The 72,089-nt window shown below is 39.7% G+C and overlaps 1 protein-coding gene across 1 annotated transcript; it reads right to left on the reverse strand.

Moving 5' to 3' along the window:
* Window positions 1–256: 256 nt before the first annotated feature.
* grin3a (glutamate receptor, ionotropic, N-methyl-D-aspartate 3A) lies at window positions 257–50,322 on the reverse strand. The gene is made up of 10 exons (XM_038734691.1): window positions 49,260–50,322; window positions 39,700–40,418; window positions 24,305–24,974; window positions 23,183–23,566; window positions 22,250–22,395; window positions 18,418–18,533; window positions 17,525–17,676; window positions 12,935–13,096; window positions 12,542–12,612; window positions 257–2,243 (listed from the first exon to the last, which is right to left on the reverse strand). Exons 1-10 carry the CDS (start codon window positions 50,016–50,018, stop codon window positions 1,667–1,669), a joined length of 3,756 nt encoding a protein of 1,251 aa, XP_038590619.1. The 5' UTR covers window positions 50,019–50,322; the 3' UTR covers window positions 257–1,666.
* Window positions 50,323–72,089: the final 21,767 nt, after the last annotated feature.

The following is a 72,089-nucleotide window of genomic DNA, read 5'->3' on the forward strand; positions in this document are numbered from 1 at the left end:
CTTAAAAAAAGGGTGTGATAATCATCAAGGTCTTGATATGAGTCATTTGTAAGTAAATATGTTGCTTCATACCTAACATTTTCAAGGTTATGAAGGTGTTGTAATTAAAAACTGAACTAAGGTGCAACTATGCACAAGAGTAAAAGACTCAGTATCCTACATGGTGCTTTCTATATTGTGTATCGATGTGTAAGGTAGTTAAAACATTTGATGGATATCAAGAAAAATGTTTTTTAATTAAATTAAGTGCAAAGAAGAGAGGTAACATTTTAATAACAGAACACATCCAAACGCAAACAGAAACAATGCAAGAAAACAGGTCTCATCACAGAGGGACTGTTTCAGTGTGTTCAGTTGTGAATGATCATCATAGTCAAATAAGATGTCAAAGTTTGACTTGTGGTCTATGTTCATGCTTATATTTTTAATTTAACAATGGGCTTGTAGCAAAAACTGAATTAGTCCTGTATTTGTTTTGTTAAGAGATTAGAAGAGCACCGGTATGATCTCAAGAGGCTGGGTAAAAAGGTTCTGGTTTGAGTCCCTGACTGAAAAACCTGAAAACTCTTGGATTTATTTCCACTTTAGATCCTGTGTTGTTTATAATCCCGAAGCTATTATGAAAAAGATAAACATCTAGACCACAAGTCAGACTCTGGCATGTTAAATTGTGACTTGTACATTAGGTGCCGCTTTCTACAGAAGTGCATCAGTGAAGTGCAGGACAACATCATACAGAGATCCCTAAAAAATATTTTGTATTGTCCTATAATCCACCACAAGATGCCAAGCAGATGAATGATGGCATCTTATGATGAATACAGAGGTGTCTTGCTGATGCTTTATCTTTTTTTGTTTTTTGCTCATAACATTTGACCCCACCAACCCTCAGAAATAAATGACCTAAGCCAAATTGAATGTATTTGAAATTGTCAAAGGCCAAAAACATTAGGTTATCAATGGTAACCAACCAATCACCAGCAGTTGTAGTTCTTTTCCTTCCCCCTCAAAGATGCAAGGATTCAGCAAGACTTGAGGACACAAAGACTTGAGTGGCTAGGTTCAACTTCAGGTCATTCACACTCTCAATAAGTCTCAACATAGGACTCAGGTGAATTAGCCCATTAAGCTTAAATACCAAAGACTTGTCATATCTATGATCAAGATTATCATCATGGCAAGCAAATCTGTACCCTTGAAGAGACACAGCTTAGATGGAAAGGATGAGAGGGACACGAGCAAGGAGTAGAGATAAGTAGGAATGGAAGTGAAAGGAAACAATGAAGGGACCAGAAGGAGGTGAAAATGAGGTAAAGAAAATGGGGGAAGGGAAGTCAAGAAGAGGACAGTTTGCACAGCTCTTCAGTAACAGCAATAAGCTAGTGAGAACAGATTTGATTCAGGATGCCTGGTTCACCTTTGTCCATGTTCTTGTCATGTTCCAGAAGTCAGAAAATGTTCTGCTGGAGTTACAGAGCATGATCTGATCCCTGGTGAACATTTCAGTCCATTGTTTGAGGGAACTGAAGATTCAGCTTCCAGAAATCTGAAAAGGTTCCATCTTTAAAACGCAGACATGGATCCTTTTCCAGAACCTAGAGGAGGTTTCGGGAATCTAGTCCCATGTCTAACCAGGTTTCTCTGGGCAGAACGAAGGAAAAAAGCTTCAGAACTCTGGGAGCGTGTTTGTGTGTTGGTTAGTCTGCTGGTGGGACTGGGTATAGTGAGCAAACTGGTTAGACTGGTGCGTAGTGGGCTGACTGGGTGCAGTCTGGTTTGCTTGCTGGTTTTCTGATTGGTACTGTTCTAACTCTCTCTTCCGCCTCATGGCTGACTGCAGCTGCTGCTTGATTACGAGGATTTGACCCTCCAGTTCTGACAGCTCCTGAACCAGCGGGTTCCGGCCCATACCCAGGCCGGGGCCGCTGTCACCCACACCCAAACCCCGGCACTGTCCTGATGTTATGCCCTGCCCAGAGCCCCCCAGCCCTGGCCCTAGTCCTTGGCTCAACCCCCGCCCTAACAGGTCAGAGCGACCGTTAGAGTTGGTCACTATGGGCAGGTGTTTCTCCAGTAGGGGAAGAGAATGGGGATGGGGCAAGGGAGATGGGGGAGGTGGAGGAGGAAGATCCTGGGAGGATGTGTGTTCCAGGTCATTCTGCATTTCTTGTGGAAGTACCCTACGCCTGTTGCAGTGGGAGGATGAATTCCAAGATGCTGACTGGTTGTTTCCCTCATTGCACCTGGAGATAAGACAGACACATAGAAAAATGTAAGGTGGCAATTCTGTTTTCTTCCTAAGAATGACACTGTGGGAGAATGTGTATCATCTGCTTTCTCCCTGACTATTGTACAGACACGGATTATATCAATTCTGTGCTTACACTATGAATTGTTGTTGCTCATACAGTATAATTCTATGCATGTTGTATGACAAACTGCAACTTATGGAGAACCAGAATAGAACAAGACTGTAAAGTGAAGACCAATTTCCCTAAACTGCTGTATGGGAGTGTTCCAGACATTATTATTAAGAAGCTCACGTCGAAATTCTTGGAGGACTACAACAACCAGTATGAATGCTTGCCAAGAAGTAGTACAAGTGCTCTACCTGAATGTCTCAATAAATGAAAAATGCCCTTTTCATGTGTGTCCCTGAGTGTATTGTTCTTCGTTTTATCACGTAATATATTTTATTTTTATTTTGTAGGTACATTAGCGGCTTGGCTTTAGGCATGGCAATGTCGATGTGTCCGTCGGTCAGTCCAACACTTTGGTCCAGACCATAGACTGTACATAAGAAATGGACGTAGTCATCGTGACGTCACCCGTTGGTTTGTGGACTGCCATTTTGAAGCCTCGAGTTTGGCCGATAGGGCGCCGCCATGTCAAGTTTTTGCAACCAGGAAGTGCCCGGAAGTGAAGATAAGGCGGAGCTAACGGCCGTGTGCGGAGCTAGCTAGCTTGCTTAGCTAGGTGCAACTGTAACTCATGTTAACTGTCAACTGTCTAGTGAACAACAGTCTTAAAACTAAATGTACTCACCAGAGAAAGTGAACAGCCAACTCCTAATAAGCTTTTTCAATGGCGCTGGTTAAATTTATACAGTGCCGTGGGTACGAGTCGGTTCTAGCCTGATTGACAGGTCGCTATGGTAACGACTTGTCAATCATAGATAATCCCGCCCTGAAACATACTCTGCTTTTTGGTCTATTTTAAAATAAATGGGACCATAATTTACTAAATGAACATCATTTTGTATTGAAGAAGACTTGAAACTAGCGACTGAGACCATAAACACATCAGGAAAGTGTTTACTGGGGTAATAAATCAGCTGAGAAGCTGCTGGATTTTCAATAGAATGCAGGTTTCAGGGACTTCCGCATTCGCTTCATATTGTAGACTGGAAGCTTCCCGCTTGGTCCAGACTGAAATATCTCATCACAACTATTGGAAGGATTGCAATTAAATTTTAAACAGACATTCATGTTTTCCCCAGGATGAATTGTAATAACTTTGGTGACCTTTTCCTGTAGCACCATCATTAGATAAGATTTGTATTTGTCCATTACTTTAGTTAATGACCTGCAAAACAGATCACATTCGTCAGCCATCAAACAAATTAGCTGGTAATTGAATAAGTCATTGCTGACATGCAAATACTATGCTCATAATTACACGCAAAACCCAACGTTAGCGTTTGCCACTAGCATGGCTGTAGACTCTGAGCCTTGTTTTACTTCCCAGTCAAAATCGTCTGAAGGTCTGTAGGTTTGATCATTAATACTGGACTTGATTGAAGATACGTGAAGATGTTTTGCCTCTGATCCAAGAAGCTTCTTCAATTCTGACTGGCAGGTAATCCCAGCTTTTTAACCTCTGTGTTGTCATTATCAAGGTGATGGATACTGCTCAGTTGTTATGGTCATTGGAGTATCAGCTAAGTCTGAACAATTGTCGTTGGCATGGTCACATGAGGCACATCTCCTCGGAAGGGATGAAAGTACAGCATAGTAATTGGGGGATAAGTGGTGTCACTGTGGTGCCATATCAAGATCAAGCTGTGATTGGATTGTGACAGGACAGGATTGGTTGACATATGAGTGTGCTCTAGCTGCTTGGTGGTTTGGGATGGATTTCTGTGCGTGTTAATCATGTCACTTTTACTGGATACCTTTATTTACACTTTTTTAAAATCCAGTATGCTAAGTCTGACGAGCTAGCCTAATGGCCACATTATGGTTTAGCAAGAAAAGTACATTGTAAATATTGTGCAGCTGTTGTTGAGGATTGTGATGCTGCAGGTAGTATTTTCATGTAATTTGTTAATGAATTATCACCCACAACCTGCAGGTATTTAAGACAAAAAAGAAGACAATGACTTTCAAGGCTCACTAGTAGAAATCAAATTCATGCCCAATTAATTTCCTCCGGCAGCAGCACTGATCCACCAACTTCTCCCATCCGACCTGATCGTCTACTTTTGTCTTTCAGCTAATGAGCACTAGCAGCATTAACGTGGGTTGGAGGTGTGACATGTCAGTTCGACACAATATCACTGATTTCATGTTCTGTCCAGGCTTAAACATACATCCCCTGACAAATCCTTTCCCTTTGTGCTGCTCCAGGTAGTGATGGAGGAGCAGAGTGATTCTCAGTAAGTGTCCATTTTACAGCATTTGTCCTGCCTTCTTTTCAACTCATTAATCCTGCATAATCATGTTTCATGTACTGCGGAAGCACCACAAACCACAGAAGGAAAATGTATTCTCAATGTTATTTCATTGAAGCTTTAAAGTCACAAAAAAAAGCCAGCCATGGTTTCCTTGGTGACATATCAATTTCTATGATGGCATTGACCATGAAAGGCTCCTGCAACAACTTGGACCTTTGCCCATAGCTTCTTCCTTTTTTTTATTTTTTACACAGCATCAGCATATGATAGGAAGACTAGCGGAAAGAAAGTGGCATCTGCAACACATGATTGGATATTACACAACGCTGGTGTCATCCTGGGTTTGTAGAAGGTACCACTGAGTGTCCTTGTCCTTGCTTTTATGTTTCACCAAACCATGGAACTGTTTTGCTGGAGGCAGACCTAGCCCCTGTCCAGATAACTGATTCAGAATATGTAGTTATTATTGAAATGTTAATCTCTTGGCCATTATTTGGTTATAATCAACTTTATAATATTGAAGTTGGTGCAGTCTACTGCTTTATTAGAATAACATTATGTAGTGTTTTGGTGAACCACTGGATTAAATACCACGCAAGGGCAACATCCTGAGGTCTTATTCAGACAAACAAAACAAGAGAAGCTGCATTTTAAGATACATTTATATTCATAAGAATGGTAGGGTAGTAAACAGATTAGTATTGGGTTTTAATGGTTGAGTTATGGTGCAATATTAAAAAAATCCACTTTAAAAAACTTTTTTAACATAAACTTTAAGCATTATATAAAGCTCCTGAGATCACTCTGTGCTCCCTGTGACTGAAAATGAGAATACAACCCAGTATATAAAGCACCACTCCAATATACTGTACTGTCACTGTCAACTCTAAAGTTTCCTGCAGTCATTTATAGGATACATCAGAATTGCCAGAGACCTAGAAAATAACAAATTTTGGTTTCCTATCTCAAACAGAATCTTTTCACATTTATTTTACCAGATCTGCAGGCTGAAAAATAACCATGATTTCATTAAAGGAGTATGGAGAAGAGATCCCCATCATATAAATTGAAGCCTAACTGAAGAACTCTCTGATTCAATGGTATTTTTGCCGGGTGATAAAAAAGTGACAAGAAGAATCTAATGAGATACTTCTGACATCAAAAGAGACCTTAAGCTGAATGATGATGCGACATCAGAATATAAGAACATGAAAAGGATTTCATCTTAAAATGATGTGTGCACTTTTTGACAAGAAGGCGCCTGTGCTTGCGTGGCTACAGTGAAGGAGGGAATCTTTTGCAAACATGTTTAACATGATCAGATCTCTTAAGCTTTGAGTCTTAAGATAAACACCCCAATATTAGCATAAGCATTACGTATTGGTGTTAGTGTGCTGGACTTTACAGCACATGATGCTATACGACAGCAGCCAGATGATCTCAGACAGGTCCCTGGTAGATGTTATTGAAAAGATGTTATTGAATTGCTGGCTGAGCTTTGGTGCTACATTAATAGTCAAATAATGTGGAAAAGTCTGGCTTTTAAATTACTGCCTGAAACATACCTTTACAGCCTCCACATTTATTTTTGCATTTTGTAATCTTTTGTTTATTTATTTTTCATTTTGAAAATCCTTTCTCTTAAAAGTATGATGCAAATCAAAATGATTCTTATTATTAATAGACCCTCTATTAGTCTTTCGACATAATTAAAAGAGCCCCATAGATCTGTTGTTTTTCCATCCATGTGAAGCCCATATGAATGAGGAGCTCTTTCAACTTTCGTCACATGAACGGGCATGGTGATTGAGACGGAGCTCACATAATTTCAGTGGAAAATATACAAACACTAAACTTTTTCTTTTGCCTGGTGGAGACTCCCACAAGAAATAATGATATCAAGGTCAGAAAGGGAACTATGCAGTGCTGTGTTTAGCAGATGAAAAGTATGCTGAAAGACAAATCATTATTTTTTCCTGCAATGTTAGGATGTCCTTCACGTCATCATTATTTTCCACGATGGTGAAGGAACTCCAAATATTAGGTTTTAAACACAGGAGCAGTAAAGCTCATTATTGTGTTACTCTCAGTGATCTCAGAGGGCGTCTCCATTTATAACTACAAAACAAATAGAGATCTTTGTTTTACATGCTGTATATGAAGAGGCCAGGAGCCTATATACACAACTGCAAGCCAGGCTGATTTTACCCTCATCATTTATGGAGAGATAATTTATTTTTCACCACTGCTGAGTGTGAGGTACCCCAGCTCCCTTACTTCCAGATTCCTTCTCCCCACATCATTTACAGTTCTCAGAGCAGGGTCACCAGTTTCCTCTTATTAAGATATGTCCTATCCTTCATTAACATATTAATACATTTTGATTTTCTCCATATGCAGTGGTTTTACAAATGTTCTTACAACCTACTGCAGAGCCAGAGTTGTTAGACACACGTACCAAATACAGGACCCAAGGCCATTAGAACTCACAACTCCCTATAATTGCAGATAGTTTTCTATCTAAGGTCAACCTGTGCAGCTTTTGAAGAGAGGACAGCTCATATTTACGTGCAGCAGATCTCCACGCTGCACCCTTAGAATGGAATTAGATTGGAATATGTCACCACTGACTAGTATTTCCCAACCCATCTGTCAGTACAGATGTTGCTAGCAGTCACAACAAGCACAGCTTGTAGCATAGTGAATAGGGAGGCTGTCCTTCAACAAGCAGGACACAGGTGCAGCAGAAAGACATGCACCCTGCTGAAGTATCCTTGAGCAAGATATTGGATCCCTACCAGCTCCGGGGTGCAGCTCTGTACAGCTTTTAACGACCTCTTGGCCACCCTGTGGAGGGTGAAAACGTTAATGTCAAATTTGGTTATTAGTTATTAAGTAGCTCTTATCTGTTGTGATTACACTTCTGTCAAATTGTGGTGATGGTGAGCTATACAAGAATTACACAGCAGGACTGAAACTGAGAGGTTTCCCTGCCCAATTATTTCGATACTGCAGAGTTGTTCTAGTTACTCAGAATTGAGGAATCAAAAGTACAAACATCACAGACATTACATGATTTACTATATATGTTATCCCACATGAATAACATACAGGTGGAATGGCGTCCAAACCAGAGACCAAAATTAAAAAGCATTTGAAAATGTCAAAAATTTTAAATACACACAGAACGGAAAGGCAATCATGAAAACTAACAAAAACAAACAAACTGAAACAGTAAAACACCAAAACTGCTTTTAAAATTGAAGGAAAATAATGTAAAGAAATGCTAACTTAAATAGGATGTGTGACTGATTTTTAGTAATATTAAGTACAAGTAAGTATAAATAATCGGAGCAATGCTCCTATCCCATATAATATCTCCATCAAAAGGAGTAAAGCAGCTGAATTGTAACTGGTATAATTGATCTACTTTTGCAAAAAAAAAAAAAAAACCTCTCACACACTGACTGAAGTGTGTCTGACTGAAAAAAATTGGTAACACTTTCTATGAAGGTCATCGCTATAATGACTTATGCATATATTTATAACACGATATAATGCATCCATAAGACATTATAACAGTTGTTATAATCACTTACAAACATGCATTAGGCGCTATAGCAAAGTTCATAATGTAGTATGACCTTCTGATTTAATGTTTTAGAACTAATAGTAATACCAGTTTATATCAATGTGCGGCAAGAATCTCCGAGCATGTTCCATAACACATTATAACCACCAACTCTGCCTCGATATGAATACACTTTAGTCACCATTTGCAATTAGTGATATAAAATGGAATAATAGCTTATAGTAATGTTTAAAGTTATATAGCATGTCTTTGTTTGCTTTAAGTAAAGTGTTAAAATATCTATCCCTGTATAATATATTACAGGTGGACATAATACCATATGAACTAATTATAAGACCTTATAACACGTCATTGTTTGCTTTAAGTTAGTGTTTCTCAGCGGGGGCGGTACCCCCAGGGCTGGCAAACTTTTGGTCCTATAAAATACTATAAATGTTCAGTTTTCAAGATTTTCAAGATTTTTCCTGAAGAAGGTTTAGTACCAAAATGTTGCCGTCTTATATGTCTATGAAGATTCTCAGTCATCCAGGTCATAGTTATCCAACGAAGGTTAAAATCAAGGGCAACTGGACTTGGTTGAAGATACTGGAAGACGTTTCGTCCCTCATCCAAAGGACTTCTTCAGTTCTGACTGACTGGCAGGGAAACTCAGCTATTTAACCTCAGTGGGGTCGTTGGCCCGGGTCATCGATACCGCTGGTTCGTTAGTGTTCCTTGTTGCTGTGACAACAGTCGTTACAGTCGTTAAGACTACCTGTGGCCAAGACTGAACGACCATCGTTGGTATCTTCACCTGAGGCCAATAGGTTACGTTTGTTGAGTTTCCTGGGAAGTGATGAAAGGACAGTATTGTAAGTGGGGGATAAGTGGTGGCGTACACCCCCTCCCCTGTTCAATGACGGCTTCTCAACCCTGGTGTAGATGGCTTCCTTGACACCTCTTTCAAACCATCCATCTTCTCTGTCTAAAATGTGCACCTGGTGGTCCTCAAACGAGTGTCCTCTGTCCTTCAGATGTAAGTAGACTGCAGAGTCTTGACCTGAGGAGTTGGCCCTTCTGTGTTGAGCCATGCGTTTGTGTAGTGGTTGTTTAGTCTCCCCAATATACAGGTCTGTGCATTCCTCACTGCATTGGACCGCATACACTAGATTGCTTTTCTTGTGTTTGGGTGTGCGGTCTTTGGGGTGTACCAGCATCTGTCTTAGTGTGTTCTTGGGTTTAAAAAACACAGGGATGTTATGTTTGTTGAAAATCCTCCTGAGTTTCTCTGATACTCCAGACACGTATGGAATCACAATGTTGTTGCGTTTGACCTTCTTTTCCTCGTCCCCTGTAGTTTTGTTCTTCTTGGATCTTGTGGCTGTTTTCACAAAGGTCCATTTAGGGTATCCACAGGCTGTAAGTGCCCCCTTCAGGTGGTTCTGTTCCTTCTCTCTGGCTTCGGCGCTTGTTGGTATGTTTTCCAGTATCTTCAACCAAGTCCAGTTGCCCTTGATTTTAACCTTCGTTTGTTGCCATCTTATACATTTATTTCTGCAAGTCAGGCAGTGTGTGGGAGTTTCATAGCAACTTTTTGACCTAGTCATCCCCCTCTGACGCACCTGTCTCACGTTACAGATGTGCAATGTAATTTTCTGTCCTGATTATTGATCTACTCAAAGTAATAGAAGAAATAATCAGGCATTTTCTCAAGGTACATGACATTAACACTGTGTTTTAGATTAAATCCCAAGATCTAAATTGGATATTGGAGAGTGTTTCAGGGTATCGTAAGTCTTTCAGACAGACTTTAGACACTTCTCTGATGCCTTTGGGCTGTTCTACAACCTTGTTAGCACAGTTAGGAAATGAAATATTTTGCGGTTCTATCCTAAGTAGTAGTTTTAAATAAAATGTTTACCCAAATGCTCTATTTGGTTACACAACTCTTTTTTTTTTAAATCATGCTGATGAAACACAGGCGTATATACAGCACTTTTCTGTAATATGTACAATGGTGGCAGCATTGATCCCTGAAAAGGTTTTAGTGTAACCCTTCACAGTGTGAACCCTTCACAGCTCAAAACCTCATACACATAAATGGTGAAAATCATCCTGATATAGTCATGTGCATCACCTATTTCAGTGGAGTGCTTGCAAAGTAGACATTTATGACACACAAGGCTTCTGCAGGACACTGACAATAAGTATCCATTTCTGATTTAGACAGTGTGCAGGCACGATGCAGAAGAGCTTGACTGAATGAGCGTAATTATGCAGGAGTAGGTAATCTATCCTCATTACCACAGGCATCCCTCACATGGCCTTGGCTCCATAATTATTACATGTATTTAATCCCCACTTTGAATGCTCCACCTGTGTGTGCTGCTGAGTAGGGATAGGTGTGAAATAGAGTACGGCAGAATCTTTCAGAGCAAGACAAAATGGAACTGATTTGCTGTACAAAAGCTTGAGAGTTGAGCCCTTAGAAACCTAAAATAAGTAATACATTTCCCAATCTGCTCTACATCAGATGTGCTTATCTAAAAGCAAAGATAACGCTCCAGAGTGACATTAAACATGGCAATGTGAGAGGTGACCAAATGTGAATAAAAGTAGTTAAACTGACATACACTATAGTGGTGTCAAAATTTCGTTTTGTGTAACTAATCTGGACCATGGAACACTTTAAAAAAGAAGCTGAAACTGACCAAAAAGAAGCTTTCATGATTTACTAAATCTCCCTCTCTCACCCACTGAGCCAAACAATACTCTGTGACGTCAGCGTGAGATTATTTCCTCAATTTTCCTTACTGATAATTAGCTTCCAACAGACTGACCATGCTATTTAGTTTATGATTAAAAGTGAGTCCCTTAACTGCCACTTGGATGTTAATTGATGTCACTTATGTGCAGACTGATCATTTGGCCAATGGGCCGTTTAAGAAAATTGGCTTCCTGCTAGAAACACTTCTGAGGTTTCTTTGGTGCAAACATACAGACTCATATGTGATATGGTCTGGTGATACACCAGAATTCAGCGTGGCATCTTCCTTAAATCTAAGCAATTTTCATTGTTTGTGTGCTGCTTGTAATGTAGTTATGTTATGATATTTTGAGATTTGAAGTGATGGAAAAATAAAATTGCATGTGGTAAAGGGTGCAGTGGTTTGACACCACTTGGTTGAGGAGTGACAATACACAATAAAAATTGCTCTTTTAATTACATCATCTCATTGCACCCTTTTCTTCTGCAATTGACCCTTCGCTAAGTCTGCCCCCCTTAGTTACTGTTGCTAAGTCCGACAAACTGGCGGCGCTGCCACTGTCTATTACTGCACTCCCCGGAGGAATATTGTTCGATCTCAGAAAGAACACTTTTGCAGTTGCATTATACATGCAAACTGACTCAATTTGACTCCAACGGATGTAAAAAAAAAAAGAAAGATAGAAGCTAAAGCCTACCAATCACACAGTAAGTGAACAATGGTATCCCCCGACGATTGAGACAAAAGACAACAATATTAAGGATCAACACGGTTCCTGTAAAGCTGGGTAGGCCCCTATTCATCATTACAGTCGTTAAAAAGCAGAACAGTAGGGCTTTATTACGTTCCCTTCAGTAGGAATTTAGCTAGCATTAGCTATAACTAACATTACATTAGGAACAATTCACAGCCGACATTTTTCTGGATTTATTTTAGGTTTTGGAAAGAGAATAAGTTGTACTTCTCCTTTCAACCTCTCTGGGTAGCGACTGTAATTGTTACAAGTGGCCCAGGAACAGTGTTTGACCATATCTTGGAAAAATACAGCCAAAAAAAGATAGAAAACGACTCCTTTTGCATTGGAGTCAATGGAGCGCAGCCATGAAAGTGTCGGACCTCAGTTAGAGCGAGTCCTATACTGCGCTGTGATTGGCCAGCTGTGTATTCGCGGCGTGGCTTAGCGAAGGGTCAATTAGCGCCACCAACTGTTTCTCATTTCTCAGCATTACTTAAGGTTTGGAGCTGGCAAGCCTGTTTCTGATAGGCTCCACTCTTGCCATGCAAGGTCACAAGTCCCAAGTCAAAACAAAATGTACTAAATAGGTCATAAATAATTACAACGCAACTGGGCTCAGTTCATATTCAGTTCAATCAGTTATGATTGAACAGATGGGCTTTTCTTAAATCAAATTAATAAAAGCACATTACATTAAGCATGAATATATTACAGTGATGTACTTGTCTCATGAATTTATTCAATTGAACTGAAACTGCATTGAGCCTAGCCTTCAAGGACGGGGACAGTACCTCTTCTCAGGCTTGGTAACAGTCGGTAGTTTGTCATCAGTGAAGACTGAGTTGAGGGCTCGGTGTAATCTCTGAAAAACAAGCAACACATTAGCGGTCACGTGCTTACTGTAAATAATTGTGTCAGTTTCTCTTATTATTATTCTGTTGATAACTGGGAACTTAATAGACTGGGTATGTCCTGCATGTGTGTTAGTAAGAAGTTTGTCTAAATAGATACACACACTAATACTTTTGTACATTAATTTTGGTAAAATTTGGAATTTTGAAATTTACATTTTGTTAGAACTATTTTCAATTGATAACTTATAATAAATAATCAGAATACCTCTTCTGGCGAATGTGCTGCTCAACTCACAGAAAGGGTTTTTTATTTGTGTGTGAGTTCAGTACCTGGCTAGTGTGCAGCCAGTATTTGAAGCGTGGCTCCTTGACCCTTGGGATCACCAGCTTGTACACGACATGTTCCGCTATTGTGGTCAGTAGAGATAAGGCCACGCCCACACAGAGCATCACAAACAGACCGGAGAAATGCTTGATACCCATCTGCAGTGTCTGCAGAGTTAGGGAGTGAGAGAGTGAAGGCGGAGAAAGAAAGAAAGTGGTTAGATGAAAAGAAGAAACAAGCAGATGCAGAGAATGACAGATCAGAGATGCATATTGTACTGCATGGTGGTAAACATGTCACATAACAAGACAAAACACACCTTACAACTTAAACATTCATGTTTAATTATTGATTAAACCCTTTATCTTGATTCCTATGGTCTGTGTATATTATGCAAGCCAGATCATACAATATGTACAGAAGGCATAATTTTACACAAAGTTTAAGCTCATTGGATTTACTATAGTAATGACACTGACATGTAACGGTCATTAAGATAACATATTTTATTCTTTTTTTAACGTGTGTTCCCTGTTTTACATTTGTGTTGTAACAAATTCATTGACAACAATAGTAAAACTGCATGTGTTTGGGCATCCTTATCTTATTCAAACAGATGTTGTTTTCAGTTGTAGGTGTGGCAGCAGCTTTTGGTTGGCGTATGCAAAATTGTTTCTCCAGCTAACACTTTAATGATAAAAACAAATGTTGTTGCCATTATTACGCATGGAATGTGTGAGCCCATTGATGTATTCACCATTCGTCAGAAGTTCCTACTGTCTCTATGAAAAGCAAGTTTGGATGACCTCCCAGGAGTCATCGGCGCCCATTGTTTTAAATATTCCATTAAAAACAGCTCGCATAGACAAAACGCTGCATTGACATTTTCCCCCACATAACTTGACTTTATAACACCACAATAACTGCAGCTGCAGAGGTAAACACTTTCTACAAAAAAATTAGTGAAAGGAGGATATTGCTCAGGTTTGCTTTCAACTCTGTTTTCCATCCTATCAGAAGTAAACAACACTATGAAGATTTTTATGAAGTGATAAACTGAATATTTGACAGCATCACAAATTTATTAAAGTAAAAACTGAAGTGCTTGGATTTTAACATTTAATTCAGCATTGTCTTTTAAAGAGAAATGGACTTTTCCAAATAACTGGACATCAGATCAGGTATGCAGTTTCTAATATGAATAAGTGCTATTTTGTGTTATTTAAAAAAAATCAGAAACAGAATGGGACTGAAGTCATTCTTCCAGTATTGGGATGGAACAGGAATTAATTTTTTTATTCTGTCATGGGATTGGGAAGGGGAATGAGAATTTGTATAGGAGTGGGATGGGACAGGAGTGGAAATCCACTCCCGTGTCACCCTCTACTCCTCACGTCTTAATTTACTCTCATTCTATTCTGCATGTGTCACTCCAGAGAAACCTCTCAAATGTCTCACGAGTCTGCAAGTGTAAAATTACACTGTGTGATATCACACTTTTCTTAATTGAGCACCTGTTGCAGTTATTGCAGGTGTACAATCTCAAATGAATACTGCTGAGTAAACAACAGCGTGTTATATGGCAGTAGCTGCAATGATTGCATTATAAAGTCATGTTGGAAAAAAAGACATGATGGATTACATTTGTCATTGCAGTATTGTGACTTGGCGAGCTGGCTGTAATGAAATTTTGGAGAGTGGGAGCTGATGATTCCTGGGGAGTCAGGCAATACAGACAAATCTGACTGCTGTGGAAGACATTTTAAACTTTGTGGGAATTCATTCAGAAAAAAAAACAAGATTGCAGTGGAATTATCCTTTAACTTTAAGACAAGCTTTCTGAGAATACATGACATTAATCTAATCTAATACTTAGCTCCAGTGCATAAAAAGCAGCGTAAGTTATTGTGTATCAGCTCAACATTCCTAACAGCTGTGGGTGTTTCTTGGACCAGCAAAGTTAAGGACATGCTCTAGCAAGATTTGGCAATACACACACTTCCTGTCTATTTTCCTTTTATGCAATGATATAGAACAATCATTTCTCACAGTGATCTTATAATTCACAACTCCACTTACATGTGTTTTACCTTCTTTAGTTCACTACACTCATTGATGAATTGCACAGATTTGCTGCAAAAATCTATGAATTACTTAACAATAAAGCACATAACTCTCCTCATCCCTTTAATCACAATTTATCTCTTGTGTTAAAAGTTTGGCCTTTTTAGGGTTTGGTAATTGAATAATATTTCAGTTATTGGTAATGATTTTATTACTTCAATTGGGATCAATGTCTTTGGGTTGACGGGGGTGACGAATGCCAGAGAGTTTGGCTGCTTCACTGAAACCAATCCATCAGATTTTTCATCTTTTTGGAATCCCGGGCTTGCTGTGCTGGTGGTGTAGCAGTCAGTCATTTGAATAAAAGATTGCTAAAAAAAATGCTGAGTAGGACTAAACTGGGCCAGCCTAGTCAGTAATTCACATTGCTAATATCACATGACTTTCCCGCTGATGTTGTCCAGTGTTTATTTTGACAGCACATAGTAACTGTGCCAAACCATTCTACTTAGGTTGGATTTTCTGGGTGCAGATGAAACTGTACAATGTGAGCAATGAGAAGTTTAAACATCAGTTTTGGTTGATTGAATTTGACAAATGGAAGTGTGCACATGATCATCATGCTGTGATTATTGCATGGCACCTGACTGATATAGTCATGTGCAAAACTAAATGCCACACAGATGAAGCAAAAATTTGGTCAAGCAGCTTTCTCTGCCGTCACTGTAGGCATGATACTGCAAAATGAAATGTGCCTGGAGCAATTTAAATGTCTGCAACTATAGATAGCATCGGTAACACGTCTAGCTGTTTCGCAGTGGAAAATGGTTCACTTCAACGACACTGAATCTGTTGCACTGCAATCTACTTCTTCTGCTACTCATACCAGACTCAGAAGATGGTAATTTACATTTTATTTATTTGGTATTCAGGTAATGTTGTCATTCAAAGGCACACACCATGAGTGCTCCTTAATTACACATCATAACGAGCAACCAGCAAGGATTATGTGACTTTGAAAACAGAAATGTCAGGGAGTAGATGAATAGAAAGATAAAGAATAGAAAAGGTACAAATACAGCAAGAAGATGGGGCAGAGGAGGGACGTGAATTCCTTTTTGAAGCAATGAGTTTTTAAGACATGTTTCATAATAGGGAGTGTGCATTCCGCAATGAGCTAGGAGCCACTTTTGGGGATTCCAGATCACAAAGTCACAGCTGCGTGGAGAGACAGCCAGGCTGGTAAGAGAGCTAAGTGCTTGGTAATAGCAGAACAGAATGGATCACGGGGTCTGGGCTGTTTAGGACCGAAGTCATGGAGACACAGCTTGGAGGGAACAGCCAGAAAAATGGTGAGACATGGAGCAGAGCCCTTGGTAAGGACACTTTTGATGGCCAGTTAATGGAAAGACAAAGCCCTTCCACCCGACTGTGGAGTGACAGCTTTTATAAAATTAAGGTATTTTCAATTATAAATTCTAAATAAAACAGATACAGACAAAAAGTCCCTTTTTCTATTGAGTACTACTTGTTACATTTGACCACTTTCATAGTTGCATGATAATTATCTCTATATAATGTCCACAATTCAGCTGTACTTGAAGCTGCATTTAATTATAATTTTCTCTTAGGGGTATTGGAACAAACACAACAGCAATGTGTTATCTCCTTATAAAGTTGTTATGACTAACGTGTTAGCAAGCAGTTGCCTATTTACACATCCAGCGAAGGCTGAGCAACTTCTGGATACTTCTGGATAATTTATCACCGTTTATGAACCACACAAAGAATATTTTATCGTTTTTAAATAGCTGGCTACTTGAAACCACGACGTGTATGTAGTTGTCTGCAGCACGGCATGCACGCAAAACTCACCCAAGACTGGAATGACAGGCGAGATGGGGAGAGAGAGAGAGAGAGAGAGAGAGAGAGAGAGAGAGAGAGAGAGAGAGAGAGAGAGCGAGAGAGAGAGAGAGAGAGAAAAGGGTCTTCAAAAAGCCTTAGTTTAACTGGAAATTAACAGTATAAGTTGAATGAATAGAGACTGCAGCTCTTTCCTTAGTCGGGGACAGCCCTAATGTCCAGTAGTCACTCTGACTTTGGTCTCCACTAACTCTTAGAGGAAATATCTGTCTTTTAGCGGCTAAATGCTCCACAATGTTCACCTGGTCCCTCACTCTTTCTGTCTGCTGTATTTATCACTTAAAAGAAGAGGATGATGGGAGAAGTAAGATGAAACCAAACAGCAAGGTTGTGACCTGGAAAACATAAACAGTGAGTTGGAAGATGCTAAAACTCCCCACAGTGGTGTGGGGATGAAATATTGATTAGTGCATCTTACACTGGGTTTTTTGTCTTTGATATGCTTGATATGTTTGGCAGGCAGGAACTAAAATCCTGTGATACCAACTGACACACCCCTTTATATTTGAACCATACCCATGGGTGATCAAAACATCTGTTCAAATGTCTCCATCATACAAAACAATTCATTGGCTGCTGCTGTATGTAACAGGTGGTTCTGTTCTTACCTCAGTCACAGCAAAGCTGCGCTTCCCGCAGGGTACAACCTTGTACCATTTGTCATGCAGCATGTCCATGAAGCCATCTGACTTGTACTGACTAACAAGCTCTGAGATATTGGAGGTGAGTGGAGAGTTCTGAGGGAGGCCAATCCCATAGCCTGCCAGTGGAAATACACAGTGCAGACTCATTATTCCTCTGTCACAAATAGCAAAAAAGAAGGAAGTCTTTTGCCAGTGCATATCAGAAGACACCATTGTAACTCTAGAACAAAGCAGGTACTTAACACTGTGAGTAATTCTGAATTTCTTAGCATACCAGAAAAGAGTGACAAATTCAGACATAGCCAATTACAGAAGTACCTTGCCTTAGTAGGAAGTGCACAGATTGATTTGTATTATATCCTGGAGGCTTACGGGCGCATTAAGTAATTAACAACAACTCTGGAATCTGGGACTATGGTGGCCTGTAATGGAAGCAACCACCATGGGAACATTTTCACAGTGGGAGGAAGAAGCTTGCTAAATGGACCAGAGATTAATAATAGACGGTAGAGAATCTAAGCTGTTGAAAGCCAGAAGATTAACTGCTGTGTAAATGTTGAGTGATTGATATTGTTCAATTCAGGGCTGTCCTAAAAATGCTCATGGTCAGTTGGTCTGCAGTCATGCAGAAAGACCTCTTAAAATCTAGTGATGATTAAAAACAAAAAACATATTTGTGAATACTGTGGCAGAAATCAGACTATGATTTTCCAGACTCATGACAAATTGAATCTAAAATGTTCTGAATCAACAAATCCACTAACATGGAAAAGCGTGCATTTACAGTATAAATGTAGTAACATTTTATGTCCTAAATAAGAAATTAGTTTGTCCTATAATAATCATCCACGTGTTACCTTCTATAGCAAAGGGTTTTCCGACTGTTAGTGTTTTACAGTCTGCATCTATGGAGACCTCATAGTCCAGCAGAGCTTTGTCCATGATGAAAGCATCGAGCTTCTGAGGGTCAGCCCTGTAAACACACAGAAATATACAAGAAGGTTCTTGACTGAGATGGAGAGAGCTCCGCTATATACACACTGTATAATATCTACTATTATTAACTATTCCGAATTCATCTGGCATTTTGTACTAATTCAACATTTCACTTTACACATATTTTGCAAGCACTCCTTAAAGATGTAATATTATGCTCATTTTCAGGTTCATAATTTTATTTACAGGATAACAGGATTACAGGAATAAGTTTACATGGTTTCATTTTTTTTTAAACAACATATTTTTGTCATACTGCACATTGCTAAAAGCACCTCTTTTCATTCTGTATGTTGTACACTGGATTTTAGCTACAGAGGGAAGCATCTCACCTCTCTTAGATATTTGTTGGGCGCTGCACTGTACCTAGATAAGGACTACTAGCCAATCAGAAGCAGAGTAGGGTGGGTCCTGACATGCAAGGTAGTGTAATCCAAAACAAAGCCATTTCAGCCAGTAACTGTGGCTACAGTTCAGCCGTATATGATCCCGAAACACAGGCAGAACAACCTGAACCAGCTTCGTAACCTAGACTACAGCAAGACATTTCAGAGTGGTAAATTGTTAATTTGTCACAAATTTATCTTTCACAGTAACATTTAACTGTGCACTGGTATCTGATGTTCTGTAGGGAGGGTGCGGGTGAGGGGAGGCAGGGGGGCGGATGTCTTGACTCTGTGTGTGCTACAGCTCCACCAATTTCTCCACCAGTGTTTTTGAGGGCGTGCCACACTAGCCTCTAGGTGAGCACTATGATGCGTGTTACATAGTGACGCAGATAAGTTATGGAAGTAAAGGCTGGACTACAATTGAGCTGTTTTCAGGCAGTACAGGAACAGTCTTTTCTGTCACAGATGCTAACTCCCTTTGGGGTGGACCTTTTTACTTTGCAAACCTATTACATGCACAAAAAAGAAATGTAATGCAATAAAGGAAAGAGGAAAAGCCAAAAAGCATAATATGACTTATTTAAACGAACAAATAATCAGTACAGAATGAAGTCAATCATTGCACCACAAAACATGGTCACAATTAAATTTATGACATTTCAAACATTGCATGTGATGTTCAGACAATCAGGGTGAATTGTGCCTTTAAGTTTAATGAGAATATGATTAGTGGCATGTGAACTGGTTTTGATGGATTGGGATTAATCCATAGTCACTCAAGTCAAAAGTCAAATTCATCATTGTGACAAATATAACCATAGAACATCTTCTGGGAATGAACCCCAGAAACACACATTTCAAAGCAACCCTCTGAATTTAACATGAAATATTAACATTTTACACCCCCCAAGACATAAACTTAAATTAACCTGATTTTGTCATCTCACTCCAGGTCTGCTACTCTGAGTCTTATTTTCTCTGTTTCAGTCTTCATGTCACACCTCTGTCCTTACAGAGTGAGTTTATAATATAATGAAAAATTTTTCTCAGCCTGTTTTGGTAGATCTTGCATGTGAACTGGGTAAGGTGAAGTTCAATGGACAGAAACACGAGTGGGAGTTTGTATGGTTTGTGTTTAAGCATAAAAATAAACAAGGTCCAACAAACGAAAAAGCAAACACATATTAGACAGACCAGATGGCAGTGCCACAATAACTGAAAAAGGGATGCAATTGATTCAACAAACTTTTCTCAACCGTTTGCCTTGGCTGAACCTCATATTTCTTAGGCTGGTCTTTAGGGTGGTTTTCCAATACTTTTACTGGCCATTTGCCAGTAAAATTACTGCTTTTCTACCAGTTTCTGCCAATTTCCTTGCATTCCTCATTCCAAGTCTGCAATACAGAGGTGAGATATTAAGTCACAACACAACACTCTCAGTGAGGCTTTTGCCTATCAACTCAAAATGTCTTTACTGACAGCCCAAACCTACTGGGACACAAATTCTACAAAGCCCCTTTCAAGATATTCTCTGTATTTTTTGCTTGTTATCAAGGACAGTGTTTGAAATCCTCCACTTCTACGCACAAGCTGGCTGTTTATTATTACAGGTTGATTTAGGTTGCCGCATTTGTCCTTGGTCTTTCCACTGCAGTAGGCTATTGATGTTATGCTTTTAATGGACAGACCACTACCGTGATATCAACCAGTTACCTAAACAATATGATTAAAACATGATGCCTGCTATTCTGCATCATCTTCGTGCAGTAGTGCTTGTAAAAATAGCTGAATCATGCATTTGCATCCCGATGGCATGAATGGAAAATGCCACTAGTGACAGGACACATTTCTGTGTGTGTGGCTTTATATAATTAAAGATGATGTGAGACGCAGAAGTTCCATTAATGTTGAATCACCGTGGTTGATCAGGGAAAAGTCTTCACATCATGTAGTAAGACCTCTCAACACCCAGGTTAAAAATCCTCTGGAATATATTGTTATTTTTCAGGTGTGAGCTTTGAAACCCATTCACAGATAAGAGCTGAATCTAAAAAAGCAACATTTCCAATATCTCTGCTATTTTAATAAGCAAGCTAATATAGACAGTTGTCTGGTGGCTGATAATGCTCCAGTCAGTGCCCTTTCTCAAAATGCTCTAATTATATATCAGACAGGCTACAGTTAGGTGTTGTTGCTCGTTACGATTGCTTTGGTGAGACGTGTTCATTAAGCTGAAACACAATGGTAAAACACAGCATTGGTAAAAACCATACTGTAATGGGTGTATAGTGTGCAGGGATGAGAACCGAGACAACTTCAAAGAGACTTTCAAATTTCATTTCCTAAAGCAGTGGTGTTATAGCAATCAAGGTGAAATTTCTTTTTTTTTGTATGTATCGTAATATCGTAATAAAAAAATACTTGCTCATGATCCAAAGTAAAATCCAAAATCCCAGTTTGAAATGACATATTAATAATAAAATCGTCTAATAAATCTCTTAAAAACTAAAATCACCAGAACAGTGTGACAGGCTTTGTTTTCTTCCCTATTTATAAAGGTGACCACGGAAATCCCAAAATCCAGTTTTGTTTGGACCAATTCGTGAAAGTTGAGTTTAATCTACCTCATCTACACCTGTCAATGCTGTGTACAGCAGATGCATTATACTGTAATGTCAGTGTCCACTACTATACTATACAATACTATATGATTATGTAACTGATAACTGATGCCTGGTCCCTTGGGGAGTGAACCCTGACTACAGAGTGAAGTTACATTGCGGCATACTTGTATGCTGTCTTGTTCACCAGTTGTAATTTTCTGAAGATGACATTTTCCCTTGAACCCTCTAATCAGCATTTTACAAGCTCAGTAAAAAAATCTTGCTTTATCCATTGAAATTGTGTCCTACTCAGCCTAGGCCTGCATTCCAGCTGCCTTTTCTCACTATATTCTGTTTTGCTCCATGGGGATGCCGGTTGAATGTTGAAGCAGCTTAGGATGACAGCAATGGCAGGGTAAGGGGGAGGGTGGGATCTGTATGCAAACAGCAAGGCTTGTGGTGGGGAATGACAGCAATGCTTTTTTTCTCCCTTCAAATGTAGACTTTCTCTTTTTCAAAAATGATACAGTTTCTTTTTTCCATTGATTTTCTGGGAACGATGACACCAAGAGAAAAGTGGTTGGATAGTTACTTTATATTAGAGGACAGATGTGACGACTACCATGAAACGTTCATGCCTTGTGTAGCTGAATGTCTATACGTGTGTCTAAGTGATGTATGTGAACTATACATCATCTTACTTTAGATTATGGATGCCATCTGGTGTTGCCGGGACATTGTATCTTCTCATGTACTCGTGCATCTCAGGAAAACTCTTCTTGAGGTAGTCCTCTGCGCTGCTTTCTCTCACTGTGGCAAATCGGAATCCCTGAGAGGGATGGTGCAGCTGCAGGAAAGAGGAAATCAACACAGATATTACACCTGGCCTTTAAAATATTGATAATATTGATATTGTTCCTTTTAACCTGTTGTTTTGCTTTTCTTCAGTGGGCAGGTTTTTATTCTCGGGTGCATGGGGATTCGTTTTTCTTTTTTTTCTGCTCTTTTCTGGAAACAACTCTCAGCATCCCTGTACTGTTGTGATTCTGAGAGTTGGTGAGTTGACAAAAAGCATTAATTACCTTACTCCAATTGCCATTATAAAGGTGGTTTAATTAAAGAATATATTTGCTGACTTAAAGTTTAAAAGACTGTACTCTTTACAAGAATACCTAACTTTCCAGTCAACAGTTTTAAGTGTACTGTATATCTGGGACATTTTAAAGAGAAATTCCACAATGTCCTATTAGTCATCATGAACTCAAGAGAAACTAAACAACCATGTTTGCAGAAATTCATGAACAAATTTTAACAAATTAAACCTAGTCAATTTCAAAATCACACTTTTAAATGAAAAATGTTTGTGGTAAAGCAAACCTGAGAACCAAATTAATTTTAATTTAACTGATAAATTCATGAAAAATATGAAAAGAATGGCGTAGAGAAGAAGAGAAATACAGAATTTTTGAATGTGAAATAACTGTTCTAAGTTTGGTAGAAAACAATGTATTAATGTTGGATCTCATTACTCATGTGAAGAAGCTAACTGAGTTAAGTTTTCAGGACCTTTGAACTTCAATTTCAGAGACTGCAGTTATTTGCAGACTCACACATTCGGACTTCGGTATATGTACCTTTGGGTCATGTATCCCTGACAGTTGTTCATAGGTCTTCTCCCCAACCATGACAGCAGCTAGATTAGCGGTGTAGGTGGACAGACAGAACAGACAGAAGATGGCCCAGAGGTTCATCAGCAGGCGGCCTGTCCAGCACTTTGGCGGTTTGATGGCCACCGTCCTCCCAAACAGAATGGCGTAGCATACGTTGAGAGCTGAGGAAAAGGAGAACACCCGGTCGCGGTTGCGTCCACGCGGAGTCATACCAAAGGGGCTGTGCCACTCGTACAGGGTGAGAAAGACCGCTGTGACGTGTAGGGAGACGAAGATGCCGAGCCACATGGACCAATGGAGAGGCCACATGAAGGCACCGATGGGTGCAGCTGTGTCGCGAGTTCGAACCTGGGCATGGGGTACACAGGATTGTTATAATTGATATTATAAAGGTAAGAAATTTGTGTCATTTTCAGATATTATTGTTTTTCAGAGATTAGTCATGATGGGATGTGAAGGAGGCTAGATGGAGGGAAGTTTCAATCCCTCCATGACTCTTTACTACATATAAATACTAAAATGAAGGGAAGCTACAAATCAACTAGCCTTGTAGTAATCTGACAAAAATGTTTGATAAACCAATAGTGTACTGTTATCAAATGCAAATCTACTGATAATGCAGTATGTGACATTGTTGTTTGGAAAAGAGATAAAAATCCATAGGTAATAGAAGACAGCCACTGTTATCAAAGCAGAACATCTCCCTCTGTTGTGGCATGTTAAGAAAGAGAGGAGGGAGTGATTACCACCGTCACTCTGCCTGTCAGCCAGTGAGACTGGGTAAAGTAATTGTAGTAATAGGGTCACCCCACAAAGCTGTACACTCACCAGTCTAGTCCCGTATGGGGAATTGCATTAGAATCCAATAAGGAAGGGCTTGTAGTAATAAAACTCTGCCATATTGGTACTGACCACCAGCATATCAAACGGAGAGAGTTGAGGTGAGGTCAATGACAGAGAGCTGAGAAGGATGGTCCAAAGAGTAACAGAAGTGAGATATATAACAAGTGGAAAGAAATTAGGGGGAAAAAAATGAGGGAAAAAAGAAGTGACGAGTGAGAAAGCAAGAGACAGAGGGGTACTGACCAGAATTCCCAGGCTGGTGGAGAAGAAGGGCGAAGTGAAGTCAATCACTTGGCTTCTAGCTGAATTAATGCTAAAAGAAGTCACTGCCAGGTGGGCAGCGCCACTGAGCAGATCACCCACCAATCCTGTCCAGCGACCATTCTTGAACCCCCCGTACTTCCCATCACCTACAATGTAGAGGTCGAAAGTGAAGCCCATGTCCTCTGCAAGCTTCTCTAGCAGGTCAATGCAGTAACCATAACAACACTTCTTGTGTTCTGTGGGAAAAGATATGTTGTGTCCTGCTAGGTTATGGAAAAGTCGTTCCAAAACTGAAGATTCATTGGTGAGCGGGTCGAGGCACAACTGGCCGGCGGGACACAACCCATCCCCATCCACCTCACGGGTAAATACAAAGGGATGCTCTACCAGTGTCACCACTCGCATGTGCAGCCGTGTGGATCGGCGCCAGTCGCCTCCGCCCCCAGAACCATGATGGCTTGGCCAGGCCCCCTGGTCCATCAGAACTTTCTCTCTACGCCAGCGGCCCAGGCGGGTCCAAGTTGGCTGGCCTAGAGGGTCCAACTGGAGGGACCAGATGTAGTGATGGGCCTCTGAGATGACATTCTGGCTGTTAATGTCTCTGGATATAAAACCGCTCTGGCCCTCAAATGATGTGTTGGATAGGAATCTGAGGGGAATGAGGGGAAAGAGAAGAAAGAAATGACAGGGGGAAGGGGGGACACAGGAGGAGAGGGGTGGAAGGTGGATGAGAGGGAAAGAGGATAGCAGAAGAGTTAAAGGAGTAAAGATCATTTTTAGCCTTTCCATAATTTAATTTGAGCTATGGATACACACTGTATATCTTGGATGTTTCATGCCTTGCAGGTGTGTCCCTGGGAATAACTGAAAGAAAATAAGGGCAATAGTTTAACAGATCCTAGAGTATCTCGGAAAACAAATATACAAAAAAACAAAATCTTTGGAAAAAAGTTCGAGGTCAAAAATTGGGGTCAAGATTTTGGCGTTAAATATATATCTGACGTCCTAATTGTAATATATATACATATATTACAATTAGCACGTCAGACATGTCACAATCCAGTCTGGAGGGTGACAAATTGGATTCAGCCAGACTGGGTTTTTCAGTCCCATGGACAGGGCACAGTAAAATCTGTTTATCTTCACAATAATATCTGTTGCCCACTAGTGGCCAAATGTATAGAGATTATGATTAGTAGACAATCATTTGTTTCATCCTACCTGCAAAATATACGTGGTGTTAGGTCGACTGACAAAGAGACTGAAAATTCACTATTTTATGTTCACATGGTCTTTGCTCTTCCAATTGGATTTTTTTATTTTCTCAAAAAGTATAAAATACATCAAAAGCTGAACTAAATGTTTAAATTTTTAATTAAACGTGGTGTGGTATGTGGTTACCACAGTAGATTCAAGTTTGAAATGATTGAAGTGGGTTTGAGCATTCTTTCAACCCTTTGCAACAATTCTCTACGGAAAGAAAATGCAATTTTTGACACCAATGTCAAAAAATAATTACCAAATAACCTTCCACCATTTTGGTGTTTGCTGGTGGTAAATGTTCAGTAGTTGAGATGATTTGTGTGACAATAGCAAACACTACGACAAAGGTGGTTTATATTAGTATGAATGGCACTTGAGCTGTCAACACCATCAAAACAGGCAACAAACAGAGGTCTTCCGCCTCTAGGACTTATCTATGTTGACTTAAATTGAACAGGACAGTTCCTGTTTGATCTTTGCAACATCTTTCAGTTCCATTCAGTTCCATGGTAATCTGCTAATGAGGATTGTGCAATATGCCCCAAAACCCCTGAACAAGCAAGTAAATGGACATATTGAATAAAGCTACAGTAGAGCAGTAAAGCTACAGAAGTTCAAAGATTGTCGTTTGGGTAAAAAAAAAAAAAAAGACTTGGCTAAAATTAGGGAACAATTGTGGTCATGGTTAAAAGAAGAATTACTTGGTTAAAGTTACTGAAAGATTGTGGTCAGGACTTAAATAAAAAAACAGCAAACATCTGTTGGAAGGAAACAAAAAAGAAATACCAGTCTCCCTTGTCAAAGCCAAATGCTTTGTTGACTTATCGATCTACCCCAGTCTGCTTCCTGAGCGGTTTTGCTGCGCTGCCACAACATCATACTACACTACTTCTTCTTTTTTTTTACACTTAGAAATAGGTCATTGTAGGCTTTTAATAAAATCGCCAATTCTGCAGTTTTTCTGGTGACAACAATCTCATCAAAAAGGAACAGTGATCAGAAGTTACCAACAGGGATACAATGGCTAAATTCACAGTATGGTGGACAAAAACCTGTAACCCAATAGGATTAGGTTAAAAGCTGCATGGGCTGAGGCACTGCAGCTCACTCGGATGATACTCTGATGCGTGTGTGTCCCAGTGAGTTCCTTCTGCTGAAGACTTGAATAAAATTCACAGAAAGACAAGTGTTTGCCTGAGCTGTTTATTTGAACACCCTCATTCCCACCACAGACCCTCCTACATTACTTAAGTCAAGTTAAAGTTTCTTTTTTGAATACGATTTTACATTATTTTGTCTTGTATCAATGTATACAGCATTTCTTCTTTATGAATGTCTCTCAAAAAAAGACACACAAAGTGAGGGTTCATGGAACATAATTCAAATCATACAACCAAGTTAACTGCAACATGCACAGCTGCTGAAGAAGATTTTCTGCTGGCTTGCTTTTGTGTTCATTTACCAACAAGCAAATCACCCTTTCCAGACACTTAAGAGTTTCTGTGCCTAGGATTTACAGGCTTAAATGTATGATTATATTTTAGCCTTGGCTAGTTTATAAAGCAAAATCCCAATTTAATGGTGTAACACTAGCACCGGAGAGGCGTATTATCTTGGTGGCCTCAGTGGCTGTCTAGAGTATGTGTGTGTGAGACAGGATAAGACAGACCACGGTCCAGTGATCACGCCATCTCCCTCACTGAGCCATGCTACTGGCTGTCTGAGAGTGTCAGATACCAGAGCAGACGCTCACACACACAGAAAAACACACACACTTTTGTGTTGTTTGGCTGTAAAAAAAAGAATGCAGGCAACCATTCTGGGCATGTACTATATACACACACATCGTTCATATGCCTTGAGGAGGTAATGATTTAAATGATGTGACCTTTTCTCAAATGGCTCTTTCGTGTCACCTTGCTCACTGGAAAACTCCCCTTTTCAACCACCATGTCTACATTCCTACATCTTTAACTGGTGTTGAGTCAACCTGACAGCTCAACTAGTCTGTCTGAAGGTCAGTGTCCTCACCGTAGCTTGTAGATGTTAAACTACCTGGGGAGTGTGTCTGTTTCCTCGTTGTACACAGTATGCTCTTGCACACTCCTGACAGTGCAGAACGGTTTTGCGTGTTAAAAATGAATGTCACAATCTAGTAAAAGGTCACATGTTCTAATAGTTAATATTTTGTGTTTAGTCATGACATCGATAACATTTTGTGTGTGTTTCATTGCTGGAATCTGAAGTTACAGACAGTTTCAAACTAATACTAGCGGGGTGTCAGTAGAGTGGAGTTGCACTGTTTAACAGGAGTTGAGTTTTTCAGGATTTTGCCTGCAGCAGAAAGTTCCCTCTTAGAAAGTCAGATACGCTCTTTTTCTCTCAAAGGTCGCTCCAGCATTGCTCTAACCCACTAGTATAACAAACATGACATGCTACAGCAAACATGGATAATAATGTCCAAGTTAAAAAGACAAGGGCTGCGAGTGTACATGTGGATTTTCTTATGTAACTCTTTGTATGGACCGTTTTCTCTCATTTTCTCTCATGCATGATCAAGAAGCAGGCAATGTAAATGCTCTGTATTTGTATAGCGCCTTTCTAGTCTTTTCGACCACTCAAAGTGCTTTTACACTACATCGCATTCACCATTCACACACATTCATTCGCTGAGCCTAAGTGCTCAAACAGAAACTAACATTCACACACATTCACACACTGGTGGAACAGCCGCCAGAGGCAATTCAGGGTTCAGTATCTTGCCCAAGGACACTTCGACATGCAGCCTGGAGGAGCCTGGGATTGAACCACCGACGTTCTGATTAACAGGGGAAACCCGCTCTACCTCCGCCCTCAGGAAGGAAGCAGTAAATAGAGGGGGGAAAAAACAGAGAAGAGAGACTAAACTGACTGGAGCAGAAATTGTGGCCATACCACTAACACAATCAGAACTCCAGGATATTTATTAGAACCGGGCTTCCTGATTGACACCACTCAGTAATGGGTTATTGAATTCCTCTAATCAGACCAGTTTGCAGTGGTCGAAACTGGCACACCCACATGGCAGCTATGCCTGTGATGACTTGTGATGATGTTTATGAACTCAGGTATGGTTTAGGAATCCTTCACAGTCTGGAGGAAGCAGCAGTGGCAATAGGGATGTAATTTCCTGTTCTGTATTTATTAATTTCCAAAGGTGGAATGTTGCTCTAGAACACTGGCACAAGGAAGTACTTTTTTGAGGTACCTGAATTTTACTTGAGTGTTAACATTTTATACTTTTGAATTCTACTTCCCAACAAGTCAGAGAGAAATAGTATACTTTTTTATCCACTACATTATATTGACAGTTATAGTTACAAATTATATTACAAATTAAGATATAACGTCTAAGACATCACAGCTTATTGCTTTAAAAACGATGTATTGTAATTAGGCAAGTTAGTAAAATCACTTACAAGGCCCAATTTTCCACATTGAGCTTTTTTATACTTTAAGTACATTTCGCAAATTTTGTTTTAATTAGTTTTTTATTTAGTTTTTTTGAAAGGGACAGTGCATATTAATGAACATATTAGTTTTCCAGCAATATGCCAGAATCAGCTCGAAAGGCTATTTTCCACCTGTAGTCCCCGGCAGGTCTTCACTAGGTACAAAGTAACGCAATTAAACATTAAATTAGATATATAATACAACACAATTTAAAAGACACCACAATTTTCAGCATCATAATATAAAAGACAACACAGTTTTGTGTGAAAAATGCTTTCGCACTTGTACTTAAGGAACATTTTTAATAAAAGGACTTTGTGGTAGTGCTCCTTTTACTTAGGCAAAGGGTGAGAATATTTCCTCCACCACTGAATGCTTGACCGTGGGTTACGTAAGTGTTTTTCAAAGAAAATAATGTGCCTGCTCTTCTGACCATTCACACAATAACAGTCTAGGTGTGTATTGCATAATGAAATCAAAACATTAGCTTGAGCTCAAAGTCATGGTACAATTTTTATAGTTTTAATGTGTGAAAAAGCCCTGTCATCATTAAACACCATCAAAATCATTTTATAGTAGTACAGCTCTTGTTGTCTGTGCAGACTTACAATCTTCAAGTTTATTTATTTTAATCTCTAAATTTAATGTTTGATACTGAGAGACCATTAAAAAAACATTTAACCCAGCTAGGCTATTTTTTGAGTTGTTCACATAAAGTGTAACTTTTACAAAAGTTTGCTTTGACTTTCTTTGAATGAAAAATCAAACATTGTTTTGGAGAGGGTTGAATGACCAGTAAGATGATGATTAGTGCAAGGACAGATTCCTGTTGGATACATCCGGTCTTTTCAGGATCGCTGACTGGCAAACAAGAAATTGACTGGCTTCAGAATCTCCTACACTTTGAAATAAATACTGTGGTTTAAGTTTTTATACAATGCGAAATTAATTAATTTCCACACCATGAAATGGAAAAATGATGGCATTTGAAGCAGAGGAGCCAGAGTGACGTCTGGCTGAATCACATCTATTACACAGCAACAATGTCTTGTCCTCCACGTGTTATTTCCTTATGAATCACCTACAAAAGAGGATAATGTCGGATATAACAAAAAAGTTGCGCTCATGTTCACATCACTGGCCATACTAGAAAGGGGAGTGAGCAAAAAGCGAGGTGAAGGAAAAGTGATGGGAATGACCTTACATTTTATCTTATATTGCAAAATATTAACCACCAACATTATACAAGTTTCAGTTTGTTTCAAAACACATTGTTCTTAAAACCAAAATATACAAAAAGCATAAGCATATGCTGCTGCCTTTTTAGCAGCATAAAAGAGTCTGCCAAGAGCATCCCGCCTTGTTAAACCAATCCCTCCCTGAAGCAAACATAAAGTGTTTTACTTACATTGGTTGAGGGAATGCAACCCTCAAAGGGGGCATTTTTTATATAGCATTTTCTATCTTTATGGCTCAGCTTGCTGACACACATCAGGGTACTATACTTGGCTTTGGTGGGCATGTATCACTTTAAAATGATTTTTATCAAGAAGAGTGGAAAAATGAATAAGAAGCTGATAAAATGTGTCCTGGCTATATCTTATCTGTTATTACAGGACTTTTGCCCCCTGCAGTTTATCTGTATCTACATCTCCAGTGGTTATTTACCGTATTTCCGTGAAAATGTCTTTCTCTCCTTATTTTCTGCTCAGTCTTTCCTCTTTATTTCTGCACCCTGCCCTTCTACTTTGTTATCACATCTTTTGCCACCTACACAGTAACTCTCCTCCCTCAGCTTCTCAGTCTGTTTGGCAAACCTTATCAGTCCCTCTCTTTGGCATATACACACTTAAAATACAGAAATAGCCTGCACTATGTTGGTCTTTACCCTTGTATTAGAAGAAGCATAATTATACCATACACAAATCCCACATAGGTGCAGGTCTAACGCCTGCATTGTGACCCCAAACCACAAAATGATTGATGGATGTTTCGATTTCAGTTCAACCGTCCAAAATATATTCCCCCTTTGATGTTGTTTACACTTTACATTATCTAGGATGATATTTGGAATTTCTTTGGAGTGGATTCACATATGTTACAACTTTGTTTTTGAAGATACTAACTTGTAGAAATGTTTAGTATGAGCAGTGTATACACTGAGATTAATGAATCCAATTAATCACTATGAAACAAAGGCAGAATAGCAATTTACTGCTTGCTAAATCCCTCCCCTGAAAAGAGATTTTCCCATCATAATTTACCAACCATAACTAGGCATACCAGGCCTGTCAAGCTTTGGATAGGCCTACATCTTGATGCAGTGTGCTTGGGGCTGTAGTAAGAGGAATACAAAATTTGCATTGTGGTTTCTAATTTTTGCCCTCTCCAAAACCAAAAATACTAGAGCAAAAGAGTGAGGAATGGATTAAACAGTGTGTTTATCTGGTCTAATGAAAGCTACAAATGTTAGCATGTCCAGCAAACTAGCTTGCTGCCTACAGTACGCTAACCTAATGACTTCTAAGGCACTCATACTACATTATTTACAGGTTTATTCAAGACTAGCACATTCACTAGTATTTCTACACTTTGTTGGAGCTAGTCCTGGATGCCACTGTCAGAGGGTAGGCTAACAGCGGCTCGGAGACAAGGTTGACAGGAAATATTCTCTGCACATAGTAATTCCTGTAATGTGTCATGTGTCATTGCTGAGCTGTACAATGTACACTCCACTGTCCCTTTTGAGCTATTTTATGAACATAATACAGTGAAAGGCATTGAAAGAATTTCCCCATAGGACTAAATGAATGAATGACAAGAAAGCACATCTCTTAAAAGTGCCCAGAAAATGGAACACGGTGATAAGTACAAAAAAAGAACATCTGGGGTGTGACCATCAGGATGAAGAGTTCATCCATGGTACAGCCTGATCCTTCGTGGCTCAAAGCCTGAGAAAGCAGATGGAGAGAGATATGGAAATGGAAGTAATAACAAAGATAAGCTAGCCAAGCAGAATAGAAAAATGTAACTGATTAACCCTATTTGAAATAAAGAAAAATTTATCTGATTCCTCACAATGGGATACTAATCTTTCTACATTAGTATTATCAGACATACCATATATTATTTATGTCAGTATATTTAGAATATAAATTTTCTAAACATGCAGAAGAAAATTTATCTGGGGACATTTTAAATTGGCAAGATTCCTGAAGAACCATTTTCAATTGGGAATTGGAAGAATCCAACTTCCATATACTGGCCACTTTACACACCGGCCAAACAATACACCACAACTAGCTGCCCCTTCCATGAAGCAACTTCACTTCAGAGTTCTGTGCCTACTTGCGTATACATACATTATGTTTGTCATTACCACACATTCCAATTATTAAAAATTCACAATTTCTTCACATAAAAAGTTAAATGTATTTAGAATTATCTTAAATGTTATTTTGAAAAGTTAAAACAGGTGAGTTCAACTTATTCATATACATGCAGTTTAGCAGGGGACATTTTTGTCATTCACAGTATATACGTGAAAAAAATACCACCAAACACCAGTGCTAGTACAAGTTGGATAAATACAGGCAATATGTTACTACAATATGTTAATTAGGGGGATGGTATCCTTTTCTTTGTGACTAAGTTTGGTGCGTTTTTTTAATTTTTAAGAACAACATGGCCTGCTGCATCTTGACTAATGAGGATCAAACATTTATTTAACCTCAAATCATTTCGTGAAGCAGCCCCCTCAACCACTACATATTCACCATCCCTGTGGAAGTCCCTTATCTGGCACCTGTTCTCTAGTTTTATCACATAGCCTGGAGCAAAACATCTGGGTAAATATCTGGCCAAATGTTACCATCTTCATGCTTTATATCTACAACCTGTCACATTTGTGCAGTTGTAATGTGGATTCCGTTGTACAAATTAGTTATAATCTTGGTTGCTTTTTAATGCCATGTATCTTTAATTGTTCAAATACTTTTCTTATTTTTAATCAATCTGCATTTTATCTTGTGCATTTAAGAATTTACATTGTTAATGTGTTTGATTGCCATTCAAATAGGGTAAAACTAAACAGTATCAGGCAACTATTAACTGTTGTCTGGATTTTTCTATCCTGCTAACAACAACTGACTTCTAGCTTGCTTGGTCACAGTGAAACTTGTTTAGCATTTAGCCAGTGTTTTCTACAGTGCCTGACCTGCCACAGTCCTCTATGACACTAGAGTTGTCTGATGAGAAACATCTCTATATGTCTATTTCCCTTGTGACTGGTTGATTGCTTAGCCAGCGAACCTGCTGCCACCTAAGTCCATAATAATCACGCAATAGATTCCCGGGGGGGGTTCAATGTCCAGCTTGAGAACCGCTACAGCCTCTCTGTTGCTCATCTGTCACATGCTTTCTGGTTTCAACACTATTGTGATGACAATAGTTTCCTTCCAGGTCAGCTCAACCACCAAGCACCTGATACCAAAGCTCTACACAAAACTAAAGGCAGTCCCCTCACTGCAATAGAAATGTCTAAAATGACAGCAGGTTTAATACTAAAAAAGCCCCTGAATTTGTAGGGTGTAAGACAAGGTTTCCCAAGTGGGAGTTGGGATCCACCCACAGGTTCACCAAGAGAAATCTTAGGGTTCACAAGATGATTAACTAGGTAAGGAAAAAAAGTAGATCATTTTATCTTCATCATCATTTTGAGAAGTGGAATTTGCTCTTTGGCATGGTGGTCAAACCTGACATGTGCAACCTGACATATGTGAGGGATCACATCAAGGATGAGACAAACTACAGGTATTAGGTGAAAGAACTGGTCACATGGTGCAGCAACAACAATCTCTTTTTAAATGCAAGGAAAACAAAAGAGCCTGTCATTGACTTCAGGAGAACACATACCCAACACATCAGTGGTTCTAATGGGGAGAGGGTGAGCAGTGTCAAATTTGTGGGTGCGCACATTTCAGAGGACCTCTCCTGGTCAATGAACAGTGGCAAAGAAAGCCCAAACGTGTCTCTACCTCCTCCACGAACTGAAGCAAGCAAGTGCCCCTGTACCAGTCATGGCCTCCTTTTATCGAGACTCCATCAAAAGTATCCTGACAAACTGCATCACTGTGTGGTTTGGAAGCTGCACTGCAGTAAAACAGAATACCCTGCAGCTCAAAGTGAACACAGCAGGAAGGATCATTGGTGCCTCTTTTTTATCCCTCCATGTCACCCACCTAGCCTGCAAAGCAGTCAGCATTGTGGGAGACCACATGCACCCCTCACACAGCCTCTTGGAGAAGGTACCAGAGCCTCCGTGCCCACTCCACCAGACTGAGTAACAGTTCCATCAATCAGGCAGATGCTAAAACACTTTCCCCTCCCTCCGCCTTCTCCCATCTCCCCAAAAACCGAACTGTAAAGCCCCCACCCACCCATATCCAGCACCAGCCACCTTGCTAAAAAGGACTGCAAAAGCTTAAAATAATAAAAGATGCTGCTATACAACTTTGCACTGTGGATACTTTATGGACGGATTTTGCACAATACTTGCTCAATGGCTTGGTGGATAAAATCTTTATTTTATACAATTTTTTCACTGATTGTAAATATTTTGTTGAACTGTAGTAAATTATTAGTTTGTTACTGTTTTACTTTTAAATAATTGTTTTTGTTACTTGTTTTTTGTCTTGCATTCACCTTGGGTTATGAGAGAACCGTAATTTAATCCTCTTTGTGCCTTGTACATGGTAGAATTGACAATAAAGTCGACTTTTAAAAGCCTTTTGGATAAAGGTTAATTAAAGGGTGGATATATAAATTGTCATCATCACTATTTGAGAACCATTCATTCGTGTGACAGTATGTCATTATCTCAGCTTAATCTTGGTGAGACTGTGTTAACAAGAGCTCCAAAAGGGGATTTCCGATTCTGTAAATACAACAGGCATGACAATTGAAGTTACATAAATTCATTGATGATTTTCTCATTTCTGTGGCTCACTTGTTTCATACTGTGCTGCCATGGCAATTTGCTTGTAACAAGTGGAGCTTACAGTAAGTCACTCCAGTCGTGCACATACCAAGTGACAAAGACTCCACAGAACAACAGTAGCACACTCTTGCTGCCACTTTTTTTTTTAGCTGCTTTGTATGGACATTTAAACATTTTCTATTTGTCAGCTCCTCCTTTCAACACTTCTTTCTTTTTTCACAGAACAATTGCCCAATGTTTGACTACCAACTTGTTGTAATATCAAGTCCTCCTCATGTGACTTGTGTTTACTTTTATTCGTATTACAGTAAGAAAAAATGGGACAAATGCACTGTTGTGCATGTGATGTGTTTATACCTTTATTTAACCAAAGGTTCTTCTTACACAACCCCCTTTTTGATTATTCTATTATCTGGTATGTCAATACCCCTTCCCCTAAACAATTGAAACGGGTGAACTAACATCACTAATATATGTATAACAAAACTTTTGTTTTAAGCTTGAATATTGTGTAAAATTAAAACAGCATGGTATTTAGGTACGATTTATAACCTCTCTAAAATCAAATCTGTTATTTTTCAATTTTCATGCCCAGATCCCCAGGTGAACTGAGACTTAATAAAAACAGCATTATTAAAGAATAATACCAAGTGTCTAAACACTTCTCTCGGGTATTTTTGTACACAGCCCTAAAGCAAAATAAGTCAAAATTGCTTTACAAATATATACAGTCTGACATTCAGCAACTTTCATGTGCAAATATCAGCTTCTTCCTCTGCAGAACTTGAGGACAGCTGACTCAACCTCTCGCCCCACCTGCCACTTGTTCATATATCTTACTCTCCCTCGGGAAGTCTACAACTCTTGAGCCCTTGAGCCATTGTGTGCAATATTATGACTAAATGAAATGTTTAGCACTTTGCCTATACTGCTTGTTGAAAAATGGCATGTGCTTAGTGGAAAACAAGGCATAGAGCAATGTAGAAAAACCCGTAGCTACAATGGTGATGCAGAAGGCAGGAGGAGATGCAAAGTCATTGGTCACCAGCACATGAAGAAATATCTTCAAGATGTGTGTAAGCTAGTGAGGCAACAAAATTACTGGTTAGTGTCTTGGTGAACACTCCTTGCACTCACTCTGTGACATAGGTGAAAAAAAAGATAAAGGTGTCCCAGTTTATCTGACTGCTAAACTACCTTGCCTCTACAATGAGATTATATGATTTCAAATTGAAAAGGAATAGGAAATGAATACAATTGTCAGACTGCACACACTAATGTATTTCATACTATGTGGAACTAAAGTTAATGGTAATAGATGACAATCATGACCCTGATTTAGTTTATCACCAATCTTTATAACCTAAAGAGACATATAGAAATTGGAAAAATAACAATAACTCCAAGTAGCACGAATGCAATGGGGCAGTCCAATCAGTCCCATAACTTTACAAAAACTGAATCATAAAAAAAGGAATAACATTTCTGGGAGGAAACAGCCTTTCTTAATGTTTGCAGAATACACACAAACATACATCCTTTCATTTTCTCCAGCATCCACAGCTGGCTATAGTGTATCATATATTGTTATCTACTACCTGCATATTTCCCTGAGCCAGGTATATGGCTGACTTTTCCAAATCCCAGGTATGTGTAACAGCTTGGATTAGACCCAGTTTCCAAGATAGGAAACTAAACCTCTTCGGCTAAATCCCCTGCCTTCACGGGGTCAACAGCAGTACTCTGATAAACCTGGTAAAAGGTCTTATGACACGTGTTCTTTGTTCTGCGATATGTAAAACACTGGGATTCTAATCCACGCTTTATACGAAGATTAAAATGAACCAAAGAAATGTAAACACAATCACAAATCTCCTCCAGCCCCTTCAAACTCATATTGCTCAAATAATTATCTTACTGGGATGGATCATTCTGCTGGTTCAGGTGTTTTGAGGAGAATCTCAGTAGGAAAGGTCAAGCTTATTGTAATGCAGTGGTGTGTGTGATCACACACTCTTCAATGCTTATATCCCAGCAATAAAGTAGAGTGGCCCAGCAGCAGATTACAGCGCTGGTGCTAAATGCAATTCATCACACATTATCATTTTACCACACTGCTGCAGTTTCTGAGTGTATATAGTGTGCGTTCAAATAAGCTGCGTGCTTGTTCATGCATGCGCCTATGCAGATGTACGAATGTGTGTTTCTGTTGTGAATTCCAGACTGACATTGCAGCTGGACTGAGACCCAACATCTGCATGATGTGAGGCGAGTACATTCTCCCACAACAAAAGGATAATAGAGGAGACTAAATAGAAACAGGAAGCAGAATGGTATACGTAAACAGCACAGTGCAGAGAGAGGATGTGTGGGGGTGGGAAGTACAATGAGGACTGTTGGGTGGAGATGAGGTTCCATTCCCAACTTATTTCAGTGAGTTATGGTTTAATACTGTTATTATAGTTTAATACTGACCACAATGCAAAACAAATATTTAGCCTTAAAATGACTAGACTGGTGTGTTGGTACATTTTATCTACACATTTTTACTGACTAATTCACACTATACAGTTTTAGATGTATATTTCATATTATTTATTTTAAAGTCATCATATTATGCTCTATCTTCTATCTGATCTTTGTTTGGAGTTGAGCTTGCGCAGTACACAGTAATTAAGGACTACTAGCCAATCAGAAGCAGAGTAGGGCGGGTCCTGGTAACCTACAGCTTCAGTTCAGCTGTTGTTCCCAAACCAGCTTCTCAACCTAGACTAAAGCAAGAGTTTTGGAGTGGTAAGGTATTCATTTGTAACAAATAGACTTTTCATACATAACATTTTAACTGTAATATCACATTAACTACTTTATGTCCATTGACTGCCTAATGTTTGGTAGGGAGGGGGGGTGAGGGAAGGCACTGGAGGACGTGTTTTCACTGTGGGGCTGATTTACTAAAGGTTTGCGTTTTTGAGTAAAAACGTGCAAACTTGATATCACCAGCAAATTAGCACATAAGCTGATCTACTAAAGGTGTGCACGCAGAGTGACGTCTTTCAAAAGCGCAAGATAGCACCTGTTGTTCATTTAGTACTTTTGCCTTAATGAATATGCAATTTGGGGCGTAACATGCAAATACATTTATTTACTACAGGCAATGCGATCTACCAAGCCTAAAAGCAATTTCATGCCAGTACAACAGCCTCTGTATTTAATACGTTTGAAAGGAAGAAGCAAACTGCCAAGTGTTGCGCAGAGATGGCTTCTGTTATTGTTGCCAGAAGGAGACACAGCCATAATGAAAGGAAACGTAGAGAAATGAACAATATTAGATAATATTATTCTATATCTAATATATAGAAATACAATTATTTTATTTTATTTATTCGATGAACTATATGAATAGAATTTTTTTGTATTTTCCTTTAGCTTTGGCAATACTGTTGTATTAACATTCATGCCAATAAAGAAAATATCATTTAGACCTGATTTCTTTTCACCGTGAGATGGAAGAGTTTGTTGGAGATCCCCCAGCTGCAGTAGTGCACGGATCACGCGCAAAATTTATCCAGCCAGAGGGAACCATTACCAACAGTTCACAGCGCGCCAGTCGTAATATAACGACACAACCCACTGTAGGTATCGGAGAGAGAGTGTACGGTGCGGACGATCGGTGACTGTTCCCTCTGGCTGGATGAAGCACGATCTACTGGCATTTCCTAGCGTCTGGGTCATTCCAGCACTGTAGCTGTTTCTGTTGGGGTTTCCAAAAGCAGTTTTTCCAGGTGTGCTGTCCCAAGTACTTAGTGCAATCTCAGGCAGGTACATACAATTTCCACATACTCGGGACACACTGAACGAAACAAACCAAGGTTTTTACGCTGTGGCTGCTTTCCCTCCCGACTATCCATGGCAAAAAACATAAAAACGCGCAAAACCCTCATTTAAATACTCCCACCTCCATTGTGTTTGCTCCTGTTGTCATCAACGCAATAATTCTTAGTAAATCCCCCATAACAGGTACAAAAATTGCCACACTAGCCACTAGACGAGCATTATGATGCATGTTACAAAGTGAGCAGTGTTTTCTGTGGGAGATGGGAACTGCCTTTGGTGTGGACTTTTGGCTTTTTCTCTTTGCAAACCTCTTACATGCACAAAAAAGATATTTAACACAATAAAGGAAAGGGAATAAGCCAAAATGTATCACATGGCCTCTTTAAAGCCCCTTTATTTAAAAGTTTTATATTAACAATGGATCACATGTATATTGTATGTGAAAATGGTTGCTCTTAGTGACAAATGCCCAGAGAATAATCACAGATTCCCTCTCGCAGTTCCCCTCTGGTTTATAGCTTCTTTCAGCTCATAGTTTTCCAGATCACAACTTTAGATAAAAAAATACTAAATTATGTAAAAAAAGTTTTGACGCTTGCTTGGGGCGGTTTCCGACATTGTATTTTTGTAGTAATTTGGCTGAACCATGCAAAACCACTTTTCCAATATTGTTTATGTTGCCTAATTTGCAGTTTAAGGTGTTTTTTTCTCAACAGACATGCATAAACAGTCTGTGGTCATTGCATTTAATTGTATGTGTGGTGTAAGTATCCGAATGAATCCCTACCTTGCCAAGTAGTCCCCTGAGCTGCCATTGCTCTGTTGTACATCCATACAGTTAGTAGTCCCAGGTATGAGTGCCAAGGCAGGATTCTGTTGGGCTGCATAGCTCACTGCCCGCGCGACCAGCTCCACTGAGTCGTGGACGTAGTGATCCAGAGAAGGGGACCCCATGACCCCGTGTGCTAGTAGCCCCAGGGGCAACCCTTCTGTTCTCAGCTCTGCCACATTCTGGCTGTCCCCCAAAACCCAATGAAACTCTGGGAGCGTCATCCGGGTGGCCAGCGTCCACAGGCGGCGCACCTCGCGGATCTCGCACCCAAATGTCACCACTCCTGTTGTGGATGAAGGTTCTCTTAGGGCCTCCAGCTGCCGCATGAGAGCTTGCTGGTCTGATTTAGCCGAGGAAGTTGATGAAGAAGCAGAGGATGAGGCAGCGGGGGAGAAATAAGGTAAAGACGACAATGATGACGAAGCCTCCGCTCCTGAGTATGATAATGGAGATGAAGATTGTGGCATGGTTGAGGCGGTAGTTGTCAGATTGACAAGAGTGCCAAGGTGAAAGCGGGTGTTGTTCTTGATGAGGACGAGGAAGTTGCTAATGTCCCATTCCTGACAGAGCAGAACGCTTATGTCCCACCAGCCATTCATCATCAGCAGGGAATAGAGGAGACGGGATGCTGGGGCCTCCACGGTCTGCATCGCCATTTGGAAATGGAGAGGGTTCTGTGAGGAGATTGCAAAACGGAGAATGGGTGTAATGGGAGATGAATGGGCAAGCGGGTGTGAAAGGTTTACATAGAAGAAAGAGAATAAGGATGGAAGGGTAAAAGTGGAAGACAGAGAAACAGAGTAAGTGAGGCGATTTGGGGTAGAGGAGGTAAAAGTTGCATTTACAGAGAAAAAGGGGAATGAGCGTGCAAGGTGTGGAAGATTTAAGGGATTGAAATGGATGGAAGAGATATGAGGAAAGAGCATAGGGAATGGGATTAGAGATGGCCAAGAAATTAGGGACAGTTAAGCAAATAAAAAGGAAGAAAAAGAGGGAATGGAAATGTAAGGGTGATGGGAGCGATAAACAAGTAGTGATGGAGAAGGCAGAGGGTCAGTTGGATTTCACAGAGGACGGAGAGATAGTTGAAAAACATAAGAGGATGGTGTTTAAAAATGAGATGGAGAAAAGATGAAAGGCAAAATGAGCACAATGGAAGGATGGTGGAGGAGGAGGTGAGGTGCAACATAAAGGAAGAGGGGAGAAGGTTAGAGAGCGATAAGAATGGGAAGATGGGGCACCGGGAAGGAGAAACAGATGTAGTAGAGCGGAGAATTGAAGAGAAAGAAAGACAGAAAGGTTATAAATCCAACAGCAGAATTACTTTCAATCTTAGAATTCAATTTGTTCCTCGAGAACAAACACAGTCTGCTGGATATAATGGATTTCAGCCTCCACTTACCTGCTCCCATGAATACCATTATTCACATCATAAGAAATACACTACATCTATTTTTATTTGTACTCTATTTGTATTTTAAGCAATGCTTAAGACCCAAAGAAACTCAACTGGGCCCCATTTCAAAGCAGCCCTTGACATACTGTACTGGCACTTCTGCGTAATTGAATTCACACCTCTGATTTGCGATTCATAAATTCATCAGTTGATTGAAGGACTGGACAGATCAATGTGTAGAGCATGGCAGTGGTGTGTGTTTTCCACTTGGACCAAGAATGGTAAAAGAGTGTGATATCACAGTATTGTAAGGTGCTGTGATGGAAATCCTCCACCAAATGGATAAATGCTCAGGAAAGACACTAAAAACAGAATTATCCTTCAAACCCTCTGCTATTTCTCTGCTCAACTCTGCAAAGAATGGATAACATCTGCACGTAAGGAACACTTGAACTTTTATTTTTGACATGTTTTTTTTATGTTTTTACATACCCATATGTCTTACCCTGTATTTCTTATTGTCGTTGTCAAATTTTAATATTACTGCGGCAAAACAAATTGCCCCTTGGGATAAAGTTCTTGAATTGAATTAAAATGAGAACCTTGATCATTTTGCTGTGTTTGGAAATATCCAAAATGCATTTCTGTAGTAGCTTCACCAAATATATTGAGGTAGCACTTTACATTACAGCTCAGTAATAACATGGTAACAGTGGGGTTAAGTTATAATGAAGAGGCAATAATTAAATAATGCTATGTAATTACCAAAGTAACAAGCAGGTAATAGCTTTGTATTAACAATGGCTATATTTGTGTAATGCATGTATGTGTATGTGTGCCTGTATATCTCATTCACCTACGAGATGTAAAATAATATTTTTTCCTCCATCCTTTGCACTTGTCTCAATCTGTCTGTATTGTTTTTGAGTGTGTTTATATATGTGTTCCCTATACTGTAGCCTGTGTTTGATTTTATTATTGTATTATTGTATAAATAAGCACATCGTGAGCAATGTACTATCCAGAGCCAACTTCCTCGTATGTGTACACGTACCTGGCAATAAAGCTGATTCTGATATTACACTCAAATGTGTGTAACAGGGTCCAAAACCAAAGGGTAATAATGTGGAAACACATTTAAAGATAGCAAGGAGGCAAAACTATTCAGTAGTATTACAGTAATATTTGATAACAACATGGTAACCTTTTAACAATAAAATGGTTTTACCATTGCAATATTTGGATCACAAAATGGTAATATGGTGATATCAATGGGGTAAAAACCTGATAAGAGATAATATGGGTTGATATCAAAACTGGTAATTACCATATTATAATGCCAAATCTCATCCTCCCTCATGTTTCAAACATTCCCATTTGTTTCAATGTAATACTGTACAAATCATGTTTCTTGCTGTGACTTGTTACCTGAAGACACTTGTGGTAATTTCCATGCAATAATGCATTGATGTTATCAGAATATCAACCCTGCAGACAGGTAATAAGCAAACACTGACATTGATAATGTGTTTTACAACTCAAGTATCACAAGGAAATTATGTATCTTCACACTATAATTCATATTTTTCTCGACCATGGATGAAAAGACAATGTGTTACGTTAAAGTGTGCACATAGGGACAAAGAGAATTATTACCCAACTTTCAGCTCATTGTTTTGGTTTTCACAAGACTTTACTGTTTCAGGCCAAGCTCACTGCTCTCACCAGCATTGTCTCCATTCATTTTCACACCAAACTCAAATCAACTAAAACAGCTTTCTGAAAGGCTGGACACAAGTCTAAAAAAACTATTATATGCAATAGAATATGGTTGACAGTAAAGTAAAATACAGATGATTTCAGGAAAACCCCCTGAATCTGTCCACTGACTCCCTCAGGGCCATTATGATCGAGCCAGTGCAAACCTACTGTACTCTACACATAACGGTGCATTGCACCTACAAGATTATATTAAGCCAGTAGATCAGTGATACATTTACATACATACATGGATACATTTCAGAGTTGACACAGTCATCCCTGTAATAGTGTAGTTAAAATTAAATAGGCCAGATCAGGCTGCATGAACTGCCAGATCTGCTTCAGTATACTTTGGCACACTGCACCCAGCAACATACCAGCCACCCAGGCAATCAATTAGCCATGCAAATGCTTACATGCACTCACATACACACACTTAAAAGGCCCTCAGCAACTCTGTTTAATTGACTTTACAACTTTTACACAAGCTTTGCACTAAAAGTCCATTAGATTAATCTAGTGGTTAATTTCATTTATCCCATTAATCACTCTACCCAATAGGCACGCAAATAAGACAATCCTTATTCATCTGCCTATTGCATATACATGAATGGATTATTCCTGCAATGAAAGCGCCAACAAAAGCAATACTACATTTTATACTTCAGATTTAGAAGTCCTACGTCAGGGAAAGAGATGGTAATGCAGTTCACAGGGGCATCAGACTCTTACCTCCTCTCATCCCGCAGGAGGATTGAAGGATTTATTCTCAGCAGCAGCACTTCTGCCCTGTGATCACCATAAACCTGTAACCCCTCTTTTTGTTCCTCATGTAAATAAACAGGAAGATTTTTGCCAAGAAGTGTGGATGCCTGCTCTCTTAAATATAGAGGTCTGCTGCTTTCAATGCAATGGGAAATCCCAGCTCTGTTGTCGCTGCACTCTCTTTAATCATCACTTGTCTCTTCAAAAATCTTTTTCTGTGATTTCCACAGACAAAATGTGTTTGCTGTGGGTTGTTTTTGTGCAAAGAAACTTGCAAACCTTGCTGTATGAGAACTGCAGGGACTGGCAGAATCATGAGCCAGTGTACACATCAAATAAAGCAGTAATGACTTAGTTATTGATCTTTTCTTTAATAGATGATTCATTGTGGGGAAAGTGTGAACAGTTAAAAAAAAATATATTTTTTACAAGATTACAGAAGCGTTCTTTTGTAAGCACATAGAACACTGACCTGTCCTTGCAATAATTTACAGAGAACCATTGATTTTGCTAAAAAACTCCAACATCTTGTCCTCATATGCGTTTTACTATGCTTAGCTCTATGAAGATCCAAAGTTCTTAGCCTTTTATCCCACTAGTGTCCTTATGCCACTGCCAGTGTTATTTATGAAGGGACAATGAGAAACTCCACTAACTCCCATAGACAGCAAAGCCATAACATTCATCTGTTATCCCTGCATAGATACTGAGGACATAATTATGATCTCTCACTTTTCAAAATCCTATTGTCCCCCTCACTTTTCTTGTTCCAGGTTGATTAACCTGCTAAAATCTTTCTTAGTTTTGTTTTTTGAATAACCAGCTGCCAAAATTCACATTCAACAATGGAAGAGTGATACAAATGTTGATATGTGCATCTCAGTTGCCTTCAATTACTGCTATACCCAGTGCAATAAGCTTAACAAGCAGCGGCAGGTGCAGCAGTGATTGGCCTTATTTACCCTTGGTCTCGCATCTCAGGCTACAAACAGCCTGCTCTACCTTGTCGGTGGAGGTTGATGGCACCAAATGGAGCTTGAAGAGCATAACTGCAGGTACATTTAATATTTTCCTTTAAAGACACTTACAAAATGAATCAAAGATAAGGCAGTAAAGCGCTGTACTAAAGATGTAAATACAAGATTACCTACCATCTCTATCAAAGGAATTAAACACGATTTTAAGTAGGGTACATAGGATTACGTAACATTATGCCATTGTGTACAGGTATACCCAATGAACTGGCGTATACCACATGACTCCTTAGCATTGCACCATCCACACATTCCACACAATAGTTCTGAACACATGGCCTTCGACATAACGGGAATATCTGCAACACATTTGAAGGAAAAGAGCATATAATTGGATTGAATAACAACAGATATTTGCATCAGTGCTTCAAGCAGTCAGTGAAGATGCTGTATCTTTATTTTCCACAGGCTATAGTGTTGTGGGCCAGCATGCAATAGATTTCCACTTTAAAACTAAGTGCTCCTATCAGGTCTTTCCCAGGGAGTTCCCTTTCCCCAGGAGTTTCTCAGTCCCTGGCCTTTATATGCTCAATTCTCAACTCTGAACTTCAAAAGCCCCTTGCCACTTACTCTCAACCTACCTAGTCCCTTTGCTCTGAGGTTACTTTATCCTTTGGTTCATAAGCTTCATATTGTGATGATGCAGCCATGATTTCGACACTTACATAACAAACTGTGGGAAGATTACATTATCAGAGGTCACTTGCTGATTCATTATAATTTTTAACACCGAACTTCTTGTTCAACCCTTATCAGAAACTTTAACAGGAGAAAATAAGGCAACGGTCAAAAGAAGGTCACCAAATAAATACTAATGAGATCCTCTCAAGATATTCAAAAAGTTTTCATTTTGAAAACTCTGTTTCAGAGTAATTGCTGTCAGCCTTCAGTTGGGATTTGCTAGCACAACTCAATTGAGTCAGAGGGGAGTTAAGCCATTTCTCTCAAAGTCACACACTAGCACTGCACAATCTGTTTGTATGGCTGTCTCTTTCCTAGTCAATTTTTCTGCCTGTTCATCCCTCCATCTAACCATCTAACCACCCATTCAGCCGTGCCTAAATAAATAAATCTTTGTTGGTTGGTTGTTCTGCATTACCTACACCTGTTATTTCACTTTTAAGAACCAGTTTGAACTTTAAACACCTGCTGACTCCTTACAGCAAAATGCCTCCTTGTGCACAGAGCAGCAAATTAGATATTACCCACACACACACACACACACACACACACACACACACACACACACACACACACACAGAGCTCAGTAGGTGGCAAGTGTCCCAGAGCCCTTCAGTCTAACTAATGGTTCAGGGGTGGTGTGTGTGTGTGTGTGTGTGTGTGTGTGTGTGTGTGTGTGTGTGTGTGTGTTTGCTGAAAAAAAACAATGATACTCTTTGCCCCTCCTAGTACAGTTGTGTGTGGAAAGTCAAAAGCACACATTCTAACTGCTATCAGTGCTCATTAATATGCAGGAACTGCCCTGTTAGTGCCACCTAATTAAAGAGGTTTCCAGTGTATAGTTACACTAAATCATTTTGTGTATAATGTCTGTGTGGGTGTGTCTACTTGTACTTGTCAGAGAGATTTGTACCTGTACAAAAATGAATACACACACACACACACACACAAATTCTCAAAGCAGGTGTGTTTTCCAGAGAATGGTTATTGATGAACATTTAGAGTGTTTTTAACAAATTCTCTCTCTCTCTCTCTCTCATTCCAGCTACAAACTCTACTGATAATCTTCAATTGGAGTATTTGGCACAAGAGCAGCTTTTCAGTTTATGAAACTGACTAACTGACAGTTTCAGTCTCCTTCCAACTATCAAGGTTGATTTTCATCCAACATAAAGGCACACTAACCTATACCAAATAGTTGTTATTGCCTAACCTTAACCATAAATCCACAAAGGGGACATATCAGTAAATGTTATATCATTTGGAAGACACTGACAACTACCTATTGTTTTTATTTAGGTGTTGTATATGCGGGTCTTGTTGCATACAAATACCTCATATCTCCAAAGTTCCAGCTTGTGTACCTACCCAAACCATTTTAAAGACTAAAGCTAAATATTGAAGATTGTCACTTCAGTTTAACTTGATGTTTTGGGGAGATGAGAGGTTTTTACTAACAGTTGGCTAAGCAACAGAGAGGAAAGCGGCATGTTGAGTCATGGAATGTCACATTTGTCAAAAACTGGTGCTTACTTTCAAAGAATGATTGACAGTTCTTACTTAAAACAAAATATTGTATAAAGACATTGGCATTGATTTAAAGAGTACAGTACAATTAAATATTATAATGATGCTTTCATGCTAAGAGGGTATATAGTGTTGTGAAAAGAACTGCACATACTGTACTCTATCCACTGCTATAGTGAAGTAATTTAGGGAACAGGTGGGGAAGAATAATTTTGACAAAAGCGGTGAAATGCATTTGAAATGTTCTGTATGATTGACTCCCTGCGCGTTACTCAGTGTGCATTCACCTCTGGAATAGGCCAAATGCCAAATGTGTTATCCATCTTGCTCCTGCTTATGGAGCTGCTCTTTATAAATGTTTTTTTCCCCCTGTATATACATAATAGTAGGCTGTATTCTAGTCCGAGGTTTGACTAGCCTATATATTATTAATGCTGCTCACAGCAAGCATGTGCCAGTTGAATTGGCCTGATTCACACCTAAACATGAAATATAATCATCATATATGTGTTTGAAAATTATTAGTGGATGAATTGAGGAAGGGCAGTTTATCATGTCATGTGTTGCAGAGATGGAGACTCGAGTTTGAGACTCGAGTTTGAGACTCGGATTCGAGTCCGACTTATGTCGCACATACAATGACTTGACTCGGACTCGAGGTGCGGGACTTATGAACAATGATTATTTTTCGGAAACGTCTGATGTGCTGGCTGCTATTCCCCTCCCCCCAATTACCTATAACCTGCCTACATAACACGTAGTATCAGCTGCGTGCAGCCACATGTGAGAGAGGACAACAAACATCGGCAGCTGCTGTGTCATTCATAATAAACTTTGACTTTAAAACTTCATACAACAAAGACCCAAACAAAGAAGCGCTGAACGCAAAATAGGTTAGTAACCCGAGGTTAGTAAATATGCTTAACTCAGCTTTGGCCGTCGTTAACTCCACCTGTCCCTCGTTATGAAAAGATGAGTGAGCGTTTGTTTACTTGCCAAACTTGTAGTGGTCAATTAAAGTAATTATTTATGTCCCGCTGTTTGCCATCCCCTTAATTATTAAAGTTGGCTGCAAACAGGTTACAGGTTTATTGTTGATCATGCAACATTACAGTTTTATTTAGTTATAACGTTACACTGGTTTGAGAGTCTGGGGTTGTGTTGACTTACAGTAGTTTATAAGATGTCATTAGCTGTGGACACATTAGGCTACTTGGTTGTCGTCTGTAAGTGAAAAACAGGTTACAGGTTTATTGTTGATTATGTAACGTTACAGTTTTATTTAGTTAACGTTGCACTGGGTTTGAGAGCGGCAGTGTTGCCTTACAGTAGCTAATAAGCTGTCATTTGCATTGCGCATTACATGGTTGTGCTCTGTAAGTGAAAAACATGCAGTTACAGAATTCCTTATAGCTATGTAGTTTTATAAGCACCCTGGATTAAACTCAGCAGGTGATACAGCAGTCATTATAACCACTAGTGACTTGAGACTTGAGACTCCACACTGTGTGTGTCAATATGTTTTGTCAAATTAAAGTATAGTACCAGGTTGCAATTCTAATGAAGTTCATTTACTATTTACTGTTGTGCTGTCACTGTATGTGCTCACCATGGAGTGCTGAAAACCAAGAAAGCATTTGTTTATGCAAATATGCCTCATGGCACTCGCTGCTGGGTGCACATAACCATCAATCACATTTTTACTTGTAACCTTGTCTATAAAAGAACAGCTAGAGAACGCACTCTCCTCCTTTTCTGCCAAGAGACACCCTGTGCATGGTGTAGATTTCAGCACCATGGACAGGGCCTGTGGGTGCTCCAGCCATGCTCCTTCCTTTTGTCTCAATTTGAAGCAACTAGAGCTTTTCGCCGACGTCCCAATTTGATGCGTTATGTGAACTTCAGCTTGTGTCACAAATTGTGTCGCCACTTTAGCTGAATTTGGGTCATTTAACCGAGACTGGTGAAATCGATACTGAACACGAAAAGAAAAGAAAATGTTCTGTCCTTCGTCGGAAAGAATGGCTAAAATACTGTGGAGGAGGAGAGGAAACAACAACAGAAGGAAGAGTCTCCCACCCCAGCCTCTGTCACTGGGCCACTGATGGCATTTGGTGAATTAGGCCTTATAAATCCAAATTAACTCATTTTACTCAGGTCTTAAAACGGAGATAAATGTATTTTGGTGTAAATTCAACGGCTCTGTGTTTGCTGGGCTTATTTTACAGAAAGATAAACACGTATTTCTTTTGACAAGCGAACATTATCTGTTAAACCTGTAGTTGTATGGCGATGTCTACAGTTTGGAGCTGTTCTGATGTAACTTAGGAATAACTTCGTGTTTTCTTTACCTCGCTGTGGCGCGTAAACTCCCCTTGCACAACGCTGACTACTGGCACATGAAGCGCAAGGGAGACGAACTCCAACTTGATGAACTCGTCTCGGTTCCGTGGAAAGGCGATCATGGCGGAAACCCCCTGCACGACCACGGTGTGACACACGCTCTCTACGAAGGACAGTGGGTCTTCGTTCTCGGGGCTGCCCACAGAGGAGGAGGAGAATGCGGGCAGCTCGCCGAGTCCGGACCCAACGGCCATGACAACCTCCAGGGATAAATTGTATGGCAGCAATCCGGCCCGGTTGAGAGCCTCGACCGCGAGCAGGACCGAGTCTCGGGGTTCAAACAGGCGGTTCTCCTTCAAGGGGTTCTCCTCTCGCTGCCGTGCATGGCTCTTACTCCTGCTAGCTCCCCGCTGGCTATTAACGGCACCTCTGTTCCTGAGGCTTCCATATCCAGGCGCACTGGCACTTGTTTTAACTTGCTTTTCCAACTCAATCCGCTCTCCGCTCCCTATCAAACCTCGATCGGTGTCCCAGTCTTCAGAGCCGCTGCCGGAGGCGGCGGAGAGCAAGCGAGGCTGGACTTGCAGAGCCCCTATCCGAACCGTGTGGCCGATACGTTTCAGCACCTGGCACGGCTGTGGGTGAGAGTGAGCGCAAGGCGGGAGAAAGACAAGAGCGCACAATAGTAAACATAATGGTAGTGAGACCCCGGTGCTTGCTCGAGATGCCGGGCCATTCATCATCATCATCACCACAGTCTTCATCATCCGCGCTCCACAGCTGCACCGGATGCCCGGTCCAACCACAGAACGCCCGAACACCGGGGCCGCCCCGTTGGTCCCCCTCCTGGCCCCCTGCGTGTGTCCCTGGCGCGCCGCTCAGACCAGCTGCAGCACCCGCTCCAGCTCCGGCTCCAGCTCGCGACAAAGTTGTGCGTTTCTCCACGGACACAGACAACAGGCTGCTGAGGCGCGAGAATAGGCACGAGCCGCGCACAAGCAAAAAATGATCCCCAAAAGTGCTGTTTTTCATCTCAAAAGATTTTCATCATTCAAGCCATTTGATCACTAAACAGGTCGTTGAATCAAACGGTAAAATTTCCGCAGATTCCAGGGTAAAAAAAAAAGCAAGCAGAGTGTGTAGGCAAGCCCAGAGGAGGAAATGTCGAATAAAAGGTTAATGCGCATCAAACACATTCCAAAACAGTGAAATCCACCACTGGAAACATCTGATGGTTTGATGGCAACGAAAGAAAATTATCCCATTATCATCCAGAGCGCAGGAGCCAAGACAACATTACTTTGTCTCGGTACTCGAGATGAATAAAGTAACACGTTTTCCCCTCTTGTTAAACACCCGAATAAAAGCTTTCCAGAGCGCGAGCGCGCGCACAGCTTGGCTCGAACCTCTGTACCGATACTTGTTCCGACGAGACCTTCTGCACGAGAGTGCAGTCTTCTGCGCACCTTCCAATGAGATTTAACCCTGTCCTCACTTTACCCCCACCCCATCCCTTTTAACAGTGTCAGGGGGACAGGATATGAATGGATAAGTGTATAACGCAAATAAACAAAGACACAACCAAGTAAATAAACACACAAGTAAAGATATGAACAACCAAATTGAAGTAATGCAATATATAAATATAATAGAAAAAAGAACAAAGGCAAATGAAAAATCATACTGAAATCAATTCCCACTGCTCAGATTGGGTTGAGGAACCTGGATGCAGATTTGATGCATCTGATCGACTGATTTTAACTGGAGTTTCAGAACACCATATTGCATTCATCTATACAGCTGCTGATTTAGATGTATGGTCATTCATTAACCTATAGTCCTGGCTGCATAAAAGCGCAAAGTTTTCCTAATTACATCTGGAAGCCTGACAGTGTACTGCAATCAAATACTGAACACTGGCCTAACAAACCACTGAAGAGATAAACTAACACTTCTGTTACAGTTTACTTCTGTTACAAGCTCAGTGATGTGTAACGTTTAAAATACGGTTGTATCAAGAATGTTGTGCTGGTGTTCATGTGTCCAGTTCCTGTATAGTCCCCAGGTGTTCAAAGTAATATATTTACCTTTACTGAAAGTAATGTGATGTCTGCAACTCTAACAGCTCCAGTGAGGTCAATCTCACATGTTAATCTGAGTTTTGTCTTGATTTTGTTACAAATATATACAAAATATAAAGAATATAAAGAATATATAATATAAAATGTCAAACCTGCAAATGTATGCATTTGAAAAGCATGAAAAACATCTGTTATGCAAAAAAACTTGCATTGTGCAACACATTGATTAGATAGATTTGTGAGATTTAATTGTAGATCTAGCCTGCATTTGCCTACGTTTGTGTGTGTGTGTGTGTGTGTGGTGTGTGGGGGGGGGGGTGCTCAGCCAGTTAAACAAAACCAGATGGCCACCTACTCCTACAGTAATAAGAGTGTTATATTTAATCATATTTAAGGACACCTGATTAGACCATTAACAGCTGCTGAAAGAGTTTAATTGATGGTAACCCACAGGACAGAGGTCACCATTGACCCAATCAGCAGCCTCAGTTTAAATAGCGACCTAGATTAATGATTGGTTAATTGTCTGATCTAGATTAATGATTGGCTAATTGTCTGTCTTGAAATGAGTGCCACGCCTACCAGGATATTGGAAGATCAATGACCCTGATCGATCTGATACTGCATGACCTCAAAAGTGGTTTTGACAAGAGAGGAGAAAGCGGAGGAGAAGGAGGAGGAGGTGGCGATCAGAGGGGACTGGGGGAGAAGGAGGAGAGAGAAGCAGAGGTGATAGAGTGAAGAGGAACATAGGAGCAAAAGATGGAAATGGGGGGGTGGGTATGTGTGTGTGTGGGGGGGGGGGGTGAAGAAGGAGCAAATGTGGACGTGAAGGGGAGAAGAGTGGAGAAGTCACTGCTGTACGGACAGGAGAAGAGGAGAGAGGAGAACAGGTACATAAGACAGAAAATGCAGAATGAGAGGTGATACAAAATGCTGCTTCCTCTGCAGCCAAAAATCAATAGATGAAGCAAAACAGAGGGAGGAAAGAAAAAGAGAAAATTGCATTGAGCGAAAGATTCAAGGTGAGATTTAAGAGTGAATCTTAGAAAGAGCCATCATAGTTGTTGTTGCACCAAAAAAAAGCAATTCTGCTTTTTTTTTTGCCATTACATTTTGCACGGTGTGGAGGAACGGGATATCAGGCAGCCATGTGCTGCATAAGGCTTTCAAAAGCCGTCAGAGTCAGAGTGTTAATTCTAATTCCAGCTCTTGATAAAAAGACAGTTTAATCACAGAAATGTTGAAGATTACCTCTGCCAATGGAATTGAGCTCAGTGGAAGTTCACATTTTAAAATGTATTTTTACCATCATATTCTAGCTGTTTCCCCATGGGCCGCTCATAGGAAATTCTTACTTTTTAGGGACTGTATGAAACTGTAGTGTGGTAAGAAGGAGACTATTAATATTGGGGTTTTTTTGATGAAGGGATGGGTAGCCTGAATTTCTTTTGTCATCTGTACATAACAGTTCTCTCTCTGTCTACTAGTACGAAGTAGTATGTAGTTATTAGAGACTGAACATTATCTCTGGCAAAGAACGCCAGGCCTGCATCTTCACTATGTGACATTCTTGCAGTTTAGAACATTATTAATATGATCAGTTTTGCTCAAACATAATCTTCAGTCAGTTCAGTCCCCTAGTAAAAATAAATTCTATTTTCTCATCATGGCAGAACATTGGTAAGTAAAACTTCATGAAACACTGAAAACGTATGTCTAACTTATATGTGTTAAATGTTTTTCCAGCAATGCCCTTGTCTTTCTTACATTTTTGTTTTCCTTCGTTGCTGCCGTTTGTCTCTTCGTACACTATCAATTACTTTAAATTTACTTAACTTGATCTAACTTCCTGTTTTCCTGTCAGCCAGCCAGCTGTCGTCCCACTTGCAGGCTCATCTGATTTCACATGCATGTCCACCTGCCTAGCTGAAACACCTATAAGTCTTGCCCTCTCTTTTGTCCCTGTCTGAATATCTGTCTGACCCCTTGTCTGGTTGCATATTCATCCATGTCCCTGTGTGTCTGCTTTGGTTATCGGATTTGCTGACCATTTCCTTCACCTGTCTGCTTTCCTGCCCATCCGTCTGTCTTCTTCCTCTGTCAGCTTAATTGCGTAACTGTGTGCTTGTGTGTCGCTCAGCCGCCCTCCCTGCCTGCTTGTCTCTCAGTTGGCCTGCTTGCTGTACAGTGAGGTTGCAGACTTCTCTGACCCTTATACTTGCCAGCCAAATTCCTCCATGGTTCAATTCCCCCTGCAGCAGCAGGGCTTATGATCAGATGAAACCTGAAGGTACAAAAACAAAAACATCAAAGTTGGAGCACCTATTAGACACACACCGGATCACATGGGTCTACATGCACCAACACGCTGCGATCACAGACACAAAGCCTTCCATCCTTACAGGCAAAATAAAATTAATAAAAAAAAATATATATATAAATAAAAGAAGATATAATTTTTTTTTATTTATTTATACATTTTAAGATTTTAAAAATGTACATGTTTCAAACATGAATTATATCTTTACCAGATTGTCTTTTTATAATTCTTCAGAAAGCTGTATGATAACTACAATATGCCCTTGTAATCTGACTGACACCTAATTATTTGTTTTACTCAGGTTTGCGTGGAAGCCCCAAATACAGTCGATCCAGCATGAGCAAATGCCTGATTTTAGTTATTTAACCCCAGTATCAGTCTGCTGTCACAGCTTCAAATGGTTTTAAGGTGACTTTTCGCTTTATTTTCTTAAGAAATATCACTGTTGTTCAGAATTCGAGTACAAGTATCTTGTTACAAAGATCTTGTATTACATCATACTCACAAACATACACTTTCTTCTTTGCTGTTTTCTACTCTTATGAGTTATTTAGTCAAGTGCAGGAAAACAAGGACAAATGTTGTTCATGGGAAAAATCCAGAATTAGACATACAATGCAAAGTGATGAGGTGTATTCAGTTGAAACTAGATGTATGTATTGTATGGAGTGATTAAGTATATTCAGTAGAATCAGTTTTGTGTAGTGTACACAAATAATCAATTTCAACATTTGGATTTTTACCCTTTCCTTCACAACCACGATACCAGAAAAGAAATAAGAAAACAGAATGAAGAGAGAAAATGAAAGACTGATATGTTTGCAATCCACAAGGTGTGAAATGTTACAGACTGCTCTGCCAAGGTCAAGCGGTTAAGCAATCAAGCCAAAGAACAAGATAAGAAATAAAGTTGTTTCCAGTATTGTGTCTATGTTTTAATGTGCATTTTACTGCTGCTGTTGGACCAGGAAGTCAAACAGAAGCATTTTCAATGAATTATGCTTTTTTTTCCTTCTCAGAGTTCGAACTGTTACTGTGTGCTACGTTTACTGATAACTACGTAGTTCATTCAACATGTTAGAATGTGTGTTGCACCACATGCAACACCTCTCACGAATGAAAGAAAGCTATTCGCCACGGTGAGAGCAATTAACATTCAAATTTAAGCCATTAATAGCTTTTTATGCATGTTATCACTCATGTTAGTAGTGGAGAGGGAAAAAACACACAATAAGAATTTTTGCATCTTAACTAAAATAATCTCAGCTGTGCTTCTGTACAAAAACCACACTACAAAGAGGAAATTCTTTGATAATGGCAAGGTCTCAAATAAAGTCTAGGCCACAGAATACAAAAGGCAATCCAGTCTAAATGTGCAAACTGGAACACACTGCAATATAATACAGCAGTGGATGAATAGTTCTCTGGAGTAGTGGTGATTTAATAGAACCAAAGAAGATAAAGAACAAAACAACATAAACTGTAGAAAGACTTTCATAATGTCAGGTTGGGATAACTGGGATCTAGTCTATATTTTATATATATAATATATATCTGTAGAGTGAATGAGAATACAACATGACAACAAGATGGGCAGAGTGAATATTTGAAAAAAAATTAGTTGGCAAAGAGAGACAGAGAAAATACAAACGGATTCCAGAGAAAGAGCAGGAGAGTGAAAGGAAAGCTTTTTTAAATTTATTTATTTTTTTATATTTCTGCTCATAGTTTAAAGCTTCTCTTTATCAGCATCAACTACAATAGTCCTTCACTTCAAAGTCTTATTTTATCTCACAGACAAGCAGTCTCTGTCAATCCCCTTTTGGACCATCGCCCCAGATTACAAAACCCAGATTCAGCAGAAGAGAACAATACTCTTGCTTTCAGCCGGCCACCCAAAGGACAGCATGGTGCCACACAGACCAGGAGTCAGGGAGGGCTGAGTCCTGTTATGCTATCTCTTCTGCCTGGTCTTGTTTAGTGTCTTTCCCTAAAAAAAACAAAAAAACAAAAATCTGTTGCCTCTACATTTACCCTTGTCCCCTTTTTTCAAATTTTCATGTGTGTGTTTCAGAGTTTTAGCCAAACAAGGAAACATGCACGGCATGATGAACAGTACAGCCAAATTATTGGAACCTGAACTTTGCCTCAAACCCAGAAACATCATTGTAAAACAAAACTAAAATATAGTGTGAAAGAATTGTCTAAAATGGTGATGGAAATGTCTTCTTTTTAATAATGTAGTTCCATTTTAAAGAAAATTGCATCTAATCCCTGTTTGGTAAGGTAAAAGATTGCAGGAGGTGGTTTAAAGCTCTTTGTTTGATGATAAGAGACACTTATTAGAATCAGAATGAGCTTTATTGCCAAGTAGTGTTTTACACATACAAGGAATTTGCTGTGGTGATAAGGTGCTACACATACAAACAGACAAACAGAGTCGACATAAATAAATGTAGAAATATATAAATATGCAATGGAAAAACAACGTTGCAGATGTATACACATGTGCATTATTCTGGGTCTGTGCCGTGCAGAAGTAACGCAATGGAAGAGAATATTGTGTATATATAAATATATAAACTGAGAACATAAAAATATACAACAACAAATATGTGCAACGTGCCAGGTCTGTGCCCGACATGAGATGAAACAGTATTTACATGTGCAGAGACATTTATATCATTTGCAAGGGGGGAGTGTCAGTGGGGGACCCGGGCCTTGTTAATGAGGCTAGTTGCAGACGGGAGGAAACTGTTTGTGGCGAGAGGTTTTGGTCCTGATGGACCGCAGCCTCCTGCCAGAGGGGAGAGTCTGAAACAGTTTGTGTCCGGGGTGGGAGGGGTCAGCTGCAATCTTTCCTGCTCGCCTCAGTGTCCTCGAGGAGTACAGGTCCAGAAGAGAAGGAAGATTGCAGCCAATCACCTTCTCTGCAGAGCAAATAATGCGCTGCATCCTGCCCTTGTCCCTGGCAGTGGCAGCAGCGTACCAGATTGTGATGGAGGAGGTAAGGATGGATTCAATGATGGCGGTGTAGAAGTGCACCATCATTGTCTTTGGCAGGCTGAACTTCTTCAGCTGCCGCAGGAAGTGCATCCTCTGCTGGGCCTTCTTGGTGAGGGAGGTGATGTTCAGCTCCCACTTGAGGTCCTGGGAGATGATGGTGCCCAGGAAGCAGAAGGAGGAGTCCACAGTGGTAACTGGGGAGTCACACAGGATGATGGGGGAGGGTGGGGCTGGGCTCTTTCTGAAGTCCACAACCATCTCCACCGTCTTCAGAGCGTTGAGCTCCACACTGTTCTGGCTGCACCAGATCACCAGATGGTCGATCTCCCACCTATAGGCGGACTCATCCCAACCTGAGGTGAGCCCAGGGTGGTGTCATCCGCAAACTTCAGGAGCATGACAGACTGGTGACTGGAGGTGCACCTGTTGGTGTACAGGGAGAAGAGAAGGGGGGAAAGAACGCAGCCTTGAGGGGAACCAGTGCTGATGGTCCTGAAATCAGAGACATGTTTTCCCAGCTTCACGTGTTGCTTCCTCATATCCATTTATAAGGATGCTTGTGTGCCAGACTAGAGTGAAAGATTTTCTGTGTAAGTAGAATAAAGTCCAGGGAATTTCTGTTGCGATCCCTTTCCTCCCTCAATTCTACCCTTTCGGATTTTGCTGCACCTGGGATAAAAAAACTTTCCTTAGTGAACGAGCTGTTTAGCCCTCCCCCTTCAATAAGAGATGTCTTTCCCATAGACTATAAAAGAAGTGGATGTAGTCACAGTGACATCACGCATTGGTTTGTGAACTATCGTTTTGAAGAAATGACTGGCATTTTTTCATCCCTATCTTGGTTTTTTGGAACCAGAAGTGAAAATATTTGAATGAGGGGGTGGAGCTAGAGAGGAGCGAGAGGTGACATAGCCATGAATAGGATCCCTTCCAAACTCAGGTAGTGAATGTGAATTTCATCCATCATACTAAGTTATTGGCTAGAGCCAAGTAGCTAGCTTGGACAGCACCATGCATCTATTAGTCCCATTAACTGTTTTTAATTAATTTGGACGCCAATTTTGGCAAGAGGAAAACAGGCTTAAGACGAAAACATTGACAGTACCCAAAAACAAATTTGTGGCTATTTAAAAGTACCTACACAGTGGCATGGATACACATTTTGGCTTCTTTATCCTGATTGACAGGTTGCCGTGGTTGCAGCAACTTATCACCCACAATGTAGCCACGCCCTAAAGCATACCCTGTTTTATTGTCTATTTTACCCAGAATGGGACCATAATTTACTAAATTAAAATCATCCTGTGTTGAAGAAGACTTGAAAGCAGCAATTGAGATCATAAACTCATTAGGAATGCAATCAGACTTTTTTTTTTGGCAATCAGTGGAGTTGCCTCGGGTGGCATGGTGGTGCAGTGGTCAGCACTGTTGCCTCACAGCAAGAAGGTTGTGGGTTCAAACGCCGGTTCACCTGGCCTTTCTGTGTGGAGTTTGCATGTTGTCTGTGTGGGTTCTCTCTTTGTGCTCCAGCTTCCTCCCACCATCCAAAGATATACAGACTAGGTTAATTGGTGACTCTAAATTGTCCTTAGGCATGAGTGGTTGTTTGTCTATGTGTGGCCCTGCGATGGATTGGTGACCTGTCCAGGGTGTACCCTGCCTTTTGCCCGATGTCAGCTGGGATTGGCTCTAGCCCCCCCCGCGACCCTGTACGCAGGATAAGCGGTTGACAATGGATGGATGGAGTTGCCTCCTGCTGGCCATTGGAGAGTATGCATGTTTAAGGCACTTTCACATTGGCTTCACTTTTCAGACCCCGATATTCCAGCTTGCTCTTTCCACTGCACTTAAAACATAAGCTGGAATTATTTGCTGCCAATGCAGGTAATGTGTGTTCTGTTCAGATAGGATAATTTAACTTTTTATATAAAATGTTCTCTAACATTCTTTTTAGCAAAGGATCTGTCAAACGAATTAATATCTGGCTTTGTGCCCTCATCAAATCGCAAAAGACTGCGATTTCATTAAATAAAAACTTAAAACGTAAGAATGCCTATAAATAAGATTAAATCAGTATAAATAAGTTATTTTAGGAGGTTAAAAAGGTAACTAAGTAACTTTTACTCTGAGTAAATTTTAAAATGAACTACTTTTTACTTGTGTAGATTTTTATAAAAGTAACTTTACTTGTACTTAAGTAAAAATTCAGTGTAACAGTACTTTTACTTAACTACAATATTTTAGTACTCTTTCCACCTCTGCATGAATGTTTGTTTAATAAGTTAAAAACCTTCCAAAACAGATTTTACAAATGCAAAATGGTATGCATATAATTATTTGGAACAGACTGCCATGCACAGGATAAAAGAATATAAGATAGAAATTAGTGTCATTTTACCACCACCTACTATCGTTCTCACATACATTTATTGTCTGTGAAGAGACAAGTAATTAAAAAAGTTGCCCATCTTACTTTTTAGAGCCATCTGTATCAACACTTTGCTGCACAGATCCAAAAGAAAAAAAAATTCATTGCAGTAACAATTGATTGTTTCACGGTTAGAGAGTGTTGTGTGTCCTTTAGGTGTCCTCATGCGATGGTTAATCTGACATTTTAACAACTTGAAAATCATTTTTACTGGATTCAAATCAACCATTCAAAATCTGCAGTCTCATCCGACATCCTACTGTGAGATCCATACTGTGTTAGATAATTGCTTCTGCAAACATCAGCAATGCTTAATCAATACCTCTCACTCATCTCAATGAGATGCTCATTACACCAGCCCATGTGCATTTTCATTTATCCAGCAGATGACACCGGCAGAGACAAGAGCATGCTAATATTGACACAGACCAGACGCCATCATCCCTGTGATGCTAATCTCACGCTGACGTAAGCTTTATGCCAATTGCTAACTTGTCACTATCTATTACAAAAAGGACAAAGCTCCTTGGGGCTACTTGGTAGTCGGTTATTGCGCATACAACATAACTGCAATATCCAGTTTAAAATTGTTGCACATCACAAATACTTAGTAAAGCAAAGTTGAAATCTCTCCATTTCTATATTTCTGACTTTGTGGTGCAGGACAACTGCCAAATGTGCCAAATAACTATCTCACATTTGCCTCAGGTGAGGTGTAAAAATTTAAAGAATCCTGGAAAATGAATGTTTATACATTTTGTTCAAAATGAGATGTGGACCTGGGAATCATTTGTATGGCAGTGGAAGGAGATTAACATCATGTATATACATTATTTTGCCAAGTAGGTGCACAGAGTAGGTAATGAGGATGGGGCGTATCAGCCATGGTGAACCCCAGAGGTGATGTTGGCTGGTGAAGATGGATTGCTTGTCATGATAGACGGTTGCACTGGAGAGATGGGATGTGAGCCAGCACAGTATACAGCTGGAAATGTCCAAGCATACTGTAGCTTAAGTGTTAAATTCAGGAAAAACGTGTTTGAGCCTCAGGCAGATGCAGACTCAGATGAGGAGTCTGTTGGTAGTTGTATCAGAATGGTAAGTGTAGTTAGCATCTTTCATTTGTTTATGTTGTTAGCTCATTAGCTTGTAACTGGCAGTGACACAAAGTTAATGGTTGTGAAACATACAATAATACCTGCTATGATGGAGGTTTCAGGTGTCTTTGCAGGTAGGATTTGATAGACAGTGACTGGCTTTCGAATTTGTTACGTACCAAATCTAGCTTGCCTGGGGTAGGTTTGAATCTCTGATTTTGGGTGTACAGACAACAGATACAAGTCAGTAAGTCAAAGTCTGACATTTTAGGGGACATACATATAACACTTGAGTGTATCGGTTTAATTAATTCTGTGTTTTACTTTCATGTTTCTTTCATGCTGTTGAATACATGTTGACTGATAACTGATGTCATGACTGATTTGATTCTAAAGTTTTATTCTATGTTTGGCCTGGCTAACTTTATGCTTTATATTGATTTGTTGATTGCTGTTGTTTGAAATTTTGGAATTGTTTAGGTGCCCTTGTTTAACATTCAAGACCACAAAGCATCCATGTATGCCAAGAGAGAAGTGAAGGTAGTTGCATATTAAGATGGTTGAATTCTAGCAGGAGCAGGCACAGCAGGTTTAAGCCAAATTTGAAAGCAAATAGACATTTTTGGAGAGAAATACTAGCCTTAATTCTTGATTCTTAAAAAAGATGATTTTAATGTTGTCTAAAAAGTATGCTTGAGAGTCAGAGCTCCTCTGACAGAAGTCAGTGCACCAGTGGAAGGTCAGTTCGGACAAGGGTCGAGTCTGTCTGAAAAGTGTCAGAATACAGAGCACAGGCTGATGTGTTTGGGCACATTATGGCCGGGAGGTATGAGCATAGGGATGGATCATGGCCTAGAGATACGCAGGTGTCAGTCTCCTCACAGGGCTCCCAAAGGAGGGGGTCTATGAAGGGGATGACAAAGGAGATTTTAGGGAGGTTAAAGCTGACACCGGCTGCTGCATTCTGTGTTTCAGGAGGAGTACAGATGGTGAATCATTTTTGCCCAAACATGGAGCTGGGTTAGGACACTAGTACACTCCCTTCATATTTGATAAATATTACATTTCTCCTTATGAACTGTGTTGTTTTTATTAGTGAAGCTCTCATTAAAAAAACAAAAAACAAACTCAAAATGTGTTTTTCCTCCCTAATTAAACCCAAAATGCTTCCTTCAAGAAAACAATACTTAGTTTGCCTAAATGCCTATTGAGTAACTCTTAAATTTGGGTTAGGGGTTTTAAACATGTCAATTACTTAAACAGTGCACAGTTATGCTAAAGTTCTCAGTATTGTGAAATATCTACTTTATTGTCACATTTGTTTATAGGGCATGGACTCTCCATGCCTTGTGTATGAAATAGTCACTAACACTGAATCACTTTTTAGTAACTGAAATGAAAATATGAATATACATGTAGGCATAATACTATAACTCAATAAACTAACATAATAAAAGAGTCCTCCTAAGAGATGGGACCTTACATTATATAATAATGCAGACAAATTTGCAAGTAATCCAGTTACTAGAAGCATCACTTGGAGCCTTTGGTCCACCTCATGTGCACTGTATGTGCAAGAGTGTGGTTTTGACTGCTGCATGTGACCAGAACAATATACCTCACTGTTTTCTGTCGATAATGAGAGAATGTTTATCCAGACAGACTGTCAATGACACTTATGCACTATCCCATCAGCTAAAACCAACACAGCTGTCTAAGATTGTGGATCCATACCCAGAAATATTTAATTGATGTGTAAACTCAGACTGAGTAAACCACACCACTTGTGTTAGACACCTATAAAAAGACTGTACCAGGGATTCGATGGTAGTCTTTTGCTGCAGAACTTCAGCATTAGTACAATGTTAAACCAAACCATGCCAAAGACTGAAACAAAACACCAAAGAGAAAGCGTGTTTTGGGAGCTGTGTAGCAAAACACTCACAGCTTGGCAGTCTGTCTATTTGTCAAACCCGATAACATATCTTTCACATAGTTGTTCAGCAGCCAAAAACCGTGCATTGCCAAATGTTACTCTGCACGCTATGAACTGGAGAGCAATGGCACGTCTGCTTTTGAATCAAGGGAAACAAAGTCGATTTTCTACCCCAATTTCTCATCATTACATAGTAATTTTCTCTAAAAATAGATAAAAACCTGAGCATAGAATTACACACATACACACGTTATTAGAGGTGCCACTGAGGTGCTCTGGAAACAGCCAAATGATGAGGTAAACAACAGGAAGGAGCTTTTTGGACGGTAAGCTGCATGTAAGCTGTGGAAGCTGTCTGGGAGTCAGCTAAATTACTTTATTCTAAAGAGACAAATATGAGAGGGGCATGCCACATGAACACAATGTAAGACAAACCTTACAACAAAACACAGAGTCAAAATGTTATTAATTAAGTCAAATATATAATAATGATGTGTTTGCAGGCATTTCAATTCAGTCCAAACTATCTACTATACTGTTGATAACAAAAGATGCCAACAAACACAATATCTAACCCATTAACTCTTGAAGGTTCCACTCACAATGTCACGGTTTGTCGTGTGTGCAGGCAGGAACAGGTATTAGGACCCAAACGCAGGACAAGCAGGCGGGACAGATACAGTCTCTTAGAATTTATTAAACTCAAGAGGAACTAAACAAGAAGAAAAAACAGTCCATAAACAAATGATCCAGGGGAAGACAGAACAAAAGGATAATCCAACAAACGAGGTAGCAGAGGCAGGCAGGCAGGCAAGCAAGCAAGACACACGGCAGTGGATGGACATACACACTACGAACCAGCAACAGCTAAAAAGAAGCAACAAATAGTTGAGCAGTGGCTAACGAGGAGGGCGGGAGCACAAACAGGTGACACTAATAATGACAGCAGACAGACACAGGCAGGGTGATGAACACAGGAACACAGACAGATACCAAACAGGCCCAAACTAATAGAACTACCAACAAACCCACAGATAAATCCCAACCTGAATACATATAAACAAATATACAGGGTAGAAAAGACCAAGGACATAAGACAAGAATCCAACTGGAACTTAAAACACAGAACAGACAAGCAGGCAGAGGAATTAAATCAACATGCAGAGGCAAATCTAAATGCAGAAAATTAAACATCATAAAGGCAAAAACTAAAACCGGACAGACAGGCAAACTGAGAGACAAGAACAGACTAAAGCAAAATAATCCAAATAATAATGAACTAAACAGATCAGTACCACCCAACCAGAACACACACACAGAGCAAACTAGACACAAGACAACAGACAGGACTGAAACCCAAAACACAGACTAAATGACAGATACAGAGAAGACTGAAAATAACCAAACCAACAGAGAACTAACTACACAGAGCAGACCCGCCCACAGTATGACACACAATAACTAATATAACAACAGAATAACTTATAATTATGGACAGTCTTATTTGCATAATGTTGAGGATGAAATTGCTTTAAAAAAATATAGCAAAATAGACCTTATTGGTATCGCAAGTTAAATAAATCAAATTCAAAAGACAAAAATTTTACCTCTTGTTCAGGCGAAATCCAACTAGGTGTGAGCTAATGCTGGTGCATATGTAACAGGAGCATCAGTGACAAAGTCACCATTTCCCCAGGAACAGTTGCTGAGGTGATGACCTCTAGAAGTCTGAGTGGAAATCAAATAATTTATTGCACTTCTTAACTGTGCAAAATTCTGTTCAACATGAGAGGGTTAGGTTAAGACAAGTGACATTTACAGATGTATGAGTGCCAGTCAGCAGGTTGACCAACCTGTAGAAAACCCTTATTACGTGTAAATATGCACTTACGTAAATTCAGTTTTGCAAAAAACATACAGAAGAGAGCAATCTACTGAGCAGTGAACACACTGTCAGATGAGTCATCCCTCAATGTCTTCTCAGCACAGGTAAGGACTCTTCTGACAAAGCAGGTCACAGTGTTTGTTTACAATAGTGGCTGAATACACACAGAATTCAGGCTGTAAACCCTTTCTTCAAGTATCCTGGTTGGCCAAAGCAAACTGCAGTCAACAACCTTCTGACTTTAGACACTGGAGAGTGTCAAACTGCAAGATATTGAATACACAAACAAAATACTGTACTATACTATGCATATAATATGAAGCAAACATCACCAATGGAGGGTTCAGACATTTCTCTAATAACGAGGAGTGCATATTCTGGCTAAGTCTATAACAACTGAAATCCTTGGGGTAAATGTTAAGCAAATACAAAATAACTTGGAATAATTAACATTGATTCTACAGTGTGGTGAAACAATTCAATTGTTATTGGGAAATTATTCCCCAATGACAGCACATGAGGGGTAATGTTATGATTAAAAGAGCATGGAAAGGATCTAAAACTCTCCACTGTAGTTGTCACAGTCTCTAGATACAATAATAAGCTTTATTTATTTTTAGATACAAGCAAACTCACTTACAATTAGTTCAGAAAGTGACTGAATTGTGATGTTTAATACTTGCAAAGTTATAATAGATCCTCTAAGATCCACAGGCTGTGGGTGACATTACACCATATCAAGACAATTAATGTGTTTTTTTCTTGCAGAACCTTATAATCAAAATGTCAGGAACTCACAAAACATGAAATTAGTTGAAACTGATAATGAAGAAAATACTGGAAAACATTGTGAAGCAAAGCAATTTTGCTCTTCAAGTCAGAGTGCATATCATCTCTCTGACACTCCAAGCAGTTAATTAATCTCAATTCATTTACAGAGTTTACTTGGGGAATTTTCTAATTAATGAAATAAAAGCTTGAAACTATGGACACAAACAATGTTTTTTGCTTAGACTCCAAATTGCACTTCAAGACTTCAGCACTTCGCATTTTAGAAAGAAGGTCATGGAATTTAATTCCACTACCTCTATGTAAATAAAACAGCTTCTTTACAAGCTTTTAAGGCTTACTAAAGAAAACAACATTGTTCAGCTGCAATGTGAAAAGCCTGTTAATTGCCCAGCTTGTCATGGTGTCACCCGACTTGTCTCTCTCTTCAGCCCGAGTCCTCCTTCAAACTCACATTACTCTCCTCTTTCCCCTAGGCCATGTATTAACTGTAGAACTTTCCAGACCTGTGGTGGTATTTAACTGCAGATAGTTATTGTATGGATGAATGTGATCAAAAATAACATTGCGCACTATTGTGCATGGAAAACACAGACCGTTGGATCATTAACATGTCCAACAACAAAAAGTGGAAGACTCTCTTCAGGATTCACAAAATGACGGGGAGAGCCCTGTGTTTACTGGAGGATTTTAAAGAGGTTAACTCCTCTACTGACACATTATACAGGCCTCAGTGGATTAGAAACATAGACTGTGTATTCCCTAATGGGGAAAACAATTTTGGTCCCAGACTTTCTGGCCATGGCTAAGAATTATGCGATCATAGCACAACTCAAGATGGGCTTACAGTTCTGTTTGGAGTCACTCAACAACTCTGAGACTAGCGTCCTACCAGCTTCACCATCTGCTAGTACCCTCCTCGTCCTCATGTCCAGTTGGCGGTCCACTAAGCTGCACCAGATCCCTGTCCTTGCTGAGCTGCAGCAATGTCCCATCCCTGCTGAGCTGCGGTATACCCCACTCACTTAATTCCAACATTTCCCTGCTCCTGAGTGGCCAATGACTTTTGTTACTGTGCTGCAGCAACCCCTTGAACCAGAACTGCAGCAGTTCCCAGTCCCAGAGCTGCAGCAATTCCCCGCTCCTGAGCCACAGCAACCTCCCATTGCTACAGAGCTTCCACAGACCTCTGACCCAGATAAGCGGCCGCAATCATGTCTTCTCTTGTGTTTCCCTGACTTCATTGGCTACAAGTCATCGGCTTCCTGTCCTGCTGTCTTGTCAATAGCCCTTAGACGCCGGTCCTGGTCTGCAGTGACTTCGCCGGCCTCCAGCTTGACCTCCTGGGGGGTTCTGTCTTTCCTTCCGGCCTCCAAAGGGTTTCAATCTTCGCAACCAGCCTCCAGAGTGTTTCTGTCCCTGTCCTCGAAAGTGTTAGTGTCACCATGGGCATCCAGCGGGTTTCCGCTTTTTTGTCACTGGCCTCCGGAGGGTTCTTTAGTCCTCCAGGCTGTCCACCTGAGGTCTTCAGCTCTGCTTCAATCCTGCCTCCAGGCCATCTACCTGACGTCGCCAGCATCTCTGGTGACCTGCCTCCAGGCCGTCCGCGTGAGGACTCCTGTTCTGCCCCTGTCCAGCCCTCTGGCCGTCCGCCTGAGAGCACCAGCCTCTTGCCTCTGCTTCCTGGACACTTGTCCCTGAATACTCAGGACCTCCCTCCACCTACCCTGGACTTCTTATAGCCTGTCCCTTTCTCTTGTTTCTCTTCTTTACTGTTAAGGAGCTAGCTAAACTCTGGTCATGCAGTAGCCGACAGGGAGCGGCATGGTATCAGCATAGGTGCAACACATGTGTGCATTTTGTGTTTAGCTCAGTGAGACACAGAATATGAGGTTGCTAATGTGTGTGCATGTTAATTTTTTTACAATATTTATGTGAGTGATTAATTACTAATGTGTTGGTGTATTTATTTCTAAAGTGACTGTCTATAACAAGGATCAGGGAATAAAAATAATAATAATAAAAATAATAGAAGAGGCAAAATGCTACTAATGTTTACATATACTTTCATTTATTTCCATTACATTTAAGATTCATAATTTAAGTTTATGTTAATTGTTTGATAGATCATTTTCATAAATACTTACTTGTTGTATGTATACTTACAGTTTTACCTGTGAAAGAAACAGTGAAAGATGGGAATGAAATATATTTACCTGTTAGATTGGAAAGTTGACTGTGAAATGGAATGAAAATGCATATAACTGTTAAATATTTTACATCGAAAAACTTGTATACCTGTGTAAATACTTCTGAAAATAATACATTGTCCTCTACATGTCCTAGCATCTTTATTGATGCCTTTACAGGGTGCAAAACAGGCATTACATGTCCAGAAAAGACATAAAAGCAGATAAGAAGGACTTGAGCTGCGTAATATCCCACCATAATAATGATTTACTGCATTGAATGTAACCAGTTATGCAAATTGATTATGAATTAATTAGAAAAGTCTTCTATGCCAAGTTGTTCTCATACAGTCTGTATCTTAAAACAATTAGCAGTTACAGTAGTTCCAACAAAATAGTTTTCCCCTCTAATTAATATTTAAAGTTATGTAACTAGGTGCTCTATAGTCTAGTCAGGGCACCCACTCTATTAGAGGAGCCTGTAGTGCCAGTATGAAGACTGTATATATTACATGGTTTCTTAGGCATTATGTTTAATATTCAGAAGTCAACAGACAGTGGGGGATACATGTGATACAACTAACCTAAGACAGAACAAGAAGAAGTTGCTTGAATAACAGGTGTGTATAGTAAATGCATCTTTGCTGCTGAGTAGGTTATACAGCTTTCTAACATCTGTGGCAAGTGTTGTTTATTTTTGTTGTTGTTGTTTTTGCTGAAAATAGTTACGGCCAGTAAGAGGGTTAGAGTGTGCAATGTTCACTGAGCAAAACCTTCAATATCAGCCTGTCTCTTTGTGAAATCAGCTAAATAATCCAGTGATATTTTAGACCCCTTATTTCAAAGAGGCACTGGAGTCAGCATTTAGTTCATTTCTCAAACTTTTCTCTATTTTCTGTTTTGTAGAGGCAGGGGATTACTGGCTCAGCAGGGGGGCTCCCTCGCCGAGGTATTACACTACAAGCTGGCCTTAAATGATCTGCTTCTCTCTTACTTTTTTTGAATCCCTGTTCCCTATTTCTGTATGTCACTCTGTTTGTCTCTGTACATCTCAGAAATGTATGTTGCCATTTCTCTTTTACTACCCATTACTATCTCCTTTGCCTTTGTACACGCATCATTTACATCTCCCTCTTTCGCTCATCTATTCTCCTTTGATTTGGTTGAGTATCTTTTTGCCATCCACCCATCCATCCATCCATCCATCCATCCATCCATCTGTCATAGCAGAGAAAGAAGGAGGGTTCATTTTCTGTCTCCATTCTGTCACTCTTTGATTGCCCCACTGTGTCCATTTCAGTAATAGAGTCATCACAAACTAACAAGGACTTAATGATGCAGCAATTAACCACCAGCCAGTATTGTATGTATGTGTGTATCTGTAAGCTTATTTAAATTGTGCATATTTGTGTCCACATGTGCATTAGTAACACCCTTTCGCTGCAGTTTTTCTTGTTTGTGTTGTGATAGCAACCTAAAACTCCTAATGATGGTCCTCATCCATCATTTCAGCAGTTTAAATTATGAGCACATTTAGCCACAGTAATCCATTACAGATTTCACATCTTGTTATTTCTGTCAAGTGATGTGTGTTAATTTCAAAGAGTCAAAATCATAATTGAGAAGTCAAATGCAATTAGTGATAAATGTCAAATATTTTGTATCGCATTGCCCAGTATGCTCAAGCAAAAAGTGATTGAGTGTTTTTTAAAAGTAGAATACATATTAAATGTAAATTTTGAACACATTCATATTTGCATTTCTCAAAGAGGCCCAATTGTCATCTCCACCATTCACTACTTACAAATGTTTATCAGGCTGCGGGCAGATATCCTTCATTCCAAAATGATATGAGGGTGATTTTGTGAATGACAGAGGTTCATACAGTATATTAACAAATTTAATCTGTTAATTCCAAATGAATGAACAAAAAAAGAGTAATTAATTTAAAAAGAGAAAAGAGCTGGTTTGATTTACCTACAACCCCAATGAAACATTATGAAAAATGTACACACAGTAGCATGAATTCTTCAGGAATGAGTGTGGGTGGATCCGTGTCGGTGTACTGTGTCCAATCTGTACTAATGGTAAGGTTCATCCACTGTTTTTAACAGACCTCCTCTCACCTTGACATTGCTCGTCTCTCTGAATCTCAATATGATAGAATTATGTCCTACTATGAGCACAGTATACATGATAACTTCAGAATATATGAACATGTATACTGTTTCTTTCTTCCTTTACTGTATCTTACTCTCTCCCTTTGGATTTATCTGTCACACTCCCTCTTCTATTCATTTGCTTTGAAAGCCTGTTGATCTATAACATAAAAGACAACCCTCAGAGAGCTCAGGCAGTAATGAAAAAACTTTGATAAGCTCCCAGCTCTTTTTCACTCTGTGGAACTGTATTCTGCTCTCAGTTCTGAGCTAAATGAACCTTGGCGGGTCCTTGATGTGGCATCAAGTGGTTTTTAGTTTAGACTTCTAAATACACAGGCCTCGAAACTAGTTAGCCTATCACTCTATATAATTTGTAACCAGTCACCACTTCATGCTCTGTGTGAATCTGCTTCCACATAGTGAAAAAAACTGTTTTGGTTTATTACCATTATACCTACTCATATTCAAGTGGATGCTCTTTGCTCAGTGCAAGTATTTGTGTCAGTGTGATATGTCTAGGAAAAATATTGTGGCAGAAGTGGTATGCTAAAAAGATCTTTATAAATTAAAAAGGTCTCATTTTAATGCCCGGTGACTCATCTTGGCTTTCCATTTCAATTCAGGAATTTCATTTCACTTACAACTTAATTTATGTTCAACCAATTTTCCTATGAATTACCATCATGTGCAACTATACTGTGTTAATATAGGTAAAATTACATTTCCACCAAAAGACATTTTGCTGATGCAAAGTTGCACAACACTGTTGGAGGAACAACTGTATTAGTTAGAACTTGCCACACATGCAAGAATAGGGGTTGTAAATCCAAATGGCATTACACCTGTGTAGGCACATCTTTAAGTTCCTAGATTATCTATTTCTGAAGACCATAAAAGTGTTATGAAAAGTTAAAACGTGCATTGCTCACTGGATTTATAGTGCAGCTGTAGCTAGTGAGTGAATTTACTTAATTAGCCAGGAACAATTCATTAAGTAAGTGGTCAATATTCACAGATATCAAATCGTTAGACATGAGTTCATTAGCATCACAGGCTTTCTAGTCTGTTCTTAAGTAAGTTATGAATAATTTATTAAAAGTAAAAATATGTTTTTTTCTAAAGCTGGAGTCAAGGAATTATGTGGACATGTTCTTCAATCTGTGACAGTCTGTTGAGATAACAGTGTGGATATACATATTCATCCTTTTTGCAAAGAAGGATAGATAAGACATTGCCTTTTCTAATTTCTCCTTTAACTGATCCTTGGTAAGTGCTCCAAATTGTGTCCCTTAAGGCAAATCATATCATGTTTCATTTTTATTAAGCTGTTGGATCCTGGGTTCCTATTTGTGTCAGTAGTTAAAGCCTTTCCACTCCAACGTTTTGCATACCTGTGTCAAAAATTATTGGGTTTTTTTGTCTCACTCTCTCTGTCTGATTTCCCTTTCCTCCGTCTCTATCTCCAGCAGGGATAACAGTGGGAGCATCAGTTTGGTGAAAGGAGAGACTGGTGAAGCTACTTTATATAAGACTTTAATACACACACAACTTTGTGAGAGTACCATTAGATCTCTGTCAACCAGTGCCTTTGACTCATGAGTCAAATGAGTACTTTAAGAAAAGGAAGGTAGAAATGAGGAAAAAATGTTACAGATAATGGCACTGAGGATAAGACAAAGAAACAGAGAAGTCTGAGACAGAGGAGAATAACAAAAGATAATTGAATTGTATTATTGTGAGTTTGAATTGCTTCAGACAGAGAGAGACAGAAGTGAAGGTTTTCTGCTTCTCCTCATCTGGATGCTTGTCCAGCCAGCAGGGTTTTGGCTAGGGCCTCTCATTCAATGCAAATGGGGTTTCCACCACACTGCCTGTTACTGTACTGCTACATTATATTTGTTGAGACTGGGGCACCCTGATAATGCTCCACTTCTCTTTTTCTCGTTTGCTATTTTTTCTTGTCATTCTGTGATATGTGTGCTGCTCTGTCAGTCCTTTTTGTTCTTTCACCTTTTCATTATCTGTCTAACATCCACTTCTGTGTTTGTGCGTCAAACACTTATTTTCTCACCCCGACTCTCTTCATTATCTAGCTGCCATCATAGAAATGGCTGGAGGTTGCTTTTAAACAAAGACTTTGAGGCTTTCTTAAAGCATATCACACAAGTTCAGATTCTTGACTTCTTTGTTGTGGATCCTCTTTGCCAAAGCACCTTTGACTACATTTTAGCACTGATTGGCCCAGTAGGCATTAAACCCTTAATCATGACAGTGTAATGTCCTGAACAGTGGACTACCGCTACTCCAACACAAATAGTTTTTGCAGTCTTCAAGATTAAAATAATCTCACATTCAAACCAAATCACATTTTATATATCACTTATAATACTATTATGTTAAATGTGTTATAATGTGTGTAATGTGTGTAGTATCTTGTAGATTAACATGTTATAGCTAAACATTATTTTCAACACTTCAATCTGTGAAAGGCGTTTGCTCATATAATGGTGAAAAGGGAATTTTTATGAACAGAAGTGAGGATAGCTAACTCTGCAAACACAACCCTTAATATAACGTGTTGTCCATTTACAGCTTCTTTTCTTTTCCACACTTTCTAATGGTGAGTCTTCTTACTGAATTAGGAAGTCTGAAAGCTTTTACCCTCCTGGAGTGTAATGACAAGGGCAAAAGTCCCTGTAGGATTGATTAAATGCTAACACACTTAGCCTGCTTTGCCCCAACACACACACACACACACACACACACACACACAGTCTCTTAGCATTAAAATTGTCCTTCATCTATATTTCAGCTTCTGTCCCCCTGACAGAATGATGTGATGCTGAGTTGGTAAGAGTTGGATGTTGAAAGAAGAGTTAGAGAAAGTCTAAAAGTCTTCATAAATATGGCTGCTGCAGAAAGGTTGTTTTAGGGTCACAATA

Source organism: Micropterus salmoides, unplaced genomic scaffold, assembly GCF_014851395.1.
Source record: "Micropterus salmoides isolate LMB-PRFRI ecotype aquatic unplaced genomic scaffold, ASM1485139v1 Ms_hic_scaffold_20, whole genome shotgun sequence".
Taxonomy (NCBI): domain Eukaryota; kingdom Metazoa; phylum Chordata; class Actinopteri; order Centrarchiformes; family Centrarchidae; genus Micropterus; species Micropterus salmoides.

Bases quoted from the DNA above. Each gene is read 5' to 3' on its own strand.
- grin3a (XM_038734691.1), bottom strand. From the start codon at position 50,018: ATGATGAAGACTGTGGTGATGATGATGATGAATGGCCCGGCATCTCGA. The intron at 22,396-23,182 runs GTACATATACCG...TCTTTCCTGCAG, and splicing joins CAGGGATACATGACCCAAAG to CTGCACCATCCCTCTCAGGG. The intron at 12,613-12,934 runs GTACTGAACTCA...CTTGTTTTTCAG, and splicing joins ACTGGCTGCACACTAGCCAG to AGATTACACCGAGCCCTCAA.